This window comes from Somniosus microcephalus, chromosome 4 (genome assembly GCF_052327205.1).
Source record: "Somniosus microcephalus isolate GS21.2 chromosome 4, FLI_Smic_1.0, whole genome shotgun sequence".
Taxonomy (NCBI): domain Eukaryota; kingdom Metazoa; phylum Chordata; class Chondrichthyes; order Squaliformes; family Somniosidae; genus Somniosus; species Somniosus microcephalus.
Genome location: NC_140990.1, coordinates 75,406,245 through 75,478,333, shown reverse-complemented (window position 1 = coordinate 75,478,333; position 72,089 = coordinate 75,406,245). Strand labels below are relative to the sequence as shown.

At 48.5% G+C, this 72,089-nt stretch overlaps 1 protein-coding gene across 1 annotated transcript; it reads left to right on the top strand.

Annotated features, from left to right (window-relative positions):
- Nucleotides 1–22,865: 22,865 nt before the first annotated feature.
- On the top strand, nucleotides 22,866–48,341 carry LOC147119253 (uncharacterized). The gene is made up of 2 exons (XM_085984057.1): nucleotides 22,866–22,904; nucleotides 47,614–48,341. Exons 1-2 carry the CDS (start codon nucleotides 22,866–22,868, stop codon nucleotides 48,196–48,198), a joined length of 624 nt encoding a protein of 207 aa, XP_085840183.1. The 3' UTR covers nucleotides 48,199–48,341.
- The last annotated feature ends 23,748 nt before the right edge of the window (nucleotides 48,342–72,089 follow it).

Genomic DNA, 72,089 nt, shown 5'->3' with positions numbered 1-72,089 from the left:
GTTCTGTGCTCCCCGGCCATTGGAAACATTCTCTCTGAATTCAGCCTGTCCAGGCCTGCCATAATTTTATATGTTTCGATGAGATCCCCTCTCAATCTTCTAAACTCCAGTGAGTACAAGCCCAAACTATTTAATCTCTCTTCGTAGGTCATTCCCGCCATTCCAGGTATCAGCCTGGTGAATCGCCGTTGCACTCTTTCCCTGGCAAGAACATCCTTCCGCAGATGGGGCGACCAAAACTGTACACAATACTCCAGATGCGGTCTCATCAGCACCTTGTACAGCTGTAGTAAGGTATCCCTATTCCTATACTCGAACCCCCTTGATATGAAGGCCAACATACCATTTGCCTTCTTAATCGCCTGTTGCACCTGCATGCTCTCCTTCAGTGACTGGTGCACAAGAACACCCAGGTCCCTCTGCACTTCCCCATCTCCCAATCTATTGCCATTTAGATAATAATCTACCCTCCTGTTTTTACCCCCAAAGTGGATAACCTCGCATTTATCCACATTATAGTGCATCTGCCACGTATCCGCCCATTCCCCCAACCTGTCCAAATCGCACTGTAGCCTCCTGACATCCTCATCAGAGCCCACCCCTCCTCCTAGTTTAGTGTCGTCAGCGAATTTGGAAATATTGCATCCAATTCCCTGATCCAGATCATTTATATATATTGTGAACAGCTGGGGTCCCAGGACAGATCCTTGCGGCACCCCGCTGGTCACTGCCTGCCACTCCGAAAACGAGCCGTTTATTCCAACTCTCTGTTTTCTATCCGCCAGCCAGTTTTCTATCCACGTTAATACTTTGCCCCCAATCCCATGAGCCTTAATTTTGCATGATAATCTTTTGTGTGGAACCTTATCGAAGGCTTTCTGGAAGTCAAGGTACACCACATCCACTGGCTCTCCCCCATCTATTTTACCAGTTACTTCCTCAAAAAATTCCAGCAGATTAGTCAAACACGATTTACCCTTTGTAAATCCATGTTGACTCTGTCCGATCCTTTCCCCATTTGTCAAGTGCTCCGCTATTTTATCCTTAATAATGGACTCTAGCATTTTGCCCACAACCGATGTAAGGCTTACTGGTCTATAATTCCCTGCTTTCTCTCTACCCCCCTTTTTAAATATTGGGGTAACATTAGCTACCCTCCAATCCACGGGTACTGTTCCCGAGTCAATGGAGTTCCGGAAGATGATCCTTAGAGCATCTGCTATCTCCAGGGCCACCTCCTTAAGTACCCTAGGATGTAGTTTATCAGGCCCCGGGGATTTGTCGGCCTTCAGTCCCCTCAACTTACCCAACACCATATCCCTAGAGATACTAATTTCTGTCAGCTCCTCCCTCTCATTAGTCCCTATGTTTGCCGATATTCCTGGGAGGTTATTTGTGTCCTCCTTTGTGAATACAGAACCAAAGTATGAGTTTAATTGGTCTGCCATTTCCTTATTCTCCATTATATATTTTCCCGAATCGGACTGCAAGGGACCGACTTGGGATTTTACCAGTCTTTTCCTCCTGATATACCGATAAAAGCTTTTGCAGTCTGTCTTTATGTTTGCTGCAAGTTTACTTTCGTATTCTATTTTCCCCTTCCTGATTAATCCCTTTGTCCTCTTTTGCTGTATCCTGTACTGCCCCCAATCTTCCGGTCTGGTGCTTTTTTTTGCCAGTTGATATGCCCTTTTTTAAAATTTTATGCTGTCCCTAATTTCCCTCGTTATCCACGGTTATGGAGCAGTGTGAGCTGAGCATGCGCGGGAGAGGCTCATTGTTTGGCAGTGTGAGCTGAGCATGCACAGGAGAGGCTGATTGTTGGGCAGTGTGAGCTGAGCATGCGCGGGAGAGGCTGATTGTTGGGCAGTGTGAGCTGAGCATGTGCGGGAGAGTTTGATTGTTGGACAGCGTGAGCTGAGCATGCGCCGGAGAGGCTGATTGTGGAGCAGTTTGAGCTGAGCATGCGCGGGAGAGGCTGATTGTTGGGCAGTGAGGGCTGAGCATGCGCGGGAGAGGCTGATTGTTGGGCAGTGTGAGCTGAGCATGCGCGGGAGAGGCTGATTGTTGGGCAATGTGAGCTGAGCATGCGCGGGAGAGGCTGATTGTTGGGCAGAGTGAGGTGAGCATGCGCGGGAGAGGCTGATTGTTGGGCAGAGTGAGCTGAGAATGCGCGGGAGAGGCTGATTGTTGGGCAATGTGAGCTGAGCATGCGCGGGAGAGGCTGATTGTGGAGCAGTGTGAGCTGTGCATGCGCGGGAGAGGCTGATTGTTGGGCAGTGTGAGCTGAGCATGCGCGGGAGAGGCTCATTGTGGGACAGTGTGAGCTGAGCATGCGCGGGAGAGGCTGATTGTTGGGCAGAGTGAGCTGAGCATGCGCAGCAGAGGCTGATTGTGGAGCAGTGTGAGCTGAGCATGCGCGGGAGAGGCTGATTGTGGAGCAGTGTGAGGGAAGCATGCGCGTGAGAGGCTGATTGTTGGGCAGTGTGAGCTGAGCATGTGCGGGAGAGGCAGATTGTGGAGCAGTGTGAGCTGAGCATGCGCGGGAGAGGCTGATTGTGGAGCAGTGTGAGCTGAGCATGCGCGGGAGAGGCTGATTGTGGAGCAGTGTGAGCTGAGCATGTGCGGGAGAGGCTGATTGTGGAGCAGTGCGAGCTGAGCATGCGCGGGAGAGGCTGAATGTTGGGCAGTGTGAGCTGAGCATGCGCGGGAGAGTCTGATTGTTGGGCAGTGTGAGCTGAGCATGCGCGGGAGAGGCTGATTGTGGAGCAGTGTGAGCTGAGCATGTGCGGGAGAGGCTGATTGTGGAGCAGTGTGAGCTGAGCATGCGTGGGAGAGGCTGATTGTGGAGCAGTGTTAGCTGAGCATGCGCAGGAGAGGCTGATTGTGGAGCAGTGTTAGCTGAGCATGCGCGGGAGAGGCTGATTGTTGGGCAGTGTGAGCGGAGCATGCGCGGGAGAGGCTGATTGTGGAGCAGTGTGAGCTGAGCATGTGCGGGAGAGGCTGATTGTTGGGCAGTGTCAGCTGAGCATGTGCGGGAGAGGCTGATTGTGGAGCAGTGTGAGCTGAGCATGCGCGGGAGAGGCTGATTGTGGAGCAGTTTGAGCTGAGCATGCGCGGGAGAGGCTGATTGTTGGGCAGTGTGAGCTGAGCATGCGCGGGAGAGGCTGAATGTTGGGCAGTGTGAGCTGAGCATGCGCGGGAGAGGCTGACTGTGGAGCAGTGTGAGCGGAGCATGCGCGGGAGAGGCTGATTGTTGGGCAGTGTGAGCAGAGCATGCGCGGGAGAGTCTGATTGTTGGGCAGTGTGAGCTGAGCATGCACGGGAGAGGCTGATTATAGAAACATAGAAACATAGAGATAGGAACAGGAGTAGGCCATTCGGCCCTTCGAGCCTGCTCCGCCATTCAATGAGATCATGGCTGATCTTCGTCTGAGATCATAGCTGATCTTACCAGTTCAGTACCCCGTCCCCGCCTTTTCTCCGTAACCCTTAATCCCCTTAGCCTTCAGAAATATATCCAATTCTCTCTTGAAAATATTTATTGAATTAGCCTTCACAGCCCTCTGTGGCAGGGAATTCCACAGGCTCACCACTCTTTGAGTGAAGAAATTCTTCCTCATCTCTGTTTTAAATGATTTGCCCGCTATTTTTAGACTGTGGCCCCTGGTTCTGTGCTCCCCGGCCATTGGAAACATTCTCTCTGAATTCAGCCTGTCCAGGCCTGCCATAATTTTATATGTTTCGATGAGATCCCCTCTCAATCTTCTAAACTCCAGTGAGTACAAGCCCAAACTATTTAATCTCTCTTCGTAGGTCATTCCCGCCATTCCAGGTATCAGCCTGGTGAATCGCCGTTGCACTCTTTCCCTGGCAAGAACATCCTTCCGCAGATGGGGCGACCAAAACTGTACACAATACTCCAGATGCGGTCTCACCAGCACCTTGTACAGCTGTAGTAAGGTATCCCTATTCCTATACTCGAACCCCCTTGATATGAAGGCCAACATACCATTTGCCTTCTTAATCGCCTGTTGCACCTGCATGCTCTCCTTCAGTGACTGGTGCACAAGAACACCCAGGTCCCTCTGCACTTCCCCATCTCCCAATCTATTGCCATTTAGATAATAATCTACCCTCCTGTTTTTACCCCCAAAGTGGATAACCTCGCATTTATCCACATTATAGTGCATCTGCCACGTATCCGCCCATTCCCCCAACCTGTCCAAATCGCACTGTAGCCTCCTGACATCCTCATCAGAGCCCACCCCTCCTCCTAGTTTAGTGTCGTCAGCGAATTTGGAAATATTGCATCCAATTCCCTGATCCAGATCATTTATATATATTGTGAACAGCTGGGGTCCCAGGACAGATCCTTGCGGCACCCCGCTGGTCACTGCCTGCCACTCCGAAAACGAGCCGTTTATTCCAACTCTCTGTTTTCTATCCGCCAGCCAGTTCTCTATCCACGTTAATACTTTGCCCCCAATCCCATGAGCCTTAATTTTGCATGATAATCTTTTGTGTGGAACCTTATCGAAGGCTTTCTGGAAGTCAAGGTACACCACATCCACTGGCTCTCCCCCATCTATTTTACCAGTTACTTCCTCAAAAAATTCCAGCAGATTAGTCAAACACGATTTACCCTTTGTAAATCCATGTTGACTCTGTCCGATCCTTTCCCCATTTGTCAAGTGCTCTGCTATTTTATCCTTAATAATGGACTCTAGCATTTTGCCCACAACCGATGTAAGGCTTACTGGTCTATAATTCCCTGCTTTCTCTCTACCCCCCTTTTTAAATATTGGGGTAACATTAGCTACCCTCCAATCCACGGGTACTGTTCCCGAGTCAATGGAGTTCCGGAAGATGATCCTTAGAGCATCTGCTATCTCCAGGGCCACCTCCTTAAGTACCCTAGGATGTAGTTTATCAGGCCCCGGGGATTTGTCGGCCTTCAGTCCCCTCAACTTACCCAACACCATATCCCTAGAGATACTAATTTCTGTCAGCTCCTCCCTCTCATTAGTCCCTATGTTTGCCGATATTCCTGGGAGGTTATTTGTGTCCTCCTTTGTGAATACAGAACCAAAGTATGAGTTTAATTGGTCTGCCATTTCCTTATTCTCCATTATATATTTTCCCGAATCGGACTGCAAGGGACCGACTTGGGATTTTACCAGTCTTTTCCTCCTGATATACCGATAAAAGCTTTTGCAGTCTGTCTTTATGTTTGCTGCAAGTTTACTTTCGTATTCTATTTTCCCCTTCCTGATTAATCCCTTTGTCCTCTTTTGCTGTATCCTGTACTGCCCCCAATCTTCCGGTCTGGTGCTTTTTTTTGCCAGTTGATATGCCCTTTTTTTTAATTTTATGCTGTCCCTAATTTCCCTCGTTATCCACGGTTGAGTCACCTTTTTAGGTTTATTTTTATGCCAAACCGGTATAAACATGTTCTGGAATTCTTCCATTCTATCTTTGAATGCTTGCCATTGTCTATCCACTGTCAATCCCCCCAGAAACACCACCCAATCAATCTTACCCAATTCCCGTCTCATACCCTCGTAATTCCCTTTATTCTGTCGGGAAGCAGAACTAATAGCATCTGTTAGGTTTTGACAATATTCCAACAGAGCGTCACTCATTAAGTGACAATCAGCTATCCGTAGATCAATGGTTCCTGGCAGCGACATGGGTCTCCCTCTTATAATTTCTAAGGAATGTTTTGTCAAGTTTCTTCAAGGGCATTTTATGGATTTGTGGCTCCAATCTTGCCCCGCCTGGGGTATCCTCTGTTTCTTCTATCTTTCCTGATCTTACCCCGCCTGGGGTCTCCTCTACATTGCTTCAGATCTTCTCTTTCAGTGTGCTCAATTAATTTGTTAGTGCTTGTTAGTCATGGGCATGAGTACCCAATTCGCTTATGTATCAAAGTCTTACTACACACGTTACATATATCAAATACACTATCATTACAAGTTGGATAACTACCAGAGCATGTGAAATAATACGAACCTAAGGGTGTGCTGATGTATTAAGCCCAATATTCCACCAATGTGAGTTGTCCCCTATGCTGTCAATTTCAAGATCTATTCTCGAGTTGTCTTGCTCCAAAACATAAAAATGCTTTAGGGAGGAGTTCAGTCGCATCATGAGCTCACTGAAACCCACAAACAACAGGGGAATGTCCTATCCGAGTATCCGAATTGTGCCACATAATTGTGTAGCTCATACTTAAAAACGTGTTGGTTGATGGGACAGGTCCTGTTAGACCCGTAAAGCATGGTAATTGCAGTAGTAGTGACACAGGAGGCACCACCAAAATCACCTCATACTGGATTCGTACTGGTTTTTCCCACGCTCTGTTACCTACAAAACACAATTATTACAGTCACAGTTAAATTCAGTCTTACAATCATATCAAATACATTACAGTTTAACATCTAATCAACAAATCATGGATTTAAAAGATTCTCCAGATCTCTTTTACTCATATCCATCTTGTGGATAATTCTTACTAAACATGATTTCTCCTTGGCCCTCAATTGCCCCAATCCAGATTCCATGTAACTCTCCACTTCAACTTCAATTTCAATTCCTCTAACAGGTATCAGTGTGTTTAACTCTATTCTGATTGTTTCATAAATTAGATAGTTTCTCGATGGAGTATGTGTCAATAATTTAAAAGTTGTCTCACTCTCCTGAGCCACATTAACCATGTCTTGCTGTTGTCAAGTAACTGAGCATGTCTGAGATCCGTTCTTCAGTGTAAATTCACCATACATTCCCGGATGGTAATTACCTCATACGTAACAAATCACATTTGCACACTGCTACCGGTATCTCTATATCATGCCACATGTGCCATCTGATACAAGCCTTTCTCGGGCTTTCAGGTATCTTATTGAAAGATTGTGTCGTCTGGAGATCTTTGCTCATCTTCCGCTGCATGGTCCCGATGTCTTGGGTAATGGCCAGGCTATTCAGTTTTCTTATAAGTTCATTAAAGGCAGGGACACAAATGTCTCCAAGAGAAAGCTATCAATTTAATATTCTTAACTGCACTTTCCTGACTTTCACTAGAAAATTTTGAAAATTCCCATTCAGTAGTGTAATTCTCCTGTTTCAATCTTACACTCTCAATCACTTTCCTTTAATTACCATTCATATCTCATTCATGAGTCCTGGAAAAACTTTACTGTCCAGTACAATATTTAAGATAGAAAACATAGATCAAATGTTCTCACTTGATCCAAGTTATTAACACATTTTATTATCATTATTTTTAGAGGATCTTTTATTTTCCCAAAAGTAACCAAATATATAGTGCCTGAGTCCATTTTGTCATTTCAAAATTATCCCAAAATCCAAACAGCAGTACATTTGAACTGACAGGTTTTGTCAATGTTCAATTTTATCTCTATCAATTTATCTTCCATTTCCAATTTCAGAAACAAGTGATTCTCAGGCTAGGTGGCTTACACAGTGTTTTAACATTAGAGACAGAAGTGCTGCAATTAGTTTACAAGGTAACTTCCATATAACAAAAGAAAGAAGGGAATCCATTGTGACTCTGCTTAGAGCCCAATGGGTTAAGTTATCAAATCATAATTTTCCTTCTGTCACCGTGGGGAAATATTAACTTAAAATTAAGAAACTTAAATTTAATAATATCCAATATCTTTAAATTTCATTACTAAAGTTGTTGCTTGGTGAACTTAAACAGCTGTCAGTGGGAAGGGTTAACTCCTTTGCAGGTTTTTAAGAAGGTGGAGCGAAACATTATCAGGTGCAATTGCGTCACTTCACGTAAATTTAAAAAAACTTCCGATTGAAAAAGACAGTTGTGTTTTCACACTTTAACTAAACATGAACAGAACAGATAAAACAAAACAAAATAGCACATTCTTGCAGAAAACAGTAAATTGTGTCATATTTCTTATTGTCCTTTCTTCAGATGCCTTTCCAAAATACTGTAAAAACATTGAATATAACTGGAGAAAAATTAGTTTTTCATATTTAAACCAATCAAATCAAACTGCTTTAGAAGATTTCGCCATAGCAACCGGGACTCCAAGGTTAAATCTTAGACTGAAACCTAATCTTTTGTTAAACAAACTTTTTGTTGCTCTTCTCAGTTTTTACACACCAGCTTAACTTAAATTATTTCAAAGGTTTTTTTTTTCCAATTCTTGGGGCACAATCTTATTCGCACATTCTTAAAACTTCCAAAATCCAAGACAAGACAAAAGATTTAAATGCTTTTAACACAGAGAAGTGGGTGGAGCTAAAACACACATAACAGAATCTTTCTTTTAAAGACAGACTTTTCAGACAAAAGAAATACTGTAACGTCTTAAACATTCAGTCAGGAAAACTTTCACACTTTAACACACACTTTCAGACAAACTGAAATTCCAGCATTTTTTTAAGGTTCCTTTCACTCAGCAAATCTTGTGTTTTATTTGTCTCAGCACAGATGTTAATAACTTCCATGTCAGTAAAACTTTTAAGTTTCTCTTTTTTTCCCCTCTTTTTCCATCGGCATCTCAGCATTTCCTGGCTTTCCAAATCCCTGTTTTTTTCCTTCCTTTGCTGAGTTTTCAGATTGGTTAACCTGCAAATTAGATCTTTTTCCTTCTTTATCTCTCCTGTGTTCAGCCCCGAGTGTTCCAACCAGTTAGTTTTAAATCGCTCATCGTACTCTAACACTTCCTCCGTCCCTTTCTGTTGACAGGCTATGATCTTTCCCCAATCCGTTTTTGCAGGGCTAAACACTTATAACCACTGTTGGATCGCATCCCATCCGGCATCTATATCTTGCTCATCATTTCCCAAGCCAGTCTTTACTTTGCTGTGTAACTTATTTCCCTCTCTCCTGGGTATCATTACAGTCAGAATTTGGACTCTGTCCCATGGGTGGAGTTGGTAAATATTCCTCAGGCGTTCCAGCTGTTCCCAGGTTTTCATTCCCCCCCTCTTTGGGTGAGGCAATTCTTTAGACCATTTATCTATTTTTTCTGGGTCTGCCGGGTCATGCTGCTGGAACTACTCGTATTTGTACTTCACCCTTTCTTCCCCATCTTCTTTCTTCTCATACTCCTTTTCTACTCTTTTCCTTTTCCGTCTCAATGGGGCCAAATGGGGTCCTATTTTCTCTTCTTCGCTTTCACTAACATTACTAAAGGATTCCGAGTCGGTCTCTTGACCTGCTTCTTGTTACTGTCTCCTACGACCTTCTTCTTTTATTTCATTTAAAATTGGGTATCCTTTCCAGGACCCGACACATTTTCCCTTTTCTTGGACTACTGGTTGTTTATCCAATTGTTTTTTACATTCCTTAACTTCACCTTTAAGTTTTTTAACTTCCACTTCTGACTTTTCAAGCTCAGTTGTTTTCTTTTTCAATTGTTCGTAAATCGCATCTTTTTGTTCTTTTGCATTGGTCAAGTCGTGATCATGTTGGGAGTGTGTCTTAATTTCATTTCGCTGTCGGATCTGGCCCATAACTGCCAAGGACCATCTGATCCGTTTTTTATCTTTCATACGGGTCGTTTTTCCCCAGACCCTTTTTATGTCATCCAAAGACCACTGTCTGGAGGAGGTACCGTACTTTTGTTTGATTTTGGGACAGGTTTTAGGTAAGTCAAACTGTAATTCTATATAGTCTTTCAACTGCTGGAAAATTTTGTCCTCTGAAATTTCAGGTGGGGCCCGCCCCCCCTTAATAGTCGTAGGCAACAGTTTGTTCTTATTGGGTGAGGCCATAATATCGATTTCTTTACTTGGGGGTCTCGAGTCGTAGGCTTTTCAGCCGGGTCGGTAATTAATTAAATAACACCGCCGTAGTTAGAGCTCTATATGGGACCTCGAGCCGTCTACCAACTGGAGGGTTTGCTACCCAGAGGTTTGCGGAATCGCGTGGAGGGGAGATGACTAGACAACCAACCAAGGACTTTTATAAAGAGGAGTCCTTACCTCCGTATCCGATGTAGGTCTGGTGTCTCAGATTCAGTCTCTTCCTTCAGCGATCCTGCCGACTACGCCAAATTGTTAGATCTCTTAATTTCAGTGGACCACACTAGTCTGAGGTCAACGCATTAAAATAAAAGATTTTGAGTCCGGTGGTAGTTTTAAATAGTCGATTTATTGCAGCACTTGACTTACACTGTTCGATTTTCTTTGTTCAACTAAAACATGTTCTAAAAATGACTGCTTTTTATACAGCATCAGATTACAGCAAATGCACCTGCCCCTTTACTACCATTGGCTCAGCAGCATGCATGCAGAGCTATGGTTGGTTCAGCTAAATCGGCCGACCTGACGTTACCACACTGTGATTGGATCTCTGGTACATCACCCCATTCCTTTGTTCTCAACAGCAAGCAGTCTCCATGTGGTTTAAGCATAATCAGATTACTTTCAGTCATATTAAAATCTATGTTGTTAAAATATATATATTCCCTAACATATAGTATGGCGCTTGAGCGGCCATAAGATGGGAAAAGAGAACGGAATAAAAGTGAAAAAGGAAAAAAGGAAGATAAAAGGCAAAACTAAGTAATATCGGCGAGGAATAATGAATGTCTTGATGGCTGGGTCCTGTGTGTGATAACGGCAAGAAGAAGGAAATTTGAGTAGTTTTCCTCTTTTACGGGATTTGAGAAAGTGGCCGGCTTCTTTTCTGTAGAAAGGTTGAAGACTGTGGACAAGGATTATGACATTATATGGTTGGATAACATCAAGTGAAGACGAGGAATTATTAGAGTGCCAATAGGACTGACGTTGAACTGGTATTTACTTGTTTTGTTGAAGAAGTTTCGGGTTCTGGTTAAAAGTAGTTTACTTGAAGTTTTAAGTGATTTTTGATATGGTTATGGGATTTTGTATATTGTGGTGTTATTTAGTGTTAAAGCCTTAATCGAATGAACAAACGCTCTAGTGAACGCACGCATGCCGATACAAATATATGCACGTATGCATACACAATGGAACTTACATTCGACCGAATGAAGGGCCCTCGCTTCCCAGGATGAAGGCCCGCTTGGTGAGCGTGAGGCCTGCCGGATGGATGAACGAATGCATGCATGCACACAGGTAGACAAATGATACGAATGCTTACACAATGGAACTTACGTTCGACCGAATAAAGGGCCCTCGCTCCCCAGGATGAGGGTTGCTTGGTAAGCGTGAAGCCTGCCGGATGGACGAACGAACGCACGCATGCACGCAGGTAGACAAATGGCACGCATGCACGCAGTCATGCACAATGAAATTTACGCTTGAGCGAACGGAGGAATGAATGACTGAATGATTGAATGATGCCAGTAGGACTGGCGTATACGGGTTCTTTCTCCTCTTGGTTTATTAAATAGTGGCAGTTTGTACTGTAAACATCATTAATTTACCTATAAAATTTATTGCTGTATTTATATTGTTGACCATAATTGGTCAATGAATGTAATGGATTTACTATGTAATTGATGAGTTGTATAAGTACTGTTGTACTTGAATGTTAATTTTTTTTTTAAAAAGGACAACAAGTTATACCAAGCAAAAATGAAGAGTTACTAGATTGCCAGTCGGACTGGTGTGGAATTGTTTTTCACTATGGGTACCTGTATTGCTAATCTTGTTGATTTGTCTGTAAAATTTATTACTGCATTTGTACTGTTAATCCTAAAGCTGTTTTTTAAGGTTTTGCCTTATTGTGGTTAATGAATGTAATGGACTTATTATGTAATTGATGAGTTGTAACAAGTACTTTTTTAAAAATTCATTGATGGGATGTAGGCGTCACTGGCTAGGCCTGCATTTAGTGCCCATCCCTAATTGCCCTTGAGAAGATGGTGGTGAGCCGCCTTCTTGAACCGCTGCAGTCCATATGGTGTAGGTACACCCACAATGCTGTTAGGAAGGGAGCTCCAGGATTTTGGCCCAGCGACAGTGAAGGAACGGCAATACAGGTCCAAGTCAGGATGGTGTGTGGCTTGGAGGGGAACTTGTAGGTGGTGATGTTCCCATGCATCCTTGTCCTTCTAAGTGGTAGAGGTCATGGGTTTGGAAGATAAGATAAGATAAGATAAGAAGTAGGAGCAGGAGTAGGCCATACGGCCCCTCGGGCCTGCTCCGCAATTCAATAGGATCATGGCTGATCCGAATCTAGACTCATGTCCACTTCCCTGCCCTCTCCCTGTAACCCCTAATTCCCTTATCTGCTAGGAAACTGTCTATCTCCATTTTAAATTTATTTAATGTTGCAGCTTCCACAGCTCTCTGGGTTAGCAAATTCCATAGATTTACTACCCTCTGAGTGAAGAAGTTTCTCCTCATCTCAGTTTTGAAAGGGCAGCCCCTTATTCTTAGATTATGACCCCTAGTTCTAGTCTCACCCATCAGTGGAAACATCCTCACCGCATCCACCCGATCAAGCCCCCTCACAATCTTATATGTTTCGATAAGATTGCCTCTCATTCTTCTGAACTTCAATGAGTAGAGTCCCAACCAACTCAACCTTTCCTCATACGTCAACCCCCTCATCTCCGAAATCAACCGAGTGAACCTTCTCTGAAACGCCTCGAGAGCAAGTATATTCTTAAATATGGAAACCAAAACTGCACACAGTATTCCAGGTGTGGCCTCACCAATACCCTGTATAACTGCAGCAAGACTTCCCTGTTTTTATACTCCATCCCCCTTGCAATAAAAGCCAAGATTCCATTGGCCTTCCTGATCACCTGCTGCACCTGCATACTAACTTTTTGTGTTTCATGCACCAGGACCCCCAGATCCCTTTCTACTGTAGCACTTTGCAGTTTCTCTCCATTTAGATAATAACTTGCTCTTTGATTTTTTCTGCCAAAGTGCATAACCTCACACTTTCCAACATTATATTGCATCTGCCAAATCTCTGCCCACTCACTTAGCCTGTCTATGTCCTTTTGCAGGTTTTTTATGTCCTCCTCACTCACTGCTTTCCCTCCCATCTTTGTATCATCGGCAAACTTGGATATGTTGCAGATGGTCCCCTCCTCCAAATCGTTAATATAGATTGTAAAGAGTTGGGGTCCCAGCACTGACCCCTGCGGAACACCACTAGTTACTGATTGCCAGCCCGAGAATGAACCATTTATCCCAATTCTTTGTTTTCTGTTAGATAGCCAATCTTCCACCCATGTCAGTATAGTACCCCCAATCCCGTGATTTCTTAACTTGATCAGTAATCTTTTGTGTGGAACCTTGTCAAATGCCTTTTGGAAGTCCAAATACACTACATCCACTGGTTCCCCTTTATCCACCCTGTATGTTACATCCTCAAAGAATTCGAGCAAATTTGTCAAACATGACTTCCCCTTCATAAAACCATGCTGACTCTGTCCTATTAAATTATGTTTATCCAAATGCTCTGTTACTGTTTCCTTAATAATGGACTCCAACATTTTGCCAACCACAGATGTTAGGCTAACTGGTTTATAGTTTGCAGCTTTTTGTCTACTTCCCTTCTTAAATAAGGGTGTTACATTAGCAGTTTTCCAATCTGCCGGGACCTTTCCTGAGTCCAGGGAGTTCTGGAAAATAATCACCAATGCATCCACAATCCCTACCGCCACTTCTCTCAAGACCCTAGGATGTAGGCCATCAGGTCCGGGGGATTTATCCGCCTTAAGTCCCATTATTTTACTGAGTACCATCTCCTTAGTGATTCTAATCGTCTTTAGTTCCTCCCCCCCGCCATTGCCCCCTGTTTGTCCAGTGTTGGAATATTTTTAGTGTCCTCTACTGTAAAGACTGATTCAAAATATTTGTTCAGCGTCTTTGCCATCTCCATGTTCCTCACCACTAGTTTCCCGGTCCCATCTTCTAAGGGACCAATGTTCACTTTAGCCACCCTTTTACTTTTTATATAGCTGTAGAAACTCTTGCTATCTGTTTTTATATTTTTTGCTAGTTTATTTTCATAATCTATCTTCCCTTTGTTAATTAATCTTTTAGTTATTGTTTGCTGGCTTTTAAATGCTTCCCAATCTTCTATCTTCCCACTAGATTTGGCTACTTTATATGCCCTTGTTTTCAGTCGGATACTATCCTTTATTACTTTACTAAGCCACGGATGGCTGTCTTTTCTTTTACTCCCCTTTTTCCTCAGTGGAATATATTTATCTTGAAAGATGTGAAATATCTCCTTGAATGTAGACCACTGCTCTTGTACCGTCTTACACTTTAATCTGTTTTCCCAGTCCACTTTAGTCAATTCTACCCTCATACCTTCATAGTCTCCTTTATTTAAGCTTAGTACGCTGGTTTGAGATCCAACTCTCTCACCCTCAAACTGAATTTGGAATTGAACCATATTATGGTCACTCATTCCAAGGGGATCCTTTACTAGGACATTTTTTATTAATCCTGTCTCATTACACAGGACCAGATCTAAGATTGCCTGCCCCCTGGTTGGTTCAGTTACATACTGCTCAAGGAACCCATCCCTAATACACTCTATGAACTCTTCCTCAAGGCTGCCATGCCCAATTTGGTTAGTCCAGTCAATATGAAAGTTAAAATCCCCCATGATTATAGCTGTTCCCTTATTACAAGCCCCAACTATTTCCTGATTTATACTCCGACCAACAGAGTTGCCACTGTTAGGAGGCCTATAGACTATGCCCACTAGTGACTTTTTCCCCTTCTTATTCCTTATCTCCACCCAAATTATTTCACTATGCTGATCCTTTGACCCAATATCATTTCTGACTATTGCAGTGATTCCATCCTGGATTAACATAGCAACCCCACCTCCCTTTCCTTCCTGTCTGTCCTTCCTAATTTTCAAATACCCTTGTATGTTTAGTTCCCAGTCATGATTATCTTGCAGCCATGTTTCCGCAATGGCCACCAGATCATACCCATGTGTAGTTATTTGTACCGTCAACTCGTCAATTTTGTTACGAATGCTGCGTGCATTCAGATAAAGAACTGGTGCTGTTGTAGGAGCTTTGGCGAGTTGCTGCAGTGCATCTTGTAGATGGTACACACTGCAGCCACAGTGCGCTGGTGGTGGAGGGAGTGAACGTTGAAGGTGGTGGATGGAGTGCCAATCAAGCGGGCTGCTTTATCCTGAATGGTGTTGAGCTTCTTGAGTGTTGTTGGAGCTGCACTCATCCAGGAAAGTGGAGAGTATTCCATCACACTCCTGACTTGTGCCTTGTAGTTGGTGGAAAGGCTTTGGGGAGTCAGGAGGTGAGACACTCGCAGCAGAATTCCCAGCCTCTGGCCTGCTCTTGTAGCCACAGTATTTATATGGCTGGTCCAGTTCAGTTTCTGATCAATGGTAACCCCCAGGATGTTGATAGTGGGGGATTCAGCAATGGTAATGCCATTGAATGTCAAGGGGAGATGGTTAGAGTCTCGCTTGTTGGAGATGGTCATTGCCTGGCACTTGTGTGGTGCGAATGTTTCTTGCCACTTGTCAGCCCAAGTCTGAATGTTGTCCGTTCTTGCTGCATATGGACACGGACTGCGTCAGTATCTGACGAGTCTCGAATGGTGCTGAACAGTGTGCAATCATCAGCGAACATCCCCACTTCTGACCTTATGATGGAGGGAAGGTCATTGATGAAACAACTGAAGATGGTTGGGCCTAGGACACTGTCCTGAGGAACTCCTGCAGTGATGTCATGTGATTGGGATGAATGACCTCCAACAACCACAGCCAACTTCCTTTGTGCTAGGTATGATTCCAACCAATGGAGAGTTTTCCCCTTGATTCCCATTGACTTCAGATTTGCTAGGGCTCCTTGATGCCACACTCGATCAAATGCTGCCTTGATGTCAAGGGCAGTCACTCTCACCTCACCTCTTGAGTTCAGCTCTTTTGTCCATGTTTGGACCAAGGCTGTAATGAGGTCAGGAGCTGAGTGGCCCTGGCGGAACCCAAACTGGGCGTCAGTTAGCAGGTTATTGCTGAGTAAGTGCCGCTTGATAGCACTGTCGACGACACCTTCCATCACTTTGCTGATGATTGAGAATAGACTGATGGGACGGTATTTGGCCGGGCCGGATTTGTCCTACTTTTTGTAGACAGGACATACTTGGGCAGTTTTCCACATTGCCGGGTAGATGCCAGTGTTGTAGCTGTACTGGAACAGCTTGGCTAGGGGCGCAGCTGGTTCTGGAGCACAAGTCTTTAGTACTATTGCCGGGATGTTGTCAGGGCCCATAGCCTTTGCAGTATCCAGTGTCTTCAGCCGTTTCTTGACATCACGTGGAGTGAATTGAATGGGCTGAAGACTGGCATCTGTGATGCTGGGGACCTCAGGAGGAGGCCGAGATGGATCATCCACTCGGCACTTCTGGCTGAAGATAGTTGCAAATGCTTCAGCCTTGTCTTTTGCACTCACGTGCTGGGCTCCACCATCATTGAGGATGGGGATATATTTGGAGCCTCCTCCTCCTGTTAACTGTTTAATTGTCCACCACCACTCACGACTGGATGTGGCAGGACTGCAGAGCTTTGATTTGTTCCGATGGTTGTGAGATCGCTTAGCTCTTGTCTATTGCATGTTGCTTCCGTTGTTTGGCATGCAAGTAGTCCTGTGTTGTAGCCTCACCAGGTTGACACCTCATTTTTCGGTATGCCTGGTGCTGTTCCCGGCATGCTCTCCTGCACTCTTCGTTAAACCAGGGTTGATCTCCCGGCTTGATGGTAATGGTAGAGTGAGGGATATGCTGGGCCATGAGGTTACAGATTGTGGTTGAATACAATTCTGCTGCTGCTGATGGCCCACAGCGCCTCATGGCTGCCAGTTTTGAGTTGCCAGATCTGTTCAAAATCTGGCCCATTTAGCATGGTGGTAGTGCCACACAACACGGTGGAGGGTATCCTCAACATGAAGACGGGACTTCGTCTCCACAAGGACTGTGCGGTGGTCACTTCCACCAATGCTGTCATGGACAGATGCATCTGCAACAGGTAGATTGGTGAGGATGAGATCAAGTAGGTTTTTCCCTCTTGTTGGTTCCCTCACCACCTGTCGCAGACCCAGTCTGGCAGCTATGTCCTTTAGGACTCGGCCAGCTCGGTCATTTGTGGTGCTACCTGTAGTGTCCGAGGATCAATAATACTCAGACTGCAGGAGAACAATAAAACAGGTATTTACTGAACAGAGAGTAATTCAAGACTGAAGTACAGAAGCCTGCTATGGCCTTATATACAGGGGTGGTCACTGCCGGTACTGCAGTATAGAATCAGTTCTTCTCTTAAAGGTACATACACAACAATTCCTCCCCTTTTAGATAAACAGTACATAACATTTATTTAACAACTAATTAATAACGAATTACAATTACAATTTTCTCTGTACTATATACATCAACTGAAATAATCATTTATAAGTTCAGTCTTTGAGGAGGCTTCCTGATCCTGACTGGATAACACCTTTCTCGAGTATCCTGTTCTTGCGGTGGAGTTGATTCTGGCTCATTGTCATTGGTTGGTTCGTCAGCTTCCAATACCACTGCTTCTGAGGTAGACGCAATCTGTACTTCGGGTTGATTACCAGGTGCACCTGCTCGTGGTATGGGTTTGGCTTGTTCCTGTGACTCTAGAATCTGGTCAGCATGGCGTCTCACAATGCTCTCTCCAACGTCCACTGTGTACATTAGTGGTCCCTGCTGTGTGCATATCGTTCCTGGCTGCCATTTTTCTGTTCGGTAGTCGTGGGCCAAGACTGGTTGCCCTATCTTGAAGCTCCTGGTTGGCTTCTCATTTATGTGCTGGAATTGCTTATCCTCAACATCTCGTCTTATGTTTGGTTTGAGCAAATCCAGGCGACATCTTAGCCTTCGGTTGAAGAACATTATGGTTGGAGTTTGGTTGGTGACTGCATGTGTCGCATTCCGGTAAGCAAACAAGAAATTATCCACCTTGTGTTGTAGTGGTATGTCGTCATTATGCATTGCCTTTATTGCCTTTTTAAAGGTCTGAACAAACCTCTCAGCCAATCCATTTGTGGCTGGATGATATGGGGCAGATGTGTAATGTTTCACCCCATTATTCCTCAGAAACCTTCGGAAATCCTCGGACACAAACTGTGGCCCATTGTCGGAGCAAATCTGTTCTGGCAAGCCATTCCTGGCGAAGATGGTCCGTAGGACTGCAATAGTTTTCTCCGTGGTGGTGGAGGACATTTTGATGACCTCTGGCCATTTTGAATGGGCGTCCACAGCGATTAGGAACATTGAGTCCATAAATGGACCAGCAAAATCAATGTGTACCCGTTGCCATGGAGATGAGGGCCACTCCCATGGATGTAGCGGGGCCTGTGGTGGAGCGTTTTGGACCTTCTGGCATCCTGTGCATCTCTTGGTCATATCCTTGATTTCTTTATCAATTCCTGGCCACCACACAAACGCCCTGGCTAGGCTCTTCATTTTTACCCATCCCAGATGACCCTCATGAAGCTCATTGAGCACTCTATCTCTCAACTTGGGTGGAATTACCACTCGGGATCCACACATCAAGGTCCCCCGGCACACTGACAGCTGTTCTCTCCTTGGCGAGAATGCTGGCAACAGTGAGTCGCCATGTGCTGGCCATCCCTTCACCGTCAAATCATAGACCCGAGAGAGTGTCGGGTCATTTTGGGTTTCCTTCTCTATACTTGAGTTTGTAACAGGTAGACATTTGACTATGGTCACATGGAATATCTCAACAGGGTCCACTGCAGGTGCTTCCTCTACCTTAGGCAACGGTAGGCGCGACAGCCCATCAGCGTTTCCATGCTGTTTCGTACCCTTGTACTCTATGTCGCACTGATGTGCCCCTAGAAAAAGTGACCATCTTTGCAGCCGTTGCGCCGTCATCACCGGAATGCCCTTCTTTGGGTTAAAAATGGAGACCAGGGGCTGATGATCAGTCAGTAGGGTGAATCTCTGCCCGTGCAGATAGTGATTGAACTTCTTCACCCCTCACACCAGGCTGAGGGCCTCCCTGTCAATCTGGGCGTAGTTACGCTCGGCTGAGGTTAACGAGCGCGACGCAAAGGCTATTGGCCTCTCTGAACCATCAAGGAATTTGTGTGACAGCACCGCTCTGATGCCGTAGGGAGACGCATCACATGCTAACCGAATCGGTAGTGTTGGATTGTAGTGGGCCAATACTTCTTTTGAAGTGATTAGGCATTTACATTTCTGAAAGGCACGCTTACACTCATCACTCCATTTCCATGTTACTCCAGTTTGCAGTAGGGCGTTCAGTGGGTGCAGAATTGTAGATAAATTCAGCAAGAGCTTATGGTAGTAGTTCACCAACCCGAGGAACGACCTCAGTTGCGACACATTTTCCGGTGCTGGAGCCTTGACTACAGCCTCAATCTTGTCCGGCGACTTATGCAACCCTTCCTCATCAATCATGTGGCCACAATACGAGATTTGTCTCCTGAAGAACTCGCATTTGGGGCGGTTGGCTCGTAGCCCATATTCCTGCAATCTCGTGAGCACCTGCTCCAGGTTGGCAAGGTGTTATCTGTCATTTTCGCCCGTAACCAGGATGTCGTCCAAATAACACTGGGTCCCCGGGATCCCTTGCAGGACTTGTTCCATCGCCCTCTGCCAAATAGCCGGGGCCGATGCTACCCCGAATACCAGTTGATTGTACTGGTAAAGGCCTTTGTGAGTGTTTATCGTGAGGTATTTCCTAGATGCTTCTTCCACCTCCATTTGTAGATACGCTTGGGCCAGATCAATCTTTGTAAAGCGTTTCCCTCCAGATAGTGAGGCGAAACTATCTTCTATCCGTGGAAGTGGATATTGTACTGTGTGCAGGACTGGGTTCACAGTTACCTTGAAGTCCCCACAGATGCGAACCTTCTTCGGTTCCCCAGGCATGCTGCTCAATGATTTCTTCATTACAGGAACGATGGGTGTGGCCCACTCACTGAAGTCCACCTTGGACAGCACACCTGAATGCTCCAGACTCTCCAGCTCTGCTTCAACGGCTGGGCGGATCGCGTAAGGTACCAGTCTGGCCTTAAAAATTTTTGGGTTTGCGTTATCTTCGATTTTTATCATTGCCGTTACTCCTTTTAGAGTCCCAAGTCCTTGTTGGAACACCTCTTTCGCGTCAGTTAGAATTTTTGACAGTCGTCCAGGTGTGACGTCATTATCCTTTTTATCAGTCACAGTTAGCGCCTGAATGGAATGCCAATCCAATTGTATTTTTCGGATCCATTCACGTCCCAATAGTGGTGGTCCTCCATCCAGTAGTATATATAGATACAGTTTCTGTGTTTCCTTGCCGTTGTATTCAACTGGCACCCTTATTTTTCCTCTGGGGTAGACTTTTTGCCCCGTGTATGTCTTCAATACAATGGACGTGTCCTTCAAGGGTATGTGTGAGAATAGCCACTCATAGTCTCGTCGATTCATGACAGTTAGGGCTGATCCTGTATCCAATTCCATCTTTACTTGGGACCCTGCTATCATGAAGGTGACCCAAATGGTTCAGTGATCCTCCTTTGCGATCACGTTGTGTAACTTTAGACAACTTAGTCTCCTGCTCCCGGAGTCATTATCACTCTCCTGGTCTTCCGAACTACTGTCTGTCATTTTTTTTACTTTCTTGTACTTTTCCTTAGTAGTTCTTGTAGTGTTGGTTTTATTTCCCGACCTGCAGACTCTTGCTATATGTCCAATTTTCCCACATTGCCTGCATACTTTGTCCTTAAACCAGCAGTACTTCTGATCATGGGTTGTTCTGCCTCAGCGATAGCACTTTTCTGCTCCATACGCCATTTCATTAGCGCTATATTCTTGTGATTTCTGTTGTATTTCCACAGCTCCCCGTGCTGCTGCTTCGTAGGATACTGCCACGCTGAAAGCCTGTTCTAGCGTCAGGTCCTTTTCCGAAAGTAGTCGTTTCTGGGTTCCTTCAGTCTGGAGTCCGCAGACAAACTTATCCCGTAAGGTGTCTGCCAGTCCTGCTCCGAACTGGCAGTGCTTCGATAACTTGCGTAGTTCCGTAAGATAGTCAGCATTGTTCTCATCTTTGTGCTGGTTTCTTTTATGGAACTTGAATCTTTCTGCTATCAGCAGCAGTGTAGGGTTTAGGTGTTCCTGTAAGGTATTAACAATCTCTTCAAAACTTTTCTCCATTGATTTAGCTGGGGTAATTAAATTCCGCAATAGGCCGTACGTTCTCGCGCCCATCAATTTTAATAATACCAATGCCTTCTTTCCATTGGCCACCTCATTGGCATTGCAGTACACTTCAATTCTTTCCACATACGTGGCCCAGTCTTCTACCTCATTGTCGAAAGCAGTGATACTGCCACTCTTCGGCATCTTGGGTGATTTAAAATGGCGCCTCCCACGCTTTTTCTTCTTCCCCAATGTAATAAAATGGCGCCTCCCGCGCTTTTCCTTCTTCCCCAATGGAATAAAATGGCGCCTCCCGCGCTTTTCCTTCTTCCCCTTGCTGCCACAGTACTCCTAGCGTTCTACAGGGTAATGGCGGCGACGCACGGCTTCGGCGCATCTCACTTTTCCTTTCCCGCATTCTATCCTGTCCACGCTGCCCTGTTCTTGAGCACCGACCGCGCCCTGTGCGCTCCACCCTCTCTCTCTTTTCCTCCCGACGACGCTGCACGGCCCCTTTGCAGAGCCACTCGATCGAGCCTGAGCCCGCCGCAGTCCGGAAGGGTCAGCGTACCACCTGCTACCAGCATGACTTGCTGGAACACCTTGACTGGGGAGCCAGGCCCAGCTCTCCACAGCCTCCCCTGCAACTCTCCGATGGATCCCTGGGCGGTTGCCCGCGGTCGAGGCCCGCCGTTCTGACTTCGACCTCCAAGAAGCTTCTCTTCAGGGAAAAGATCCCCGTGAGGTGATGCAGTACTGCAGGTGAGTTGAAACCTGCCCGTCGCCAGTGTAGTGTCCGAGGATCAATAATACTCAGGCTGCAGGAGAACAATAAAACAGGTATTTACTGAACAGAGAGTAATTCAAGACTTAAGTACAGAAGCCTGCTATGGCCTTATATACAGGGGTGGTCACTGCCGGTACTGCAGTATAGAATCAGTTCTTCTCTTAAAGGTACATACACAACACTACCGAGCCACTCTTGGTGATGGACATTGAAGTCCCCCACCCAGAGGACATTTTGTGCCCTTGCTACTCTCAGTGCTTCTTCCAATTGGTGTTCAACATGAAGGAGTACTGATTCATCAGCTGAGGGAGGGCGGTAGGTGGTAATTAGCAGGAGGTTTCCTTGCCCATGTTTGACTTGATGCCATGAGATCTCATGGGGTCCTGAGTCAATGTTGAGGACTCCCAGGGCTACTCCCTCCCGACTGTATACCACGGTGCCACCACCTCTGGTGGGTCTGTCCTGCCGGTGGGACAGGACATACCCAGGGATGGTGATGGTGGTGTCTGGGACATTGGTTGTAAGGTATGATTCGGTAATTATGACTATGTCAGGCTGTTGCTTGACTAGTCTGTGGGACAGCTCTCCCAATTTTGGCACAAGCCCCCAGATGCTGGTAAGGAGGACTTTGCAGGGTCGACAGGGCTGGGTTTGCCGTTGTCGTTTCCGGTGCCAAGGTCGATGCCGGGTGGTCCGTCCGGTTTTATTCTTAGTGTTTTTCGTAGCGGTTGTTTACAACTGAGTGGCTTGCTGGGCTATTTCAGAGGGCATTAAGAGTCAACCACATTGCTGTGGATCTGAAGTCACATGTAGGCCAGACCAGGTAAGGACGGCAGATTTTACTTCCCTAAAGGACATTAGTGAACCAGATGGGTTTTTGCAACAATCGACAATGGTATCATGGTCGCCTTCCCTGAGGAGAAGCTTCTTGGAGGTCGAAATCAGAATGGCGGGCCTCGACCGCAGGCAACCGCCCAGGGAAGAGGTAGGGGGGAAGAGTTAGGAGGGGAGGGGGGAAGAGGTAGGAGAGGGAGGAGGGGAAGAGGGAGGGGGGGGAAGAGGGAGGAGGGGGGAAGAGGGGGGAGGGAGTCGGGGTTTCATCAATTAAGGGCATTTCCTAATTAAGAAAAAGTCACAGAAACGGATACAGATTTATTGGCATCATTCGAACAACCAGCAAAGATTCAGCATCAAACTATGTCTGAGTTTCTGCTTCACACAGGCGGTCAGGAGCTGCAACGTAAGACTTCAAGCATTACTAACTACACCCTGGATCCCAAATATTAACCAGAATTATAATCAATGTTAGAAGTATTTTAAACTACATAAAATTTAAATGTGGAACAAGTAACAGTATTTTGAAATTATTAAATCGCAGATTAAAAGCCTTAAGAAAGTGGCTCCTGAATCCTCCGGTCAGAGGGTAGCTGGCTTCATTGTCCTATAACACAGTCATCACAATATAACCCACGGTCACCGCAGCTGGGCTCTAAGTCCAAGCCCTTCCCCGCGGTCTCAACCATCCCGCTGACCTCACAAAATGGCGGCCGCCCTTCACCCACCGGGCTCTGCGTCCAGACCCTTCCCTCACTCTCACCTTCCCTCTCTCTCTTTCTCTCCTTCCCCCCCTCGCTCTCTCTCCTTCCCCCCAGTCTCTCTCTCTCTCTCCTTCCCTCCAGTCTCTCTCTCTCTCTCGCTCCTTCCCCCCGGTCTCTCTCTCACTCTCTCCTTCCCCCCAGTCTCTCTCTTGCTCTCTCCTTCCCCCAAGTCTCCATCTCTCTCTCTTCCCCCCAGTCGCTCTCTCTCTTCCCCCCAGTCACTCTCTCTCTTCCCCCCAGTCACTCTCTCTCTCTCTTTCAACAAAAACATGCCCTCGAAAAAGCCTCAGCAACGCCGGGCACTCCAGCTAGTCTATATATATAAAAGGATCGGTCTGTCTGTCTGTCTGTCTGTCTGTCCTTCAGTGTGTCTGTCTGGCTATACACTCTAAAGTTATAGAGAGTACCTACACGTGCGTTACATCAAAAGAAAGCTTATGATTCCAGAACGGTCATAAGCGTATTTACATTTAGGCGAGACAAAAATTGCGCCCGCGGTATCCAAAAAACGTTCAAAATTCCGCTCATTATCCGCTCATTAGCATAGAGTGACAGTAAGGTCGACCAATCGTATGGTCGAGCGACCCGACGGTCGACCAATCGCTGCGTGGCAGGGGCGGGTTCGTCGCGCATGCGGGCGGGCCCCCCTAGAGTCGAGCGACAGGACGATTGACCAATCCTATGCTTTGGTGACAGGACGATGGACCAATCGGTGCGTGTGTGGGCGGGCCTTATCGTTCTGAACCGAGGTGAGTAGCCGCCATCTTGCTTCCATTCTTTTTCCCGCTTTCTGCGTGTTTCTTTTCAAATTTACATTTCCAGCAAAAAAAAATTGCTTTTATTAAACTGTTTTTTAAAAAAGTTAATTCATTTGTAAATATTTTCTCTAACCTGATGATTCTTTTCCTACCTTTCCCCGTTTTTGTAAGGCCTCAAAGCCTAGGCCTCAAAGCCTGGGCCTCTCCTGCACAGCCACGCCTGACGTCTCTCACTCTCTCTCTCTCACACACTCCCAGTCAGCACCAACCAGATCGCTCGCCGCCATCTTTGATCATGGTAGCACTTCAATGTGGGGAAACAACAGCACCATATTTGATCCTGGCAGCACGACAATTTCCTCCTGATGCCATCTTTGATCATGGCGGCACTTCAATGTGGGCTCGAACAGCGCCATCTTTGATCATGGCAGCAATTCAATGTGTGGAAACAATAGTTCCATCTTTAGTCTGGGCTGCCCGGTTTCTTCCTCCTTCCCTCACTCTCTCCTTCCACCTCCCCCCTCTCTCCCCCCTCCCCTCCCTCCCCCCTCCCCTCACCCCCTCCTCCCCCCTCACCCCCTCCTCCCCCCTCCCCTCCCCCCTCCCCTCCCCCCTCCTGCCCCCCTCCTCCCCCCTCCCCTCCCCAAACCCCTCCTCCCCCTCCCCTCCCCCCTCCCCCTCCTCTCCCCTCCTCCCCTTCCTCCCCTTCCCCTTCCTCCTCCTTCCCCTTCCCCTTCCTCCCCTTCCCCTTCCCCTTCCTCCCCCTTCCCCCCAGTCGCTCTCTCTCTTCCCCCCAGTCGCTCTCTCTCTTCCCCCCAGTCGCTCTCTCTCTTCCCCCCCATCGCTCTCTCTCTTCCCCCCCAGTCGCTCTCTCTCTTCCCCCCCAGTCGCTCTCTCTCTTCCCCCCCAGTCGCTCTCTCTCTTTCCCCCCAGTCGCTCTCTCTCTTCCCCCCCAGTCGCTCTCTCTCTTCCCCCCCCAGTCGCTCTCTCTCTTCCCCCCCCAGTCGCTCTCTCTCTCCTCCCCCCCAGTCGCTCTCTCTCTCTCTTCCAACAACAACATGCCCTCGAAAAAGCCTCGTCACCGCCGGGCACTCCAGCTAGTTTAATATAATCCCATTTAAAATAAACTAACCAAAGCCTAAATTAAAATAGCAGACGGAGGAGTTCACAGGAGCCTGTTAACTGCTGGTACAATTATACAACAGACATTTGATTTCCAGATAAAGAAGGACCTGCAGCGTGTTTCCAGGAATTCCCTGTTTTATTGATGTGTGTGTGTGTTAGACACCAGGATAACTAAAAATACACGAACCGGAACATCCACGGGGGAGCAATCCCGACAGTTACTCTGGGATCACTCCCGCTGTGGAACTCCACCAGTGACCCTGCTGAAGGTTGTAGGCTCAGGGAGTGGGGCCTCCAGCAGTGGACGGTAAGAAAGCTGGGATTCAGTTTTGTTTTAAACACATTGTTGTAGATTTTCTTCTTTCCCACCTGAGTGTTTAGCATCACCTGGCTGGAGCTCAGAAAGGACAATCTGGGGGAGGATCATACGGGGGGAACAGAACTTCAGCCTGGACACAGTCCTTCAGGGCCACACTGAGAGGGGCAAACGGCACTTTGGTCTCTCTCGTCTCTCTTCACTGACAGCAAAGATTCTGTGTGGGTTAATCTTGAGGCGTGTGAGAAACGTGTCCCAGCCGCTCTCTGCCATGGTTCAGAGCTCCTAGGCACGGAACAGAAGGCTCCTTTACAACTGTGTTTAACGTCAGGAAGAACAACGGTGAATGCTGGAAATGTGCTGTCAAATCAGCGATAGGTGTAAAACTGCGATCTGTTCCTGACTGAAAGTGAAACAGCAGGTTTAAGTTTCCAGTCTAAAGATGACTGGTAATTATTCCATGAAGATTTGACATGTTTGTCTGACAGTTCTGAGTCTACCATTTTAAGGCAGGCATTAACCCATTTAATATAAACCCATTTAAAATAAATTGGTTAAAATCTGCATTAAAATAGCAGAGGGAGGAGTTCACAGGAGCCTGTTAACTGCTGGTACAATTATACAACAGACATTTGATCTCCAGATAAAGAAGGACCTGCAGCGTGTTTCCAGGAATTCCCTGTTTTATTGATGTGTGTGTGTTAGACACCAGGATAACTAAAAATACACGACCCGGAACATCCACGGGGGTGCGATCCCGACAGTTACTCTGGGATCACTCCCGCTGTGGAACTCCACCACTGACCCTGCTGAAGGTTGTAGGCTCAGGGAGTGGGGCCTCCAGGAGTGGACGGTAAGAAAGCTGGGTTTTATTAGAGGATCAGATTTAACATGAAATAGAGTCATAAAAATAAAGTCTTGTTTTGTTTCATATACATGTATGTTTAATATGAGTCGACTTTTTATTAACTTGTATGAACTATTAGCTTGTAATCACCTCAGACAGAACAGGCTCTAATTATCCCTTTTAAGCTGAAACAGACCTCGTGTGAACAGAACCAGCAGAGCTGAGAACTCCGCCTGTGTGGACTGAGCCGAACTGTGAAGGCCATTTGTTTCTTGAAATGCCCCAGTAAAAGCAAACTCTGACATTGTTCTGACTCGCAGATTCCTCGTAGCTCCAATGAACAGGAAGCGGTTACTCGATGAACCCTAAACAGCCATCCAATGGAATGCTTTGTTTGATAAATGTCTTTCAGCTCAATGGTTTGATTGGCCGAGGTAACCAGGGTCACATGGGCTGTACTTGATTGGGCTTTAAATACAGGAACAGTTTGCAGCTCAGGTCAGAGAGCACCCCGGGAAGAAGAAAGCTGACGGCTACAGCCAAGGTGGAACATCCTTCGGGCTGTCCCTGGAGAGGGAGCACGCGGTGTCCGCCGGGATGCTGGAGGCCTTCCGTGACCGGTGGACACCGGAGGGACTGGAGTCAATTGTCAACACCAGCAACAGTATTCGGATCTGGTTTAATTATAATTTGGAGTTGATTGTTTGTGCCCCTTTAAAAAGGGGGCTCTCTCGGTAATGTGACATCGATTGATGACAATGTCATTCTAATTGGCCTTTTAAAAGAGTCGAACATCCTTTTGTGCCTCCCAGGCTTGGCAATTATCAAAGTCTGAGTTCATGAATACAGCTTGTTAGATTATGAGTCTTGCTATATAACTATAATATTGTAAGAATGTTACAAGAAGTTTTCCTTTGCAGAATCTCCCATGTAAATATTTTGCACACATTTAGTATAGGAGTTGTATTATTGTAGAACCTACATATTAAAATAAATCCTGTGCTCAGGGGCTTAAGGTATGTGGTATGTTTCATTGGAGATCTCGAACTCAACTAGGAACAACGTAAAAGCTCATCAGGATTGTAAACAACTTCAATCTGACATACTTTGGAGATTGGTGTCAATGACTGTGGGGCTGGTTTACATCAGACAGGAGGAGATTGGTGTTAGTGACTGTGGGGTTGGTTTACATCAGACAAGAGGAGATTGGTGTCAGTGACTGTGGGGTTGGTTTATATCAGACAGGAGGAGATTGGTGTCAGTGACTGTGGGGCTGGTTTATATCAGACAGGAGGAGATTGGTGTCAGTGACTGTGGGGTTGGTTTATATCAGACAGGAGGAGATTGGTGTCAGTGACTGTGGGGTTGGTTTATATCAGACAGGAGGAGATTGGTGTCAGTGACTGTGGGGCTGGTTTATATCAGACAGGAGGAGATTGGTGTCAGTGACTGTGGGGTTGGTTTATATCAGACAGGAGGAGATTGGTGTCAGTGACTGTGGGGCTGGTTTATATCAGACAGGAGGAGATTGGTGTCAGTGACTGTGTGGCTGGTTTATATCAGACAGGAGGAGATTGGTGTCAGTGACTGTGGGGCTGGTTTATATCAGACAGGAGAAGATTGGCGTCAGTGACTGTGGGGCTGGTTTATATCAGATGGGAGGAGATTGGTGTCAGTGACTGTGGGGCTGGTTTATATCAGACAGGAGGAGGTTGGCGTCAGTGACTGTGGGGCTGGTTTATATCAGATGGGAGGAGATTGGTGTCAGTGACTGTGGGGTTAAGTACATAAGAAATAAGAGCAGGAGTGGGCCATCGGGCCCCTCGAGCCTGCTCCGCCATTCAGTAAGATCATGGCTGATCATCAACCTCAACTCTACTTTCCCGCCCGATCTCCATATCCCTTGATTCCCCTAGAGTCCAAAAATCCAAACAGCTCAGCCTTGACTATACTCAAAGACTCAGCATCCACAGCCCTCTGGGGCAGAGAATTCCAAAGATTCACAACGTTCTGAGTGAAGAAATTCCTCCACATCTCAGTCTTAAATGGCCGACCCTTTTATCCTGAGACTATGCCCCCGAGTTCTAGATTCTCCAGCCAGGGGAAACAACCTCTCAGCATCTACCCTGTCAATCCCCTTCAGAATATTTTAATGAGATCACCTCTCATTCTTCTAAACTCCAGTGAGTATATCACACAGGAGATTAGTGTAAATGCAGTGAAGTCTCGTGCAAGGTTTATCCCTGTGAAAATTCTGCTGGATAATCAGGAATGTGGGTACTGGGGATCTCCTGTGTTAATAATTGCGGAATCACAGAGGGATCTTTACTCGGACTCTAACCCGTGCTGTACCTGCCCTGGGAGTGTTTGATGGGACAGTGTAGAGGGAGCTTTACTCTGTATCTAACCCGTTCTGTACCTGCCCTGGGAGTGTTTGATGGGACAGTGTAGAGAGAGCTTTACTCTGTATCTAACCCGTGCTGTACCTGCCCTGGGAGTGTTTGATGGGACAGTGTAGAGGGAGCTTTACTCTGTATCTAACCCATGCTGTACCTGCCCTGGGAGTGTTGATGGGACTTGCGGTGCTCACCTCGATGATCACAAAATTTAATCCGAAGATTATAGGTTTATATCATATCAGCTTCTTAATAGAGTATTAACCATCTCCCCTTGACATTCAATGGCATTACCATCGTTGAATCCCCCACTATCAACATCCTGGGGGTTACCATTGATCAGAAACTGAACTGGACCAGCCATATAAATACTGTGGCTACAAGAGCAGGCCAGAGGCTGGGAATTCTGCAGCGAGTGTCTCACCTCCTGACTCCCCAAAGCCTTTCCACCATCTACAAGGCACAAGTCAGGAGTCTGATGGAATACTCTCCACTTGCCTGGATGAGTGCAGCTTCAACAACACTCAAGAAGCTCGACACCATTCAGGATAAAGCAGCCCGTTTGATTGGCACTCCATCCACCTTCAACATTCACTCCCTCCACCACTGGCGCACTGTGGCTGCAGTGTGTACCATCTACAAGATGCACTGCAGCAACTCGCCAAAGCTCCTTCAACAGCACCTTACAAACCCGCGACCTCTACCACTTAGAAGGACAAGGGCAGCAGACGCATGGGAACATCACCACCTACAATTTCCCCTCCAAGCCACACACCATCCTGACTTGGACCTGTATCGCCGTTCCTTCACTGTCGCTGGGCCAAAATCCTGGAACACCCTTCCTAACAGCATTGTGGGTGTACCTACACCATATGGACTGCAGTGGTTCAAGAAGGTGGCTCACCACCATCTTCTCAAGGGCAATTATGTCACGGGTGTGGGAGCCAAGGGGCCGTGTAGATACGGGGCCGTGCTCTCCGGGCAAGGTAGGTTCTGGACCCAAGTGCAGAAACCAGGCTAGAGGCAGGTATACAATCTTTAAGGTACTTTACTAGATTCACACATAACTAGATTCATACAAGGAACACAACAATATACATAGAACTCGAGACAAGTTACAAAACGGCTAGTCAAGAATAGGAACTCAGGACAGCTTCCATGAGGCAACCTACTTGTCCATACTGAGCTGGGATAAGCTTACCACAAGCGCAACCAGCTTGCCGAGACGAGACTCGAGACAAGCTATCACGAGGGGCTGCCACAGGGGTAACAGGCTTATCAATACAGAGCTCAAGACAAGCGCCAACATGGCAACACGCTAGTCCAACCCAGCACCTTATCAAGACTAAGAACAACAAGAACACAGACTTAGATACATCTTAAATACAGAGCTCGAGAGAACCATGGCAGCCAGCTAGTCAAAGCCAGCAGCCACAGAGCAAAGGCTAGTCCCCGGTTCCCCAGTTAGGACTGAGCACAGAGGGAAGCAACCACAGAACTTATATACCAAGAAAACCAGGTGAAACCCATGAACAGCTAACAGGCCGTTAAGAATTAACACAGGAGGCTAGGAACAATTAACAAAGGACTAGAAACAAACAAGTGGAGGTGCCATCTAGAGGTTACAGAAGGAACTGACTGGCACCCTCACAACCTCATTGCAGACCTTGCTCTCTGTAGAGCAGGTTGTGCTGCAGCTGAGCTGCTGAGTGGAGAGTGTGTGGTCGCCTTGGCCTGGGAGTGGAGGGGAAGGCGAGACCCCAGGCCATCACTACCAGCAACCATCCATCTACATTCAACCATCTACATCTACCGAGGTGCCTGGAGAGGGAGGAGTAGAGGACAGAGGAGGCCAGCATTACAACTGGAGAGGCCTTCCATCACTGCCTCCCAATTTGGCCTCCAGTCCAGGAGAGGGAGAGTGGGGAGAGAAACACCACTCAGCTCCAACTTGGAAGGAGGGGAGGAGCTGCATCCTTCAACATCTGCAGGTGGGTGTCTTTTGTGCATTCCCCTAAAGACTTTGCATTCTAGGCGGGGGGAGGAAAGAAGACGGGCCGGAAAGCCTGGCCTGGGTCGGCTGGAGCCTGCCCAGGTGAAGCTTTTTCCCTTGCATTGAGAAGACCTGGTGCGGGGCTGAGCCTGGGCTTTCTCCAGCCTACCCAGGCGAAGACATCTTCTCCCCCTGCCCGAAGACCATCTGCCTAAGACTTTGTTTTTCCATCGGGGAGTGCACCCTGCCGACACCCACCCACCGAATACCACCTTGAGTGGGGACCCTGCCTTTGCGGCCCCCCTCCTTCCCACGCCCCCTCTCTCTGTCTCTTTGTCCTCTCTTTGCCTCTCTGAAAAGGCACCTCCTTTTAAATCTACTAATTGCCAATTGAGCAGAGGGAAGGAAGGCCCCTCTCCCATTTAACTCCATCAAGGGGAGAGGCGGGCCAGTTACTTTAAACTCCCTCTGCTCAGGGGAAGACTTTTTACTTTACCAAGGCCATTAACACCGTAGGGCCTGTGACTTGGGGTGTGTGTAGCTCTTTAAAGAACCACCCCACTATGGCTTCCACATCTGCAGCGGTGACGGGGCCGGCAAGAATCTATGCGGCGGTGGTGACCAAAGCCACGGCTACTCCCGCTTCTGCTGCTGCCCCGTCGCTGTTCCGACTCATAACAAAGAAGCTTGGGGTGAAGAGCTACACCCACCCCAACATGACCATCGAGGCATGCGTGAAAGCCATGGCTGGGGTTATCGGCCCTCCAGCCATACTCGCCGCCTCGAAAATGTATGGGAAGGCTCTGTTCTTCCTGGAGTCGGAGCGGGCGGTGGCCCTGGCCATCACCAAGGGGCTCACCGTGGGCGGGACCTTCCTGCCGGTGGACCCTCTAGAGGCCACCACGCAGAGGGTCGTATTATCGAACGTCCCGCCCTACATCTCGAGTGAGCTCCTCCTCCCCCACTTGCTCCAACTTGGGGAGGTGAGGTCGGGGATCACGCTGATCCCGCTCGGATTCCGGGAAGCCAGCCTTCGCCATGCCTTCTCCTTCCGGCGCCAGGCCTTCGTTCAGCCGGCGTGGGAGGGGGAGACTGACGGGGCTTTTTCGGTCCTCCATGAGGGGACCCTTCACCGCGTCTTCTGGACGACGGACGGCGTGCGGTGCCACGCCTGCAATGAGGTGGGGCATATACGAAAAAACTGCCCCGCTTCCAAGGCCGCCAGGTCGTCTGGCGTGGCCGAGGCTGGCGCCGCCGCCGCTCCTCCCCCCGGGTCTGGCCGTGCCCCCCCCCAAACAAATACTACCGGGGTGCGGTCGTCGTCGGAGTTCGATGCCATCCAGGCCTCCGGCGAGGGGGAGGAAGAGCATCCGGTCGGGAAGAGGGCGCGGAAGAATAAACACCGTGGGGTGGGCATAAACACCATGGGGTGGGCCCCCCCTGGGCCCCCCCAGGGAGGGTGTGCCCCTGGATTTGGAGCCCCTGACACCCGAGCGCGTTACCGCGTTAATCAGGGAGGGTGAGAGTGGGAGGGACCTCGTGCCTGAGCCTTTGGCCGCGACCGCCGAGGCGGGAGCGCCACAACCTGCGGCCGGGCTCGGGCCCGAGGGACCCGACGAACCTGCTCCACCGGAGGGAGCAGGGGAGGCCCCTGCAGAAATGGAGGTCTCCCCCTATCCCTCCACTTTAAAAAGAAGGCGCGACCCCCAGGAGGAGGAGGAGGACCAGGAGGAGGAAGGTCCCTCCGGTCAGGGGGAGTCGTCGCCCGCCGCGGGTACTGCGCCCCACCCCACCGCTGTCACCATCATGAGCGATCGGCAGGGGTCGCCTGTCCCTGGGGAGGCTGAGGCAGAGGTGTCTGCCCAGCTCGTGCCTCCCGGGGATGGGGACGAGACCCTGCCCGTGGGGGGGGGTCGCGGAACAACCCGCGGACTTAATCGATCCCCTTTCGGTGGCGTTACCCCTCGACGAGTCGGGCGGTCTGGAGTCTGGGTCGGGCGAGCTCGCGGAGGATGAGCTCGCCCAAAGCGGCCCGGACATTTCCCAGGTGCTGCTCGACCTCGTCGAGGACTTTGCAAGAAATACCCCTTCTGCTGGGTCGGAGGCCGGTGGCGCGGTAGAGGAAGGCCCTCTGTCTGTGTCTCTGGCGCCGGGCGACTTGGAGGAGGTCGGATTTACATATTCTCTGGTCTCTCCGGTCTCTCCGGTTGTTCCGGCGCCTGGGGCGGAGGGGGGCTCCGAACCGCCGCCGTCTTCTGGCCCGGCGCCCCTGCAGGAGCCCAGGGAGGAATCCTCCGCCACCGATCCTGGGGGTGGGATCCGGGCGGAGGCGGGGTCGGCCATTGCGGCTGAGCCGTTCACTGCGCTCTGCATGACGGATGGGTCGGCCGCCGGTGGCGACCCCCCGGAGGAGGACGGGGACTCGGTGGTGGGGGCGGAGGACGACTGGGATTCCATCGCCGATGAGGCGATGGATGACCTCCCGTCCCTCACCGGGACCCCCTCATTCCCATCGAGGAACTCCGGGACTTTGTGGCCACATGCCAGGGTCGTCACAGGATTCGGGTGGCCCTCGACAGATGGCCGGACCTGGCGCTGCTCGTCGGGTCGGCCCGCACCGCCGTCAAAGCCATGGACGCGGGCGCGGGCGTGAGCCCGCTCGGGCTGCGTCAGCTCCGGTCCTTCCTCACTGGGCTGCTAAGGGAGTGGCGGTCGACTAGCGGCCGCTCTACCTTCCCCCGTTAGATATAAGTAGAGGTTGATCTATGCTTCTGAGATGAAGATAACCATAGCCAGCCTCAACATCAATGGCAGCAGGGAAGCTAGCCGCAGATTTAATAACTTTTCGGTCCTTCGGGACGGGAAGTATGCGGTGTGCTTCCTGCAAGAAACCCACGCCGTTCCGGGAGACGAGGCCACGTGGCTCCTGGAGTGGCAAGAAGGGGTCAGCATGAGTCACCTCTCCAGTGCTTCCAGTGGGGTGGCTATCTTGCTGGCCCCGCATTTTCAGCCGGAGACCTTGGGGGTCAAGGAGCTCGTGCCGGGCCGCTTGCTCCAGGTCACTGTTCACCTGGGGGGCGTGCCGCTCCATCTAGTGAACGTGTACGCCCCTGGGGCCGGTGCGCAGCAAGCGCGCTTCTTTGAAGAAGTGTCCACTCTTCTGGGCTCCATCGACGCGGGCGAGTGCGTCATCCTCGGGGGGGATTTTAATTGTACCCTCGAGGCGAGGGACCGCACGGGCACCCTGCCATGCCCGGCGGCGATGGAGAAGTTGAGGGACCTGGTCGGGTCCCTCGACTTGGTGGACGTCTGGCGAAATCTCCATCCCGACTCCAGCACCTTCACTTGCATGAGGTCTGGGAGAGGAGCGTCCAGAATCGACCGCCTCTACATTTCCCGGGCATACGTCTCCTGCGTTCCGGTGCTTCCTTGCGGCCAGTGCCGTGCACGGACCACCACCTGGTGTGGGCAGAGCTCGTTCCGCTGCGCGCATGGGGGGGGTCCGCGTATTGGCACTTTAACAACCTGCTGCTGGAGGACGCACGGTTCCGGGATTCATTTAGTCGGTTCTGGGCCGGCTGGAGAAGGAAGCGGGGGGGCTTCCCCTCCTTGAGGCTATGGTGGGATGTGGGCAAGGCTCACATCCATCTCTTCTGTCAGGAGTACGCGAAGGGGTCGACCAAGAGGCGGGAGGCCCGGGCCGGGCAGTTGGAGAAGGAGGTGCTCGACCTGGAGTCCCGTCTTGGTCAAGTCTTCGAGGACCCGGCCCTGCGGATGGTGTACGAAGAGAAGAAGGGCGCGCTGAAGGACCTGCAGCTTGTCGGGTCCCGAGGCGCGTACGTGAGGTCGCGGATCCAGTTCCTGCGGGACCTGGACCGCGGCTCCCCCTTCTTCTACTCGCTGGAAAAAAGACGGGGGGTCCGTAAGCAGCTCTTGGAGCTGCTGGCCGACGACGGATCTCTGGTCTCGGATCCGGAGGGAATCCGTGCGGAGACCCGCGCTTATTACAGGGCTCTGTTCTCTCCGGATCCGTCCAGCGAGGATGCGCGCAGAGTTTTGTGGGAGGACCTCCGCCTCCTTAAAAACTGGCGCCCGGTCTCCCTCCTCAGCACGGACTATAAAATTTTTGCCAGGGCTATGTCTGCTCGCCTAGGCGCCGTGCTGGCCCACATGATCCACCCCGACCAGTCCTACACGGTCCCGGGCCGGACCATCCATGATAACATCCATCTGGTCCGGGACCTGGTCCACCATTCCCAGAGGGCTGGTCTGTCGGTCGCCTTCCTTTCCCTGGATCAGGAGAAGGTGTTCGACAGGGTGGATCACGAGTATCTCTTCGGGACTCTGCGCGCATTCGGGTTCGGGATGCATTTTGTCGCCCGGATCCGACTTCTGTACGCTGCCGCGGAGTGTCTGATTAAAGTTAATGGGTCCTTGACGGCGCCCCTTTGCTTCGGGAGGTGGGTGCGTCAGGGATGCCCCATGTCCGGCCAGTTATATGCCGTTTGCGTAGAGCCTTTCCTGCGCCTCTTGCAGAAGAGGTTGACGGGACTGGCTCTGCAAGGGCCGGGCGTGGAGGTGGTCCTCTCGGCTTACGCCGATGACGTGCTCCTCACGGTCACGGATCCCGCTGACTTGCGGAGGATGCGGGAATGCCAGCAGATTTACTCGGATGCATCCTCCGCCAAGATCAACTGGGAGAAATGTTCTGGACTCCTGGTGGGTCAGTGGCGGGTGGACTCCCTGCCGGAGGAGTTCAGGCCCTTCGCCTGGAGCACCACGCACCTCCTCTACTTGGGAGTCTACCTCAGCCCTGCCGAGGACGCCTGGCCGGCGAATTGGCAAGAGTTGGAGGCCAAAGTCACCACTCGCTTAGGACGCTGGACAGGATTGCTCCGAGTGTTGTCCTACAGGGGTCGAGCAATGGTCATAAACCAACTGGTGGCCGCCATGTTGTGGTACTGGTTCGTCACTTTGATCCCTCCCCCTGCGTTTGTCGCCAAGACACAGAAGAAGCTCGTCGACTTCTTCTGGGACAAAAGGAAGCACTGGGTCTCTGCCGCGGTTCTGAGTCTCCCGCTTAGGAAGGGCGGTCAGGTGTTGGTGTGCCTCTGCACCCAGGCTGCGACTTTCCGTCTTCAGATGCTGCAGAGACACCTGTACGTCGAGAATCCTCCGAGATGGTGTGCGCTGGCGACGTATTTTTTCCGCCAGCTGCACGGCCTCAATTACGACATGCAGCTCCTGTTTTTGGAGGTGGGCGGCAGGCGTGCCAGCCTGCGGGAGCTGCCTGTCTTCTACCAGGAACTGCTATGGGTTTGGAACTACGTCGCCTCCAGGCGGAGCTCTCCCCCGTCAGGAATGGCGGCTGTCCTCCGGGAGCCGCTGTTCAGGAATCCGCACCTCCACGTCCGCGAGTTCGGGTGGCTGGCGGAACGCAGGGCTGTGCCTGGTAGGGTGACTAGAGTCGGGGACCTACTCGATGGCGGAGGAGCGGGCTGGATGGCGCCGGAGGAGTTGGCGCGGCGCATGTCTTGGGACAACGTCCGGCTCGCGGTCGATGCCATCGAGGCGGTGAAAGCGACGCTGCACCCCGGCGCCATGAGGTGTATCGAGGCGGCTCAAGCGCGTGGGGCGATCCCGTCCGAGCTTTCCCCCGTTCGGACGGAATTCCTTATCAGCGCCCTGCCCCGAAACCCCCCTCGGGGATCGGCGCCTCACAACTTGAGCCGTCTCGAGGAGATGCCCTCCGTGCCTTTTCATTCCGCATGGAGGGGTTTCCTGTATGGGCTGCTCCTGCACACCTTCCACTTTGTCATCTTCGCCTGCCGTCCGGACATGCCGTGGCGTGCCGTTTTGCCTTCCGGCGGAGGCGGAGGTCCCCAATGGAGGGCTCTCTATGCGGGAGTCCTCCCTTGTTCTATTGGGGACTTGGCCTGGAGGGTGTTGCACGGAGCAGTCCCGTGCAATATATTGTTAAATAGATTCACGGACACCCAGACCGCCTGTTTGTTCTGCGGTCTGGAGGAGTCCGTTTTTCATGTTTATGTTCAATGTGTGAGCTTGCAGCCCCTCTTCCATTATTTGAAGGGGCTGCTCCTCGATTTTTGGTTGCACTTCAGTCCCACGCTCTTGATCTACGGTCACCCGGTGCGGAGGGGAGCGGGCAGGTTGGAGGACCTCCTCGTGGGTCTGCTCCTGGGCCTGGCGAAAAAAGCCATCAATTGGTCCAGGCAGCGGGCGGTCGAGGGGGTCATCCGGCCAGATTGCCTCCCTCTCTTCCATGGCCATGTTCGCGCCCGGGTGGCCCTGGAGATGGAGCACGCGGTGTCCGCCGGCGCGCTCGAGCACTTTTGTGACCGGTGGGCGCCGCGGGGACTGGAGTGCATAATTGGTTTAAACGACCAAATTTTAATTTGATTTGTTAAGCTTTATTTAAAGATTTATTAAAGTTTTAGTTACAGTTTATTTGTTCAATTTATTTTGGTCCTACAAAAAGTGGAACAAACAAGTGAAGGTGCCATCTAGAGGTTACAGAAGGAACTGACTGGCACCCTCACAAATTAGGGATGGGCACTAAATGCAGGCCTAGCCAGCCAGTGACGCCCACATCCCATCAATGAATAACAAAAAAAATTAAAGTTGGTGACATTGGACACTTGAACCTGCAAGTTAATAAGACGAGGCATTAGCTAGAATCTTACACCCTAAGTCTCTCTGCTCCTCCACTCCTTTCAAAGTTTTACCATTTCATGTACATTTCCTATGTTTTTCTTCCTCATAAATCTATCACCTCACACATCTCCAGTCTGAAGAACATCCATAAACCACTGCTCTCTGTTTTCTGCCCTTTACCCAACTTCCTATCCACGCTGCCCCACTCCCTTTAATACCGTGAGCTTTAATTTGATCAACAAGCCTCCCGTCCGTCACCTTATCAAACACCTTTTGACAATCCATCTACACAACACCCACTGCATTTCCTCCCTCACTCACCGAGTGCAGCCCCAGGCCCGATTATAAAAACAGTGAACATTATCCACCCGCCTGTTCCCTCAGCAAAGAGGTCCCGCGCCAAACTCCAGGACAGACAGGAAGTCAGGGAGCGTCTGTAAATGGAGGAGAAATGGTGACTGGTCAGGGAGCGTCTGTAAATGGAGGAGAAATGGTGACTGGTCAGGGAGCGTCTGTAAATGAAGGAGGAATGGTGACAAAAATCTACAGGAATGCATTGAAAGCAAAGCTGATTTATTTGACATATATCCAGAATATTAAACTCCAGTTACAGGAGTTATTAACACCAGTAGAACCAAACTCCAGCTGTCAGAATGAACCTGGTTCAGTCCTGGATGTGATTAACAGCAGCGACAACAGCAGAATCCAACCCCTGTTGTCACTGGTGAACTCGCTGGTGTGTCAGCAGTTGGGATGACCGAGTGAATCCCATCCCACACACTGAACAGGTGAATGGCCTCTCCCCGGTGTGAACTCACTGGTGTGTCAGCAGGTTGGATGACTGAGTGAATCCCTTCCCACACACGGAGCAGGTGAATGGCCTCTCCCCAGTGTGAACTCGCTGGTGTCTCAGCAGGTTGGATGACTGAGTGAATCCCTTCCCACACATGGAGCAGGTGACCCTGCCTCTCCCCAGTGTGAACTTGCTGGTGTATCAGCAGATCCTTTGTGCTTTTAAAGATCTTCTCACAGTCAGAACATTTAAAATGTCTTTTATCCATGTGAACAAGTTGATGTTCAGTGAGGTGCGATGACTGAGTGAATCCCTTCCTACACACGGAGCAGGTAAATGCCCTCTCCCCAGTGTGAACTCGCTGGTGTCTCAGCAGGTTGGATGACTGAATGAATCCCTTCCCACACATAGAGCAGGTGAACAGTCTCCCCTCAGCATGAACTCGCTGGTGTTTCAGAAAGTCGGATGAATTAGTGAATCCCTTCTCACATACGGAACAGGTGACTGGCCTCTCCCCAGTGTGAATGCGCTGGTGTGTCAGAAGTTTGGATGGTCAATTAAATCCCTTCCCACATGTTGAGCAGGTGAACGGCCTCTCTCCAGTGTGAATGCACTGGTGTCTCAGAAGCTCGGATGAACGAGTGAATCCCTTCTTACACATGGAGCAGGTGAACGGCCTCTCTCCAGTGTGAAGGTGCTGGTGTTTCACAAGCTCAGATGAACAAGTGAATCTCTTCCCACACATGGAGCAGGTGAACGGCCTCTCCTCAGTGTGAACTCGCTGGTTTACCAGATATTTGGATGAATGAGTGAATCCCTTCCCACACACAGGGCAGGTGAATGGCCTCTCCCCGGTGTGACTGCGTCGATGAATTTCCAGCTTCGATGGGGAACTGAATCCCTTCCCACAGTCCCACATTTCCACGTTTCTGCGTGGTGCAGGTGTCATTGTGTCTCTCCAAGTTGGATGATCAGTTGAAGCCTCGTCCACACACAGAACACGTGTATGTTTTCTCCCAGCTGTGAATCGTCTGATGTTTTTTCAGGTTGTGTAACTGGTTAAGGCTCTTTCCACAGTCAGTGCACTGGAACACTCTCACTCGGGTCTGTGTGTCTCGGTCACACTGACGTTTGAAATCTTTTCCCACAGACAAACATTTCTCCTATATTAAAAGGCCGATGATATTCAGGTCCTGATGAATCATGTCACTCTGTTAGATCTTGACGTGATGTTTGGTTTCTAATGCCCTGTAAAAGCAGTTTACAAAAGTCATCACTGTAAATACAGGATAGAAATTCGGATTTTATTCCCTTTCTCTCCTAAAGGTGGTGCTTGATGATAAGGTTTGGCCCGGTCACTCTTTGCCATCCAGTACCTTGCCAAGTGGTAATTCTGAGCTTGTGGGCCTATACGGCAAGCTGCCAGCATTTCGACCATGGGGAGCAGCACAGCCGCCGTCCCTGGCTGATTCTGTCTGGAAAAGCTGAGGCCAATGGTAACACACCAACAACAACTTGAATTTACATAGCGCCTTTAACATAGTAAAACGTTCCAAGGTGCTTCACAAGAGCAGAATCAGGCAAAAACTGACCTTAGGGCTGAGGCAGCTGAAGGCACGGCCACCAATGGTGGAGCGAAGGAAGTGGGGGATGCACAACAGGCCAGAATTGGAGGAATACAGAGTTCATAGAATCAGAGAATGGTACAGCCCTTCGGCCCATTGTCCCAGAGCCAGCTCTTTGAATTTAGGCCCACTCCTCTGCTTTATCCCCACAGACCCGCAATTTGTTTCCCAATTCAATTAGTTCTCCAATTGCGCTTTGAAAATTACTACTGAATCTGCTTCCACCACCACTTCAGGCAGTGCCTTCGAGGCCATGGCCCTTCTGACACTGGAGTCAGTTTCTCCTTATTAAGAGGGTTGTAAACACCTGGTCCACTTGGCACTGAAGTGTCTGAAACTCATAATAGGAACTCCAGGGAAACAAAATACTAACAAATGTTAAACTGTCCTGTTGACAAACAAAATCTCGATTTAACTTTTAAAAGATAAATTGTTTAACGGGTTCACACTGACTCACCCGACTCAGGCTCCGCCCCTCAAGCACCATGATTGGTTGCAGAACTTGCTGCTCCCTTGGCCCTCCGGCCTCTGAGCTCTCTTCCTATTGGTTCCCAGGGCCATCAATCACCACTTGCCAACATTACACTGCCAGATGAGGTTCAGGGGCTCAGAGGAAGAAAATAAATGAGGCCATGAATCTGAGTTAGGAAATACAATGAGAGAAACATGATTCAATTGGTGAACTAAACTATTTCAAATCAACTCAAATGAATTGTTGCCATTAATATATTATTTTTGCGCCAAGTGGGAAACAAGAGATGTTTTCCCACGCACGGAACAGGTGAACAGCCTCTCCCCGGTGTGACTGCATTGATGAGTTTCCAGCTCAGACGGGTAATTGAATCTCTTCCCACAGTCCCCACATTTCCACGGTTTCTCCGTGGTGCGGGTGTCCTTTTGTCTCTCCAGGTTGGACGATCGGTTGAAGCCTCGTCAACACACAGAACACGCGTATGGCTTCTCCTCACTGTGAACGATGCAATGTTTTTCCAGGCTGTGTAACTGGTTAAAGCTCTTTCCACAGTCAGTGCACTGGAACACTCTCACTCGGGTGTGTGTGTCTCAGTGCTTTTCCAGTCACACTGATGTTTGAAGTCTTTTCCCAAAGACAGAAGAGACAAACAATTCTCCTTCCACATTCAAAGGCCGATGATATTCAGGTCCTGATTAATGGAGTGACTCTGTCAGATCTTGATGTGATGTTTGGTTTGAGTTTGCGGTGTGTAAATGCTGCCCTTCTCACAGCCTGTAAAAGGAGTTTACAAAAGCCATCACTGTGAGTCCAGGATAGAAATTGACAAGATTCTTTCCTACTGGTTCCTGGCCAAGGGGGCCGCGCATGCGCCCTGCTGCCCCCTGAGCCTCTCAAGATGGCAGCCGTTACCCCGGGCCTGTCACCAGGAGAAAGCCCCGCAGCTGCTGCCCCGCTCCTTTACTTTAAACAGAGTACTCTATACACCAACAACAACTTGCATTTATATAGCACCTTTAAAACGTCCCAAGGCGCTTCTCAGTAGCGCAGTCAGACAATAATTGACAAACATACTTTGTTTGTGGTCCAGTGCACTGACACAAAGTTCCTTCACAACTGTAACAAATTTATTGCGGTTGCTGTGAAGGCTGCGCTCACTCTGCTCGTACACCTGGTCTCCAAAGGAGGCAAAACAGGACTAATGCTGCCGAGCTCAGCTCTTTTTGATCAGAAAATATCAACTGTTTAGCCTCGCCAGGAAATGCACAGAAGAGGCAGCAGTGCTGATTGGCTCCCCAGGAAAGTCCTATTTAGATTAAACTCCTTCACCCAGAGAGTGCTTGTTAAGTCTGTGTGTTCCAGTTGTATTAAGATTAATTACTGACACAGACTACAAGAATAAAGTTCAACAGATCTTTACTAGTTGGAGGTCTGGACTATACTAAATACAATATCACTACACAATACTTATATACCGGTGGTCACCACCGGTATTACGTATACAGCAGCCAGAGAAAGTAGTACATCTCTTAAGGTGGAACAGGCTTAAGTTCTCTTAAGGTGGAACAGGTTACATACACCACAATCCTCCCTTTTTAGCTTAACAGTCATATCCCCATTTAACATAACATATATACATATATAACTTCAGGTATAAACAGTTCAAAGGTTCAGTCTCTCAGGAGGCCTTCTGATTCGGTCTGGATAACGCCTTTCAGTGGTCTCTGATTCTTGTTGCTGAGGTGACTCTTCTTGTTGGTTTCCTATGTATTGGACGTCATCATCAGGTACAGTCCCTGCCGAGGTAGATGCTTCAGGTTCATTAACGTCTTCCACAGTTGTCTCTGTCGCAACCATGGGTTCGACCCTTGCTCTTGATTCTACCAGTTGATCCGCATGACGCCTTATCACATTGTTACCAATATCTACTGTGTACATCAGAGGTCCTTGTCTGGCCCGAATTGTTCCGGACTGCCATTTTTCGTTTCCATAGCCCCTTGCCAACACTGGTTGTCCTACTTCAAAACTTCGAGTGGACTTGTTATTAATATGCCGGAACTGTTTGTTTTCCACTTCCCTCCGCACATTTGGTTTTAACAAGTCCAACCTGGACCGCAACCTCCTGTTATAAAACATCATGGCAGGACTTTGGTTAGTCACTGCATGAGCGGCGTTTCGATATGCCATTAGGAAATTGTCCACCTTGTGTTGTAACAGAATCTGATCATCGTTCATGGCCTTTATTGCCTTTTTGACTGTTTGGACAAATCTCTCGGCCAACCCGTTCGTCGCCGGATGATATGGGGCAGAGGTATAATGTTTCACCCCATTCTTCTTCAAGAATTTTTGGAATTCTTCCGACACGAACTGTGGTCCGTTGTCCGAACATATCTGTTCTGGCAATCCGTTCCTTGCGAATATTGTTCTTAACACCGCAATTGTCTTTTCTGAAGTAGTGGTATTCATCTTGATCACTTCTGGCCATTTGGAATGTGCGTCCACCGCAATTAGGAACATGGAGTCCATGAATGGACCAGCAAAGTCAATATGTACGCGTTGCCATGGGGCTGAAGGCCATTCCCATGGGTGTAGCGGTGCGATCGGAGGTGCATTTTGCACTTTTTGGCACCCAGCGCAGCTTTTTGTCAACTCCTCTATCTGTTGGTCAATGCCCGGCCACCATACATAAGCCCTAGCAAGACTTTTCATCTTAACTCCCCCCAGATGACCTTCATGCAGTTCCTTTAGAACTCTTTCCCGTAACTTGGGAGGAATAATCACTCTTGTCCTGTACATCAAAGTACCCTGGCAGACGGACAGCTGGTCTCGCCTTGCCGAGAATGCCGGTAACAGAGGATCACCATGTGTTGGCCATCCCTTCACTGTCACCTCGTAAACTCGGGACAGTGTTGGGTCGTTCCTGGTTTCTCTTTCAATACTTGCATTGGTGACCGGTAAACACTCGATGATGGTCGAATGAAATAACTCCACAGGGTCAACTTTCATCGTCTCTTCTGCTTCAGGTAGTGGCAGGCGTGACAGCCCATCAGCATTGCCATGCTGCTTTGTACCTTTGAATTCTATTTGATATTGATGTGCCCCTAGGAAAAGGGACCATCTCTGGAGTCGCTGTGCTGTCATCACCGAAACACCCTTCTTAGGGTTAAAAATGGATACCAACGGCTGATGGTCTGTTAGAAGTGTGAATTTTTGGCCCTGCAGGTAATGATTAAACTTCTTCACTCCCCATACAAGGCTGAGAGCCTCCCTATCGATCTGCGCATAGTTGCGCTCAGCGGAGGTCAATGATCTGGATGCAAACGCGACTGGCCTTTCCATGCCATTTGGCAACTTGTGTGAGAGTACTGCCCCAATACCATATGGAGAAGCATCACAAGCCAACCGAATAGGCAGTGTCGGGTTGAAGTGAGCCAACACTTCCTCTGAGGTGATCAATTCTTTGCTTTTGCGAAATGCCTTCTTACAGTTTTTGCTCCATTCCCATGGTACCCCCTTCTGTAAAAGAGCGTTCAGCGGGTGCAGTACTGTGGATAGATTCGGTAGAAACTTATGGTAATAGTTAATCAATCCCAGAAACGACCTCAACTGAGAGACATTATCCGGAGCGGGAGCCTTTACAACTGCCTCTATCTTGTCAGGAGACTTATGAAGCCCCTCCCGGTCAATGACATGACCACAGTACGAGATCCGCTTCTGAAAGAACTCACATTTCTGCCGATTAACTCTAAGTCCATACTCTTTCAGTCTGTTGAGCACCAGTTCCAAGTTTGCGAGGTGTTCTTCATCACCATCACCTGTAATCAGAATATCGTCCAGGTAACATTGTGTGCCTGGAATTCCCTGTAATACCTGCTCCATGGCCCTCTGCCAAATTGCCGGAGCCGATGCCACTCCAAAAACCAGCCTATTATACCGGTACAAACCTCTATGCGTGTTGATCGTGAGGTACTGGCGTGACTCTTATTCAACCTCCATCTGCAAGTACGCCTGCGCCAGTTCTATCTTGGTGAAGTGTTTCCCGCCAGACAACGAAGCAAAAATATCCTCAATCCGCGGAAGCGGATACTGCACCGTGTGAAGCACCGGATTAACGGTGATCTTGAAATCTCCACAGATGTGAACCTTCCCTGGTTCTCCTGGCTTGTTGCTCGAAGGACGTTTCATAACGGGAACAATGGGCGTAGCCCACTCACTCCAATCTACCTTAGACAGTACACCTGAACGTTCTAGCGCTTCCAGTTCCGCTTCTACAGTAGGTCGTATTGCGTAGGGTACCGGTCTGGCTTTGAAAAATTTTGGTTGTGCATGTTCATCAATCTTGATGTTTGCCGTAATTCCTTTCAGTGTTCCCAGTCCTTGCTGGAACACTTCTTTAGCCTCATCCAATATTTTGGACAATCATTTAGGTTTGACATCTGTTTTCCCAGAATCTACCGTTAGTGCTTTTAAGGAGTGCCAGTCCATATTCATTTTCCTAATCCACTCCCGTCCCAGTAGTGGTGGACTTCCTTCAGGTAGCACATATAAGTCCATTACTTGGCTTTCTTCGCCCTTGTGGACCACTTTTACCTCTATCTTTCCGATGGGATACACTCTTTGCCCCGTGTATGTTTTCAATATAATCTCCGTATCCCGTAGGGGAATATGTTGGAATAACCTTTTGTAATCTTTCTTATTCATGACCGTCAATGCCGATCCAGTGTCCAATTCCATCTTTACTTGGACTCCTGCTATCTGAAGAGTGACCCAAATTGTCTGGAGATCTGCATCCTCACCAACGTTGTGTACTCTTAAGCTACCCAGTTCATTACTGCTAGCGTCTGAATCTGACTTCTGTTCGTTCGAACTGGTCTTTGTCACCTTGTGCACCTTTATGTATTTTACTTGCGGTGACTTTTTGTTGCTGGTCTTCTTTCCTGACCGGCATACTTTAGCTATGTGGCCAAGCCTGCCACACGTTCTGCATTCTTGGTTTTTAAACCAACACTGGTTCTGATCATGTGTTGTCTTTCCACAACGATAACATTTTTCAGTACTCAAACCCAATTTATTTGTACTGTGTTCCGGTGACCGTAGCTGCATTACTGCCGTGCCTCTCACTGCGGCTTCGTGTGCTGCTGCCATAATGACCGCTTTCTCAAGCGTCAGCTCATTCTCCTTGAGCAGTCGCTTTTGTGTATCTTCTTTTAATAATCCACACACAAATTTATCTCTTAGCGCGTCTGTTAGTCCCGTTCCAAACTGACAGTACTTTGCTAGCTTACGCAATTCCATTAAATATTCAGCATTGCTTTCATCCTTCAGCTGCCTTCTGCTGTAAAATTTAAATCGTTCCGCTAGCATCAGCGGCGTGGGGTTTAGATGGTTTTTCAGGACAGTAACAATCTCCTCGAACGTCTTATCCGCCGGTTCATCTGGTGATAAAAGGTGTTTCAATTGCCCGTATGTCTTCGCACCCATTAAGTTCAATAAAGTTAGTGCTTTCTCTGCATCTGGGATTTTATTTGCTTTACAATAATTTTGTATGCGTTCTACATACATGGCCCAATCTTCGATGTCGCCATCAAAGGTACCAATGTTCCCATGTTTAGGCATCGTTGCAATTTATTTTATCCCAAGATGGCGGCTTCCCGCTCTTGTCTTCGTCCTCCGCCTACAAAATGGCGGTTTTCCCGCGCTTGGCGGTCTTCACCCACTGGCTGCAATGGCGTTTGGCGTGCCGCTGCTGCTCCCCTTTCCCAGCGGTTAGTAACTCCCCCGACGCTGTCTCCGCTTCACCGCGGCTCTCGCGCCTTCAGTCGCCCCAGACGCTGCGCCTTTTTGGCCCGAAAGCGGCCCGGCCCTTATCACCAGCCGCGATCGATGTCCCCGCGCTGCGCCTTTCGGCCTGAATGCGGCCCGGCCTTTATCTCCGGTCGCGATCGATCTCACCGCCCTTATTCCTCCGTCTTCCTCCCCCCCCCCGTCTGTACAGCCAATGCGGCCGACTTTCTGCTCGCGTCGCTGACCGGCTTACTCACCGAGGTAGAAAGAAGATAGCTGACTGCCGCTGATGGAGGCTTCGAGTTCAGGATGTCTTCTGCACTCCGGGTTCTCGATGCCTGCCGCGCGACATGTCTTCCAGCAGGGTGATGAGGGTGGATGCCTCTCTTCGACGCCCGTTCTGTGGACGAAGCCACCGTGGATATAAACTGCCGCAGGGTAAGAATCAGACTCGTCGCCACTGTTAAGTCTGTGTGTTCCAGTTGTATTAAGATTAATTACTGACACAGACTACAAGAATAAAGTTCAACAGATCTTTACTAGTTGGAGGTCTGGACTATACTAAATACAATATCACTACACAATACTTATATACCGGTGGTCACCACCGGTATTACGTATACAGCAGCCAGAGAAAGTAGTACATCTCTTAAGGTGGAACAGGCTTAAGTTCTCTTAAGGTGGAACAGGTTACATACACCACAGTGCTGAGAATGTGGAACTTGCTGCCACAGGGAGTAGTTGAGGGGAAGAGCAGGGATGCATTTAAGGGGAAGCTGGATAAACACGTGGGAGAAAGGAATGGAAGGAGATGCTGATAGGGTGAGATGAAGAGAGATGGGAGGAGGCTCGTGTGGAGCATAAACACCGCATGGACCAGTTGGGCCGAATGGCCTGTTTCTGTGTTGTACAATCTATGTAATTCTATGTAATAAGAGAGGAAAGAATGTTCCATAGAAACTAGAATGATCTGTTCTGCATTTTTATCCTGAACTTACAGTGATGTCCTTTGTAAACTGCTTTTACAGGGAATATCATCGGCCTTTGAATGTGGAAGGAGAAATGTTTGCTTGTTCTATCTGTGGGAAAAGATTTCAAACATCAGTGTGACTGGAAAAGCACCGAGACACACACACACCGAGTGAGAGTGTTCCAGAGCACTGACTGTGGAAAGAGCTTTAACCAGTTACACAACCTGAAAAAACATCACACCGTTCACAGCGGGGAGAAACCGTACACGTGTTTTGTGTGTGGACGAGGCTTCAACTGATCGTCCAACCTGGAGAGGCACAAGGACACCCGCACCACGGAGAAACCGTGGAAATGTGGGGACTGTGGGAAGGGATTCAATTACCCATCTGAGCTGGAAACTCATCGACGCAGCCACACTGGGGAGAGGCCATTCATCTGCTCCATGTGTGGGACGGGATTCACTCAGTCATCTAAACTACTGAGACACCAGCGAGTTCACACTGGGGAGAGACCATTCACCTGTTCCGAGTGTGGGAAGGGATTCACTCAGCCATCCCAACTGTTAACACACCAGCAAGTTCACACTGATGAGAGACCGTTCACTTGCCCCGTGTGTGGGAAGGGATTCACTTGTTCATCCAGCTTTATTGAACACCAACTTGTGCACTCTGATAAGAGACCGTTTAAATGTTCCGACTGTGAGAAGAGCTTTAAAAGCACAAAGGATCTGTTCAGACACCAACGCACTCTCACTGGGGAGAAGCCTTTCACCTGCTCCGTGTGTGGGAAGGGATTCACTCGTTCATGCAACTTGCTGACACACCAGCGAGTTCACACTGGGGAGAGGCCATTCACTTGCTCCGAGTGTGGGAAGGGATTCAGTCAGTCATCCAGCCTACTGAGTCACCAACGAGTTCACAAGTGACTGCAGGGGTTGGATTCTGCTTTTATTGCTGCTGTTAATCACATTCAGGACTGTTCACTCTGTGACAGTTGGGGTTTGTTTCTGCTGATGTTTATAACCCTATAACTGGGCTGGAGATTAATATTCTGTATAAATGTCAAATAAATCAGCTTTGTTTCAAACACACTTTGTGTTGAGTCTGTGATGTCTCCATGATAAGAGGAGACTAATTGATGTCCTGTTACTGACTGCTCCATTTTTGGGCCGTTTCTCCTTTCTTACTCTGGATTATTTCGGTTCTGATCTAATTGGCCTTCTACCATCCTGGGAGTCCTGTGATACAATGATAATGGAGTTGTTGACTAATCACAGCGATCAATCTCTGTCAATGAGTCTACAACAGACCCAGACATGAGGTGAGGAAAACTCCAGTGGTGGAGAGCTTTAGGAGCCATCGGACCAAAGTCACCTCTTCCTCCCGAGCATTCTACACTGACCACACGTCATGTGTCAAATTACTCACACACTGTGTCCCAAAATCTTATTCTATGAATGAAATCAGTCCAATTTGCATTTGAATGAATCAACACTAACTGCTTCCAGCATCTCCCTAGGGAGCCTGTCCCATAGATTGACCACTCACTCACTGAAATATTGTTTCCACAGATTGGATTTGAATTTACCCCCTTCAAGCGCATCCCTGGCCTCTGGTTCTACTGTTCTGGACAGGGTGAAATAACTTGTCATGTTCTACATTATCCAATCCCTTTAGAATCCTAAAAACAGCAATCCTATCACCTCTCCACCTTCTCTTTCCAGTGTGAACAGGCCCAGTTTACACAGCCTGGACATGTTGGCTCGATACTCAGTTAAATTCTGACACAAACCCTTTGATGCATCTTAAATTGCATTAACCGACACTTCACAGAATCCTAGAATGATACAGCACAGAAGGAGGCCATTCGGCCCATCGTGCCTGTGCGGCTCTCTGAAAGATTCATCCAATTACAAAAGCAAAATACTGCGGATGCTGGAAATCTGAAATAAAGAGAGAAAATGCTGGAAATCCTCAGCAGGTCAGGCAGCATCTGTGGAGAGAGAAACAGAGTTAACGGTTCAGGTCACTGACCTTCCGTCAGGCCCTTTCATCACACATTATAATCTAATGTATTACTCACTCTGGTTTAAGCTTATATTGTGGTTAATAACGGCAAACTCTGTTGTTTCTCCTGATCTGATTACAGTTTCCAACCAGTCGATTCAGTGAAATGTCTTATCAGTGTTGCCATGGTGACCTGTCTGCAGTGAAATGCCTGTTTGAGTTTCTAACTCAGACTAAACTTCTCTTTCCCATAATACACATTGTATCAGACACTTTATGACAATGAATTTTAGCCATGTTATGTTAATACCTCTAAAACCTACAAGAAAGAAAGACTTGCATTTATATAGCACCTTTCACCACCTCAGGATGTCACAATGTGCTTCACAGCCAATGAAATACTTTTGAAGTGTCGTCACTGACAGTGCTGTATTCTGGAAACAAGCGGCTCAGATACACAAGCCTTTAAAAGTGGGAGGACAAGTTGATAAAGTAGTTTGAAAAAGCACGAGGGATCCTCGGTTTTATAAATAGGGGTGTAGAGTACAAAAGGGCAGAGGTCATGTAAACCTGTACAAATCATTGGTGAGGCTGCAGTTAGAATATTGGGTCAAGTTTGGGGGCATCTTACACCAGGAAGGATGTCAAGGCTGTGGAGAGGGTGCAGAGAGATTCACTGAGATGATACCAGGGAAGAGAGCCTTTAGTTATCAGGAGAGATTAGATAAACATAGAAGATAGGAGCCATTCGGCCCCTCGAGCCCGCTCCACCATTTAATGAGATCATGGCTGATCATCCAAACTTAGTACCCTGTCCCTGCTTTCTCCCCATATCCCTTGATCCCTGTAGCCTCAAGAAATATATCCAACTCCTTGAATATATTTACTGAATTGGCCTCAACTGCCTTCTGTGGTAGAGAACTCCACAGGTTCACCACTCTCTGGGTGAAGAAATTCCTCCTCATCTCTGTCCTAAATGTCCTACCCCTTATCCATAGACTGTGACCCCTGGTTCTGGACTCCCCGCTATCGGGAACATCCTTCCTGCATCTAGTCTGTCCAGTCCTGTCAGAATTTTATAAGTTTCAATGGGATCCCCTCTCATTCTTCTAAACTCTATAGAAACGGGCTCTTTTCATTCGAACAAAGGGTAATTGGGGATCTGAGGGAGGTGTTCAGAATTTGATCCGGTAAATGAGGAAAATCTATTTCCACCAGTCGGTGAGTCAGGAACTAGAGGGCATCAAATTCAAATCATCACCAATAGGCTCCGACCCAGGGAGGAACTATCGAGCACACCGTACAAAAATATTCAGCACACTCACTGTCCCTCCGGGTCTGTGTCCGGGGAGAAACTGATGGGTTTCTCTTATCTTTGGGTTAAATGTTCTCATCGAGCTGATGGATGTCAGTGCTGGGGAATGGGGTGTTCTGAGCACCGAGTGTCTGCCTGAAGCACTCTCCAGTCAGGTACAGCACGGGTTAGAGACAGAGTAAAGCTCCCTCTGCACTGTCTCATTAAACACTCCCAGGGCAGGTACAGCACGGGTTAGATACAGAGTAAAGCTCCCTCTACACTGTCCCATCAAACACTCCCAGGGCAGGTACAGCACGGGTTAGATACAGAGTAAAGCTCCCTTTGCACTGTCCCATCAAACGCTCCCAGGGCAGGTACAGCACGGGTTAGATACAGAGTAAAGCTCCCTCTACGCTGTCCCATCAAACACTCCCAGGGCAGGTACAGCATGGGTTAGAGACAGAGTAAAGCTCCCTCTACATTGTCCCATCAAACACTCCCAGGACAGGTACAGCACGGGTTAGATACAGATTAAACCTCCCTCTACACTGTCCCATCAAACACTCCCAGGGCAGGTACAGCACGGGTTAGATACAGAGTAAAGCTCCCTCTACACTGTCCCATCAAACACTCCCAGGGCAGGTATAGCACGGGTTAGATACAGAGTAAAGCTCCCTCTACGCTGTCCCATCAAACACTCCCAGGGCAGGTACAGCATGGGTTAGAGACAGAGTAAAGCTCCCTCTACATTGTCCCATCAAACACTCCCAGGACAGGTACAGCACGGGTTAGATACAGATTAAACCTCCCTCTACACTGTCCCATCAAACACTCCCAGGACAGATACAGCACGGGTTAGATACAGAGCAAAGCTCCCTCTACACTGTCCCATCAAACACTCCCAGGACAGGTAAAGCACGGGTTAGATACAGAGTAAAGCTCCCTCGACAGTGCCCCATCAAACACACCCAGGGCAGGTACAGCACAGGTTAGATACAGACGAAAGCTCCCTCTACACTGTCCCATCAAACACTCCCAGGGCAGGTACAGCACGGGTTAGATACAGAGTAAAGCTCCCTCTACACTTTCCCATCAAACACTCCCAGGGCAGGTACAGCACGGGTTAGATACAGAGTAAAGCTCCCTCTACACTGTCCCATCAAACACTCCCAGGGCAGGTACAGCACGGGTTAGATACAGAGTAAAGCTCCCTCTACACTGTCCCATCAAACACTCCCAGGGCAGGTACAGCACGGGTTAGATACAGAGTAAAGCTTCCTCTACACTGTCCCATCAAACACTCCCAGGGCAGGTACAGCACGGGTTAGATACAGAGTAAAGCTTCCTCTACACTGTCCCATCAAACACTCCCAGGGCAGGTACAGCACGGGTTAGATACAGAGTAAAGCTCCCTCTACACTGTCCCATCAAACACTCCCAGGACAGGTACAGCCCGGGTTAGATACAGAATAAAGCTGAAAGCTCCCTCAACACTGTCCCATCAAACACTCCCAGGGCAGGTACAGCACGGGTTAGATACAGAGTAAAGCTCCCTCTACACTGTCCCATCAAACACTCCCAGGGCAGGTACAGCACGGGTTAGATACAGAGTAAGCTCCCTCTACACTGTCCCATCAAACACTCCCAGGGCAGGTACAGCACGGGTTAGATACAGAGTAAAGCTCCCTCTACACTGTCCCATCAAACACTCCCAGGGCAGGTACAGCATGGGTTAGATACAGAGTAAAGCTCCCTCTACACTGTCCCATCAAACACACCCAGGGCAGGAATAGCACGGGTTAGATACAGACTAAAGCTCCCTCTACACTGTCCCATCAAACACTCCCAGGGCAGGTATAACATGGGTGAGATACAGAATAAAGCTCCCTCTACACTGTCCATCAAACACTCCCAGGACAGGTACAGCATGGGTTAGATACAGAGTAAAGCTCCCTCTATAATGTCCCATCAAACACTCCCAGGGCAGAAGTCATACCTGGCACAAAGGAAGATGGTTGTGGTGGTTGAAGGTCAATCGTCACAGCCCCAGGACATCGCTGCTGGAGTTCCTCAGGGCAGTGTCCTAGGCCCAACCATCTTCAGTTGCTTCATCAATGACCTTCCCTCTAACATAAGGTCAAAAATGGGGATGTTCGCTGATGACTGCACAATGTTCATGGCCATTCACAACTCCTCACATAATGAAGCAGTCCACGCCCGCATGCAGCAAGACCTGGACGACATTTAGGCTTGGGCTGATAAGTGGCAGGTAACATTCACGCCACACAAGTGCCAGGCAATGACTATCTCCAACAAGTGAGAGTCTAACCACCACCCCTTGTTATTCAACAGCATTACCATCGCCGAATCCTCCAACATCATTATCCTAGGGGTCACCATTGACCAGAAACTTAACTGGACCAGCCACATAAATACTGTGGCAACAAGAGCAGGTCAGCGGCTGGGTATTCTGTGATGAGTGTCTCACCTGCTGACTCCCCAAAGCCTTTCCACCATCTACAAGGCACAAGTAAGAAGTTTGAAGGAATAATCTCCACTTGCCTGGATGAGTGCAGCTCCAACAACACTCAAGAAGTTCGTCACCATCCAGGACAAAGCAGCCCGCTTGATTAGTACCCCATCCACCACCTTAAACATTCACTCCCTCCACCACCGGCGTACTGTGGCTGCAGTGTGTACCATCTACATGATGCACTGCAGCAACTCACCTAGGCATCTTCGGCAGCACCTCCCAAACCCGCGACCTCTTCCACCTAGAAGGACAAGGGCAGTAGGCACATGGGAACACTCCAAGTTCCACCTCCAAGTTCCTCTCTAAGTCACACATCATCCTGATTTAGAAGTATATCGCTGTTCCTTCATCGTCGCTGGGTCAAAATCCTGGAACTCCCTACCTAACAGCACTGTGGGAGTACCTTCACCGCACAGACTGCAGCGGTTCAAGAAGGCGGCTCACCACCACCTTCTCAAGGGCAATTAGGGATGGGCAATAAATGCTGGCCTTGCCAGTGATGCCCACATCCCGCAAACAAATTTTTAAAAAAGGTATAGCATGGGTTAGATACAGAGTAAAGCTCCCTCTACACTGTCCCATCAAACACTCCCAGGGTAGGTACAGCATGGGTTAGATACAGAGTAAAGCTCCATCTACACTGTCCCATCAAACACTCCCAGGACAGGTACAGCACGGGTTAGATACAGAGTAAAGCTCCCTCTACACTGTCCCATCAAACACTCCCAGGGCAGGTACAGCACGGGTTAGATACAGAGTAAAGCTCCCTCTACACTGTCCCATCAAACACTCCCAGGGCAGGTACAGCATGGGTTAGATACAGAGTAAAGCTCCATCTACACTGTCCCATCAAACACTCCTAGGGTAGGTACAGCATGGGTTAGATACAGAGTAAAGCTCCCTCTACACTGTCCCATCAAACACTCCCAGGGCAGGTGCAGCACGGGTTAGATACAGAGTAAAGCTCCCTCTACACTGTCCCATCAAACACTCCCAGGGCAGGTACAGCACGGGTTAGATACAGAGTAAAGCTCCCTCTACACTGTCCCATCAAACACTCCCAGGGCAGGTACAGCACGGGTTAGATACAGAGTAAAGCTTCCTCTACACTGTCCCATCAAACACTCACAGGGCAGGTACAGCATGGGTTAGATACAGAGTAAAGCTCCCTCTACACTGTCCCATCAAACACTCCCAGGGCAGGTACAGCATGGGTTAGATACAGAGTAAAGCTCCCTCTACACTGTCCCATCAAACACTCACAGGGCAGGTACAGCATGGGTTAGATACAGAGTAAAGCTCCCTCTACACTGTCCCATCAAACACTCACAGGGCAGGTACAGCATGGGTTAGATACAGAGTAAAGCTCCCTCTACACTGTCCCATCAAACACTCCCAGGGCAGGTACAGCATGGGTTAGATACAGAGTAAAGCTCCCTCTACACTGTCCCATCAAACACTCCCAGGGCAGGTACAGCACGGGGTAGATACACAGCAAAGCTCCCTCTACACTGTCCTATCAAACACTCCCAGGGCAGGTACAGCACGGGTTAGATACAGAGTAAAGCTCCCTCTGCACTGTCCCATCAAACACTCCCAGGCAGGTACCTGGATATGTTACTGATACCTAGGAGTGTTTGATGGGACAGTTTTGAGGGAGCTATTATGTCCGTGTATAATTGAGACACGGACTGCAGGAGTTGATTATAACAAGTCTTTACTGAATGGAGACAACCTGGAAACTGAAACTGCAGAAGCCTGCTAGGGCCTTTTATACAGCGGTGGTCACTGCCGGTACTGCAGTCTGAAACCAGTTATTCCCTTAAAGGTACATACGCAACAAAGCTGAAGCCAATGGTAGCACACCAACAACTTTCATTTACATAGCGCCTATAACGTAGTAAAACCTTCCAAGGCGCTTCACTCGAGCGGAATCAATCAAAAACTGACACCGAGACAAAGGAGGAGACTTTAGACAATGTGGAAAATTGCCCAGGTATGTCCTGTCCACAAAAAGCACGACAAATCTAAGCCGGCCAATTACTGCCCCATCACTCTGCTCTCAATCATCAGCAAAGTCATGGAAGGTGTCGTCGACAGTGCTATCAAGCAGCAATTACTCACCAATAACCTGCTCACTGATGTTCAGTTTGGGTTCCACCACGACCACTCGGCTCCCAACCTCATTACAACCTGGGTCCAAACATGGACAAAAGAGCTGAATTCCAGCGGTCAGGTGAGAGTGACTGCTCTTGACATCAAGGCAGCAATTGACCGAGTGTGGCATCAAGGAGCCCTAGTAAAATTGAAGTCAATGGGAATTAGGCAGAAAAATCTCCACTGGCTGGAGTCACACCCAGCACAAAGGAAGAGAGTTGTGGTTGTTGCAGGTCAATCATCTCAGCCACAGTACATCACTGCAGGAGTTCTTCAGGGCAGTGTCCGAGGCCCAACCATCTTCAGCTGGTTCATCAATGTCCTTCCCTTACCATAAGGTCAGAAGTGGGGATGTTCACTGATGATTGCACAGTGATCAATTCCATTCACAACTCCTCAGTTAATGAAGTAGTTGTGCCCGCAGGCAGCAAGAGTTGGATGACATTCAGGTCAGAGCTGATAAGTGGCAAGTAACATTTGTGCCACACAAGTGCCAGGCATTGACTATCTCTAACAAGAGAGAGTTTAACCACTGACCCTTGACATTCAACAGCATTACCATCACTGAATCTTTCACCATCAACATTCTGGGGGTTACCATTGACCAGAAACTTAACTGGGCCAACCACATAAATACTGTGGCTACAAGAGCAGGTCAAAGGCTGGGAATTCTGCGGCAAGTGTCTCACCTCCTGACTCCCCAAAGCCTTTCTACCATCTACAAGGCACAAGTCAGGAGTCTGATGGAAATACTCTCCACTTGCCTGGATGAGTGCAGCTCCAACAACACTCAAGAGGCTCAACACCATTCAGGACAAAGCAGCCCGCTTGATTGGTTCCCCATCCACCACCTTAAACGTTCACTCCCTCCACCACCGGCGTACCGTGGCTGCAGGGTGTACCATCTACATGATGCACTGCACCAAAGCTTCTTCGACAGCACCTCCCAAACCCGCGACCTCTTCCACCTCGAAGGACAAGGACAGCAGGCACATGGGAACACCACCACCTGCAAGTTCCCCTCCAAGTTACACACACCATCCTGACTTGTAAATATATCGCCGTTCATTCATCGTCGCTGGTTCCAAATCCTGGAACTCCCTCTATAACAGCACTGTGGGAGCACCTTCACCACACGGACTGCAGCGACTCAAGAAGGCAGCTCAAGACCAGCTTCTCAATGGCAACTGGGGATGGGCAATAAATGCTGGCCTTGCCAGCGATGTCCACATCCCAATTCAATTAAAAAATCTAAATAGTAAAACTTTAAGAGGAGTAGAGGAGCAGAAAGAAGTGGGTGTTAGATTCCAGCTAACGCCTTGTCTTATTATTTAATTAATAGGTCCAAGAGTTGAGTGTCAACAACTTTAAGATGAGCAGATTCTCCGTCCTCTACCGTATCGTATATTGATCCATCAAGCAGAGTAAACAGGCAAGTCCCACGTCCGACTAAGGCAAGTTTGTGGGACGCGACCTTCTTTTCCAGAAGCTGTGTGAGTATTTCTAATGGATCCTTCCCTGCCCCAGTGACCATAGACAGCATCTCTCAGGATCCCTGCAAGCATCTTCCCTGAGATAGAGGTCACACTGATGGGCCTGTAGTTCCAGGCTCTGATTCTCCCTGTTTTGAAAATGGGAATGAGGTGAGCTCCCTTCCAATCCCAGGGAACAATCCCTGACTCTATGGAGATGTTGATGATACGGGCAAGGGGCTCACAGAGCACCGTCCCATCTCTTTAAACACCCGTGGGTGGATATCATCAGGACCTGGAGCGCCATCTAATTTCAGATCTCCTATTTTATCCAAGGTGACAATCCCTTTCTATTTTAATACTTATGATAATATTGCTCCCTGACCAGTCTCCATTTCTCCTTCATTTACAGACGCTCCCTGACCAGTCTCCATTTCTCCTTCATTTACAGACGCTCCCTGACCAGTCACCATTTCTCCTCTATTTACAGACGCTCCCTGACCAGTCTCCATTTCTCCTGCATTTACATACATTCCCTGACCAGTCACCATTTCTCCTCCATTTACAGCCGCTCCCTGACCAGTCCCCATTTCTCCTCCATTTACAGACGCTCCTTGATCAGTCTCCATTTCTCCTTCATTTACAGACGCTCCCTGACCAGTCTCCATTTAGAAACATAGAAACATAGAAGATAGGAGCAGGAGTAGGCCATTCGGCCCCTCGAACCTGCTCCGCCATTCAATGAGATCATGGCTGATTATCCAAATTCAGTACCCTGTCCCTGCCTTCTCCCCATATCCCTTGATCCCTTTAGCCTTAAGAAATATATCCAACTCCTTCTTGAATATATATAATGAACTGGCCTCCACCGCCCTCTGTGGCAGAGAATTCCACAGGTTCACCACTCTCTGGGTGAAGAAATTCCTCCTCATCTCAGTCCTAAATGGCTTACCCCTTATCCTTAGACTATGACCCCTAGTTCTGGAATCCCCGGCCATCGGGAACATCCTTCCTGCATCTAGTCTGTCCAGGCCTGACAGAATTTTATAGGTTTCGATGAGAACCCCTCTCAATCTTCCAAAATCCAGTGAGTATAAGCCCAATCGACACAATCTCTCCTCATACGTCATTCCTGCCATCCAAGGTATCAGCCTGGTGAATCTTCGCTGCACTCCTTCCATGGCAAGTACATCCTTCCTCAGATAAGGCGACCAAAACTGCACACAATACTCAAGGTGCGGTCTCACCAAGGCCCTGTACAACTGCAGCAAGACATCCTTGTTCCTGTACTCGAACCCTCTTGCTATGAAGGCCAACATACCATTTGCCTTCTTAACCGCCTGCTGCACCTGCATGCTTACCTTCAGCGACTGGTGCACAAGAACACCCAGGTCTCTTTGCACTTCCCCTTCTCCCAATCTATTGCCATTCAAATAATAATCTGCCTTCCTGTTTTTGCCACCAAAGTGGATAACCTCACATTTATCCACATTATAGTGCATTTCCCATGTTTCTGCCCAATCACCCAACCTGTCCAAATCGTACTGGAGTTTCACGACATCCTCCTCACAGCATACCCTCCCACCCAGCTTTGTGTCGTCTGCAAATTTGGAGACACTACATCCAATTCCCTCATCCAGATCATTAATATATATTGTGAACAGCTGGGGTCCTAGGACCAATCCTTGCGGTACCCCACTAGTCACTGCCTGCCACTGGGAAAACGACCCGTTTATTCCAACTCTTTGCTTTCTATCTGTCAACCAGTTCTCTATCCAAGTCAATACCTTGCCCCCAATCCCATGTGCCTTAATTTTGCAAGCTAATCTGTTATGCGGGACCTTACCAAAAGCCTTCTGAAAGTCCAAATACACCACATCCACTGGTTCTCCCTTATCTATTTTACCAGTTTACATCCTCAAAAAATTCCAGTAGATTAGTCAAGCACGATTTACCTTTTGTAAATCCATGTTGACTTTGTCCGATTCTGTCACTACTTTCCAAGTGCTCTGCTATTACATCTTTTATAATGGACTCTCGCATTTTCCCCACTACCGATGTCAGGCTTACCGGTGTATAATACCCCGCTTTTCCTCTACCACCTTTTTTGAATAGTGGGGTAACATTAGCTACCCTCCAATCCATGGGTACTGTTCCAGAGTCTATTTCTCCTCAATTTACACACGCTCCCTGACCAGTCTCCTTTTCTCCTAAATTTACAGACGCTCCCTGACCAGTCACCATTCCTCCTTCATTTACAGACTCTCCCTGACCAATCGCCATTTCTCCTCCATTTACAGACGCTCCCTGACCAGTCTTCATTTACAGACGCTCCCTGACCAGTCACCATTTCTCCTTCATTTATAGACGCTCCCTGACCATTCATCCTCCATTTACAGACACTCCCTGACCAGTCACCATTTCTCCTCCATTTACAGACACTCCCTGACTCACTTCCTGTCTGTCCCGGAATTTGGCGCTTTGTTGCTATTCGGGCCGGAGCGAAATGGGAACCCGCGGGTGGAGGCGGATAATGTTCACTGCTCTTATAATCGGGTCTGGGGCCGCACTCGGGGTGTGTGAAGCCCGCGTCCCCCCAGGGTTCATTAACCCGCCTCCCTCTAACCTGCTGCAGCCTCGCCACCCGCGCATGCTCAGCTCACACTGCCCAACAATCAGCCTCTCCCGCGCATGCTCAGCTCACCTTCTGTTGTTCAGGTTTAAAGGTCAAGCCCTGCCCCTCACACACTCCGATTGGTTGGAGGACCCGCCGCCGGCTCGCTCCTCCAGCCCCGCCCCGCTCTTCCTATTGGTCCGGAGCTCCCGTCGATCACCCGAGCAGTGTGAGCTGAGCATGCGCGGACCTTGGCAGCAGCCACTGACACATCAGGTGAGAGAGCTCAGGGAGCGGGTTCATGAACCCCGGGATCCCTGATAGCCAGCCAGGAATCTTGTTCTGCTGCTGTGCCAGAAGAGAGGAGAGGAGAGGAGAGGAGAGGTCTCTCTCTCTCTCTCTCTCCCTCTTTCTCTGTGTCCAGGAGGAGAGACCACATCTGTTGCTGCTGCAGCTACTATTGGGGCACCAGAGGAGAGGAGAGGAGAGACCAGGAGACCAGACCAGAGCTAACAACAAAGGGAAGCCATTCCATCACTGCTTCCCCAACTGGTCTCCATTACAGGAGAGGCAGAGAGGGGGGAAAACAAACATCCTACCTCTGTTCAGAAGGAGGGAGAGCCATTGGAAAACTTCTACAGGTGGGTGTTTCATGGTGCACTCTCATAAAGACTTTGTATTTAAGTGGGGGGGAGGAAAGAAGAAGGAGAAGAAAACATCTAGGGGTGTGTCTGAGTGTATGTGGCTCTTGTAAAAACTAGGCCACACACACCACTAGCAAACACCCCTCCCTATTGCTTGACCTGGGACAGCTGGAGCTGCCCAGGCGAAGTCATCATTTAATTATCACATCGTTAAGACCTGGCGGTGGACTGAGCCTGGGCATCTCCAGCTTTATTTTCCCAGGTGAAGACATCTTCACCCCCCACAAGAAGACCATCAATAGAGACTTATTTTTTGGAGAGTGCACCCCTGCGAGCACCCACCCACCATCTTGAGTGGAGACCCAGCCCCTGCAGCCTCCCTCCTACCCACCCCCTTTCTCTCTCTCTTTGCCTCTCTCTAAGAGGCACCTCATATCCATTAATTGCCCATTGAGCAGAGGGGAGAAGGCCCCTCTCCCAATTTAATCAACAAGGGGAGAGGTGTGCCTTCACTTTTAAAGCTCCCTCTGCTCAGGGAAAAACTACCATTGAGGCCATTAAGATCACCAGGCCTGTGACTTGGGGTGGGTGTAGCCCTTTATAATAAGCACCCCACGATGGCGACCACATCATCGCCGGTGACGGGGCCAGCAAGATCATATGCAAGTGTGGCAGCCACGGCCACGGCTGCTCCCGCTGCTTCTGCTGCCCCGTCACCTTTCCGCCTTCTCACTAAAAAACACAGGGTGAAGAGCTACACTCACCCCAACATGACTATCGAGGCATGCGTGAAGGCCGTGGCTGAGGTTGTCGGCCCTTCAGCCATCGTCGCCGCCTCGAAAATGTACGGCAAGGCTGTGTTCTTCCTGGGGTCAGAGCGGGCGGTGTCCCTGGCCGTAACTAAGGGGCTCATCGTGGGCAGGACCTTCCTGCCGGTATATCCTTTCGAGGCCACTGTGCAGAGGATCCTCTTATCAAACGTCCCGCCCTTTGTTTCGGCTGAGCTCCTCCTCCCCCACCTACGTCAACTGGGGGAGGTGAGGTCGGGGATCACACTAATCCTGCTCGGATGCAGGGAGGCCAGCCTCTGGCACGTCTTCTCCTTCCGGCGCCAGCTTTTTGTTCAGCTGGCGCGGGAGGAGGACACCGAGGGCACTTCTATTGTGTGCCACGAGGGGGCTTCCTACCGCGTCTTTTGGACGTCGAACGATGTGCGGTGCCATGCCTGTAAGGAGGTGGGGCATGTACGAAAGAACTGCCCTGCCTCCAAGGCCGCAAGAACATCTGAGGCGGCCAAGGCTGGCGCCGCCACCGCTCCCCCCCCCGATTCTGTCCGTGCGTCCTCAACACCTGATGCGCGGTCGACGTCGGAGGCCAACGCCATCACGGCCTCCGGCGGGGGGGAGGGAGAGCGTCCGCATGAAAGGAAGGTGCAAAAGAAGATGAAGCACCTTAGGGCGGGTCCCCTCGGTGAGCACACAGATACGGACGATCTGGCGGAACTTACGCACGCATACCTTGCGCTGGTGGCGGCGGAGTTTCAGAGTTTGGGGGGCCTCGTGCCCGGGCCCGTGATCGCAACTGCTGAGGCGGAAGAATTAAGACCTGCGACCGGGCTCAGACTCGAGGGACCCGAGCAACCTGCGCGACGGGAGGGAGCAGAAGAGGAGGCCTCGGTACGTATAGAGGTTGTCGAAATCTTGACTCCGATTAAGACTCTAGACACCGGGTTCCGTCAGAAAAGTAACACTTTAATGTTTTACTTGCACAAGGGAAGCGTGTCTCAGTCAATAGCTGAGGCAACAACTTCAACGAGCACTCTTTCAGACTCTATATTTATACAGTGTAACAAACAACTCCTGATTGACACATCATTATCATACATCAAACCGTTTCATGCACAAGAACAATGAATAGAACATCTTATCACATTCCTGTACGTACACATAGTTAATCATTGCTACATACACAAAGACATCTGTCACCACAGACTTACTCCTGTTCTTCTTACATTCTTCAGTTCCTTTTATCTACAGGCTGTACCTTGGGAGCGGCTTTGGTACTTAGCACATTCTGTTCTGGCTGTGTTCCAACAGTCTTGCATCAACTATTTCAATACTTGAACTTTTAACCCATGTCAACTAGTCCATCATGCTTTACGAAATTGACACAAAACTATACAGGATATTTTATATTTCCACATTCCCCCCTTTTGTCCTTACCAAGGACAATCTTACGGAATTTCTATCTGTCCTAACTTAGCAAATTCTGTTTCAAAAGTGTCTCCATCAATATTCTCATATTCGTGAACTGTCATCATGGGGGCTGGGGTAGTTGAGGTCATCACTGTGAGGGCCTTAGTACAAAACAATTTTAAACATCCAATTAGTAGACTAATCAAAATGATTATTATAACTATTGCAATCAGGACTTCCAGTATTTGTTTTCCTAGTGCTCCTCCCCATCCTGAAATCCAATCCCAAATGGACCATTGTTCAGGTTGGTGTAGTTTCTTTACGGCCTCCTTTATGTGGTTTACCAAATTGGTGATATTTTCTGAGCTATCTGGAATATAAGTGCAACATTCAGTTCCTATGATTGCACATGTGCCTCCTTCCCTTGACCAGGCAGACCTCTCCTTTTGTATTGTTTAACATCCCCATTGAGGTGACTAATAAACTTTCTGGATTCCTTTGATTATCATTGGGGATGAAACCATCCTTCAAATTTCGTTAGGTTATATCCTGCTCCCTTCCACTCATCTTCCAGTTGTTCTGGATTCAAACTATTTTGGGACACTGTACCAGGGGCATCCTCATTGTTCCAGGTAGTATTAGATTGTAATAACCACCCTACCATCTCCTCCATTCCAAAGGGAATGGGCCGTACGGGTATTCCACCCTCTGCATGTATAGGGATGTGACTGCATATCCAGCATTTAGTAAGGTTCTGTCTTTTGGCATACAAATAACTCATGTACAGCCATGCTTGTTTAACAGCCTTCTTCCTCTTCTTCCCTGTTTCTTATCTGTCCTATTAAGTTTTCTTTTCTGAGTGGCTAATGTTGAAATAAAGGGCTGTGTAACTGGATTGTTACAAAACATTGACCTGGCCGTCAGGGCCAGTCCTCCCTTTGGATTACCACTGCAGACAACTCCTTCATTCGCAATTCTTTCACTTGGTGACACAGTATCGGGGCATGTAACCCATAGCTTATCAAGTTTCTGTCCACTATCTTCTTCTACTATCTTATCCTGCCTAATCCTAAGACTCAGGGGTTGATACGGGGGTACCTGCATAGTGTAGTGTATGTAACGTTCCACCTTTAAGAGAACTATTTTAAGGGTTGCACTACTTTATCTTGGCTACTGTATACTGTAATACCGGTGGTGACCACACCGGTATATAAGTGCTGTGTAAGGATTTATTGGGCAGATCCGCCCTGACCTTCAACCAGTAAAGTCCTGTTAAAGTTTACTCTTGTGGTCTGTGTAGTAATTCGCAATATAACACACAGACTTAACAGTGGCGACGAGTTCGATCTTACCCTGCAGCAGAGATACATCCAAGGCAGTTAACGGGCGTCGAGAAGAGGCATCCGCCCTCGTCATTCTGCTGAGAGAAGACTCGAGTCTGCAGAGCAAGGAAGAAGGAAGAATTCTGACACAAAGCCTTCCATCAGCAACAGGCAGCGACCGTCCCTTCTATCACGGTGGTGGGTGAGCCGATCAGCGACGAAAAGCAAGTCGGCCACGTTGACTGTGAGTAGGGGAGAAAATAAAAAAAAACGGAGGATATAAGGGCGGAGAACTCGACCACGGCCGGGGGGAAAAGAGCCGGACAGAAGTCGGGGCCAGAGGCGCTGAGACTGGGGCAGCGTAAGGCACGGAAGCCGCGGTGCAGGCAAACGCAGCCGGTGTGAGAGACCGGGCTGCAAGCGGGCTGGGAGACGCAACGGCGTCGAGAGCAAGCTCGACCGCGACCGGTAAACAAGGCCGGGCAGCTACCGAGGCCGCGAGGCGCAGCGACCGAGAACCGCTTGCGCGGGAGAAAATAAAACAAATAAAAGAAAACCGCGGAGAACTCAGCCGCAGCCGGGGGGGAAAGGACCGGACTGCAAGAGGGGCTGGGAGGCGCGATTGAAAACCGCTGGGGAGGGCGAATGCAGCAATACGGCAATCGCCGTCACAGCCAGCGGGAGAGCCAGAGCCCGAGCGAGCGGGAGAGACAGACCGAGCGAGCGAGGGAGAACGAGACCGAGCGAGTGAGGGAGAACGAGACCGAGCGAGCGAGGGAGACCATGCGAGCGCGGGAAACCGCCATTTTCGGAGGCGGGGAAGAAGACAAGCGCGGGAAACCGCCATTTTCGGAGGCGGGGAAGAAGGCAAGCGCGGGAAACCGCCATTTTTGAAAAAAAAAAGAAAGTTAAAGAAAAATTTCGTTGTTGTTTCTCAAAAAGATTGCGAAGATGCCTGAGCGTGGTAACATCAACGATTTCGATTCCGAGGTGGAAGATTGGGCCACGTATGTAGAACGCATAGAGGTATATTGTAAGGCAAATAACATATCAAATGATGATAAAGCACTAACCTTACTAAACTCAATGGGTGCGAAGACATACGGGCTATTGAAGCATCTTCTATCACCAGCTAAACCGACGGATCAGACTTTCGCTAATATTGTTGCTGTCCTGAAGGATCATTTGAACCCCACACCGCTGATGTTAGCGGAACGATTTAAATTTTATGTGAGAACGCAACTGAAAGAGGAAAGCAACGCGGAGTACTTGGTTGAACTGTGTAGGCTAGCAAAATACTGTCAGTTTGGGGAAAATCTGACAGAGGCACTGAGAGACAAGTTCGTGTGTGGGTTGTCGAAGGAAGGAACACAAAAGCGACTGCTCGAAGAGAATGATCTTACACTTGATAAGGCTGTCACTATTGCAGCATCGCACGAAGCCACAGCGAGAGGCACTGCGGAAATGCAGCTGAAGGCAGCGGTACTCAGCGTAGATCAAATGGCTTCGGGTACAACGAAATGTTATCGTTGTGGGAAGGCAAAACACGATCAGAACCAATGCTGGTTTAAAAACCAGGAATGTAGAAAATGTGGCAAGCTTGGTCACATAGCTAAAGTATGCCGGTCAGGAAAGAAGACCAGCAACAAAAAGTCACCGCAGAAAAAGTACAGAAAGGTACATAAGGTGGCTGTGAAGAGTTCGGATGAACAGAATTCGGATTCAGACTCCAACAGCAAGGAACTGGGTAGTCTGGGAATTTACAATGTGAGTAAGGAAACTGACCGACAAACTATCTGGGTCACACTGCAGATTGCAAAAGTCCAAGTGAAGATGGAATTGGACACCGGATCTGCGTTGACGGTCATGAATAAGCAAGATTACAAAAAGTTATTCAAACATATTCCCCTACGGGATACGAAGATAGTATTGCAGACATACACGGGGCAAAAAGTATACCCCATCGGAAAGATAAAAGTCAAGGTGTTACACAAGGGCAAAGAACACCAAGGAATGGACTTATATGTACTACCTGAGGGAGGTCCACCACTTCTGGGACGGGAGTGGATCAGGAAAATAAATATGGACTGGCACTCCCTAAACGCAATAACGGTAGGTCCCGGAAAGAAAGATGTCAAACCTGAACGATTGTCCAGAATATTGGATGAGGCTAAAGAGGTACTCCAACAGGGACTGGGAACACTGAGAGGAATTAAGGCAAAAATCAAGATTGCGGAACATGCAAACCCAAAATTTTTCAAAGCCAGACCGGTACCTTATGCGATACGACCTGCTGTGGAGGCTGAACTGGAAGAACTTGAACATTCAGGGGTACTATCTAAGGTGGACTGGAGTGAGTGGGTCACGCCCATTGTTCCCGTCATGAAGCATTCATCAAGTAACAAGCCAGGGGAACCGGGGAAGGTCCGCATCTGTGGAGACTTCAAGATCACAGTTAATCCGGTGCTTCACACGGTGCAACATCCGCTTCCGCGGATTGAGGATATCTTTGCTTCATTGTCTGGCGGGAAACACTTCACCAAGATAGACCTGGCGCAAGCGTACTTACAGATGGAAGTTGAGGAAGAGTCGCGCCAGTATCTCACAATCAACACGCACAGAGTCTTGTATCGATATAATAGACTGGTTTTTGGAGTGGCTTCGGCTCCAGCGATTTGGCAGAGGGCCATGGAGCAGGTCTTACAGGGAATTCCAAGCACTCAGTGCTACTTGGACGATATCCTAATTACAGGAGAGGACGAGGAGGAACACCTCGCAAATTTGGAACTGGTGCTCACCAGGTTGAAGGAATATGGCCTTCGAGTTAATCGCCAGAAATGTGAGATCTTTCAGAAACGGATCTCGTACTGTGGTCATGTCATTGACCAGGAGGGGCTGCACAAGTCACCTGACAAGATCGAAGCTGTTCTGAAGGCCCCCGCTCCGGAAAATGTATCCCAGTTGAGGTCGTTCCTAGGGTTGATTAACTATTACCATAAGTTTCTGCCAAATCTATCCACGGTGCTGCACCCGCTGAATGCTCTGTTGCGGAAAGAAGTACCATGGAAGTGGAGCGAGGACTGTAAGAAGGCCTTTCGCAAAAGCAAGGCATTGATCACCTCGGAGGAAGTGTTGGCTCACTTCAACCCAATGCTACCTATTCGTCTAGCTTGTGATGCTTCCCCTTATGGTATTGGAGCAGTACTCTCACACAAGTTGCCAAATGGCTCGGAAAGGCCAGTCGCATTTGCATCCAGATCATTGACCTCCGCTGAGCGCAACTATGCTCAGATAGATAGGGAGGCTCTCAGCCTTGTGTGGGGAGTAAAGAAATTCAATCATTACCTGCAGGGCAAGAGGTTTACACTGCTGACAAACCACCAGCCGTTGGTATCTATATTCAACCCTAAAAAGAGCGTTTCCAATATGACAGCGCAAAGGCTACAGAGGTGGTCCATTTTCCTAGGGGCACACCAATATGACATTGAATACAAAGGGTCAAAACAGCATGGGAATGCTGACGGGTTATCGCGCCTACCGTTGCCAACGGTAGAAGAGGCGCCTACAGTGGACCCAGTGGAGATGTTCCACTCAACCATAGTGGAATGTCTACCAGTAACAAATGCTACGATCGAAAAGGAAACAAGAAATGACCCGACTCTCTCACGAGTCTACGATTTACGGTGAAGGGATGGCCAGCACATGGCGAACCAATGCTGCCAGCATTTTCGCAAAGAAGAGAACAGCTGTCAGTGTGCCGAGGAACTTTGATGTGTGGATCCAGAGTGGTGATTTCACCCAAACTCCAGCATAAAGTGCTAAAGGAGCTTCACGAGGGGCATCTGGGTGGAGTGAAAATGAAGAACCTAGCCAGAGCGTTTGTGTGGTGGCCAGGTATCGATGGAGACATCGAAGAAATGACCAAGAGCTGTCTAGGATGCCAGAAGGTCCAAAACGCCCCACCACAAGCTCCTCTGCATCCATGGGAGTGGCCCTCATCTCCATGGCAGAGGGTACATATCGACTTTGCTGGTCCATTTATGGACTCAGTGTTCTTAATCGCGGTGGATGCACACTCCAAGTGGCCGGAGGTAATAAAGATGTCCTCCACCACCACGGAAAAAACCATCACAGTATTAAGGACCATATTTGCCAGGAATGGGCTGCCGGAACAGATCTGTTCTGATAATGGACCGCAATTTGTGTCCGAAGAATTCAGGAAGTTCTTAAAAAACAATGGGGTTAAGCACTACACGTCTGCCCCATACCATCCCGCCACCAATGGATTAGCTGAAAGGTTTGTCCAGACCTTCAAGAAGGCCATAAAGGCCATGGGTAATGAAGGCATAAATCTACAACATAAGGTAGATAACTTCTTGTTGGCGTACAGGAATGCAACACATGCGGTCACAAACCAAACTCCCGCCATGATGTTTTTCAATAGAAGACTAAGATGCCGGCTGGATTTGATCAAGCCAAACATCAGAAGGGACGTAGAGAACCGGCAATTTCAAGGCATGAATGAAAGGCCAACTAGAACCTTCCAGATAGGTCAACAAGTTTTGGCCCGGGACTACCGTACAGAGAAATGGCAGCCTGGAACCATTTGCAAACGACTAGGACCGCTGATGTATACCGTGGACATTGGGGAAAGCATAATAAGGCGCCATGTTGACCAGATCATAGAGTCATCCGAAAAGTGCCAACTTACTCCACAACTCTATACGCCTAATGTTGAAGCAGAGATACCCATAGCATCTACCTCCGATCCGGTAATACTGGAATCAGATGAACCTGACACTGGCCTTCAAGCCGAATCGACCTTGCCAGAAGAACGTACTACACCACCGAAAACTACTACACCACCGAGGCGTTATCCGGACCGAGTCAGGAAGCCTCCAGAGAGACTGAATCTGTGAACTGTTTTTACATGAAGTTGTGTATATATGTTATGATGTTATGTTTAATGGGAATATATACTGTTAACCTAAAAAGGGAGGATTGTAGTGTATGTAACGTTCCACCTTTAAGAGAACTATTTTAAGGGCTGCACTACTTTATCTTGGCTACTGTATACTGTAATACCGGTGGTGACCACACCGGTATATAAGTGCTGTGTAAGGATTTATTGGGCAGATCCGCCCTGACCTTCAACCAGTAAAGTCCTGTTAAAGTTTACTCTTGTGGTCTGTGTAGTAATTCGCAATATAACACACAGACTTAACACATAGTGTGATCCTGAAGCTGAACCTTCATATTCTCGTTATAAAAGTACACATTCTTCTGTGCATGGTTTGCCCTTCAGGGGATCTGGGTAAATCCATATGGCAGTTTCAATTATCGTTAACAAAGGGAACAGTCTTATTAGAGTCCAAATCCAGTTCATCTTGGCAGTGTATCGTCTCCAACTGATGCCTTCTTACAATGGGACATGTGTATCCATGTTGGTCGTTCCTTTACTTTTACAGCGGTGTTTGTGGTCAGGAGTACCTGGAAGGGTCCCTCAAATCTGGGTTGAAGGCTATTCTTTCGCTTAAAGATTTTTATGTAGACGTTATCTCCTGGCTCAAAAATATGGCACTGTCCTTCAGCGGGGTCGACCTGGGCTTCCTTTACCTGTTGATGGAAACTAGAAATGCATTTGGTTAGTGCAATGCAATAACTCAACATATCTTCCTCCATTTTATGAATGTCCATTTGCTTAGCTGTTAAAGGTGCCGAAAAGGGCAATCTCTGTGGTCTTCCCATGATGATCTCGTAAGGCGACAATCCTGTAGTTCTGTTGGTAGCAGACCGCATTGTCATTAAAGCTATGGGCAACAATTCAACCCATTTAAGTCCAGTTTCTTTACACAGCTTTACAAGCTTATTTTTATTTTTAGCATCCCGTTGTATCTTTCCACTAGTCCAGCCGACTGTGGATGATAACTGCAATGAAGGTGCTGGTTAATCCTTAATCACTGTCCCCATAAAGTGGGACCCATTGTCACTTGACAATTTTGCTGGTATCCCAAAGCGAGGCACAATGTCCTTCAATAAACAAGTCTGGGCTGGACAGGGGAACATCGGTTAGATCGATACGAGGTTTCGAAACTGATTGCGTAACTTCTTCACATGAATGTGGATCTCCATCTTCCTCTGTTGGCAATAATGTAGCTGGGTTTAGAGTGGTGCATCTTTTGATTATCAGTCTCGGATTTGACGACAATTCAACTTCGTATTTAGTGGCTCTGGTGGAGGTAAGGTGTTGTGTAATCCTCTTGCCACTGGATCCAACTGAATACTAAAGAAAGCTACCGGTCGTTGATCCCAATGTAACTGTGTCAGGACTGATTGGGCAAAGCCAGATTTTTGGTGGACAAATAGATTAAAGGGTTTAGCATAGTCTGGCAGTCCCAATGCTGGGGCTGAAACCATGGCTTGTTTCAGTTGACGAAAGGCGTCCTGTGACTCAGGTATCTAATTTAATTCTTTCGGAAGTGATGGCATGCTCATGTCCAATAGTGGTCTGGTTATTTCTGAATAGTTCAATATCCATTGTCTACAATAGCCAGTCATTCCTAGAAAATGCTTCATTTCTCTTTTAGTCTTTGGCAACGGCGTGTTGCAAACGACCTTTATTCTATCCGGCGTTAATTCCCTGTTTTAACAATGATTCCATCACTGGCTCAATTCCTTTTTCTGCTTTCTCTGACAATGGATACTGTGACCTTTTGGGTAATGGTGCAGCTGGATTAATTGTAACTTTATAGGGCTGCACAGTATACATCTTTCCCACTTCGTTTGGGTGTTTTGCCCACAAAATATCGGGTACTTGTTTTAAAAGCATTTCAGCCTCTTGGCATAGCCACGTTCTTGCTCCCAATTTTTCTTCTCTTGTCAGGAGTCCGTCGAAAGTTATTTTCTGATTTAATCTAACGGAAAATCCCTTATCTCCGTATTCTGTAAGTGTGGCGCCACCCCTACACCAAGTTTTCGAGGTGGGTAGAGAGCCCATACGCTTCACCATAGGTCCTAAATCTTTAGAATGGTAAAATTTGGCTACTGCAAGAGTGCAGTGAAGATCGGCATCATTGACCTTGTAGAGTGCCTTCGTAGCTTGTGAGAGGTTAATTAAGGCTGCAACACCTTCTGGGCCGATGAAAATTTGTCTAATAGTTAGGAGGTATTTTAAATTTTAAAACGGCTGATAAAAGTTTTGAATCGTGAAATCTTGTCCTGTTTTGTCATAACAGGCCGTGCAGTGCAATTTTGAATGCCATTTCCCTAGTTTCAGGGATTCCTGGTATTGTTTTATGGAGCTTGTAACGAATCCCCACGCTCCTAACAGACTGACAAGTTCGGGACTCAAACTTGGGTCGGCAATTTCCCATGCGTAAAGAACAGGGTGTTTTATTTCTGTTACTGGGTACGCATATGCCTTATCTACTGGGATTTCTACCGTTACTCCTGATGGGGAGCAAATGATTGTCGCATTCATTTTGCACAGCAAGTCTCTTCCACATAAATTCATAGAGACATCTCCTGATAACAGAAAGGAGTGTTCTTCCTCAAATTCTTCTACTTTTACTGTGAGGGGAGTCAATTGATTCAAGCGTTGTAGTATTCCAGCCAATCCAGCTATCGGGGTCTTTTTCCCATTAATAGGCATTCCTTCAGAATATCCTTTCCCTAACACCGAAAAGGTTGCTCCTGTATCTACTAAAAATGACATAGGTCTCCCAGCTATTTGCATTTTAATTTCAGGTTCACTGCGTGAATTTAAAGAAACAACGGACATTTGGTGGGCTGTGGCGCCTGGGGCTACTGGTGTCAGTCAGTAATTCTGATCTCTATTTCTCCTAAATCCCTGTCCGTTTGTAGGGTAAACTTGACTGGTCCGAAAAAGGGTTATGGACAGTGAAATTAGGACCTTTATTCTCTAACGGAGGTCCATTATTGGAGGTTTGGTTCTGACGATTTTTTGCAGGGCATTGGTTTGCCCAATGTCCGGGTTGTCCGCAATTGTAACAATTACCAGATCGTCCATACCCTCTTCCTCTACCACGTCTTCCTCTATATTCCCCTCTATTCATCCTTCTATAGTTACCTTGTTGTCCTACCATAATAGGTGTTTCTTCGGGGTAATTTTTTTTTCTTCTGACTCAACAAACATAGAGGCAATCTTTTTATCTGGCTGTTCTCTATTTCTCTCTTGTCCGTTAAACATTCCTCGAGGCAAGTAATTCTTTCTATGTTAAATGAACCATCTGGGGGAAAGGGTCTAGCTTTACTTATCGTCCATTTGGACCAATTTGGTCGATGGTAGGGCGGCACGGTGGCATAGTGGTTAGCACTGTTGCCTCACAGCGCCAGGGACCCGGGTTCAAATCCGGCCTCGGGTGACTGTCTGTGTGGAGTTTGCACATTCTCCCCGTGTTTGCGTGGGTTTCCTCCGGGTGCTCCGGTTTCCTCCCATAGTCCAAAGATGTGCGGGTTAGGTTGATTGGCCATGATAAAAATTGGCCCTTAGTGTTAGGGGGGATTAAATACGTGGGGTTACGGGGTTACGGGGATAGGGCTTGGGTGGGATGGCT

What these genes read in the sequence shown, in the direction of transcription:
- LOC147119253 (XM_085984057.1), top strand. Translation starts at nt 22,866, where the DNA reads ATGGCGGGCCTCGACCGCAGGCAACCGCCCAGGGAAGAG. An exon ending in GGCAACCGCCCAGGGAAGAG is followed by an intron (nt 22,905 to 47,613) that starts GTAGGGGGGAAG and finishes CGCACCACGGAG; the next exon opens with AAACCGTGGAAATGTGGGGA.